Raw genomic sequence first — 60,948 nt, 5'->3', positions numbered from 1 at the left:
TAAAAGGTCTAGAATGTTCTTAGCCACAGATTTGAAAAGTTGCCACAGTGAGTCCCAGCCCATCTCTCAGCCTGTGGGGTTTGACTCACTCCAGTATGCTCTACACATCAGCACCTGTGCCCATTTAGCAGCGATTTCAGTACAAATCACCCTGAATTGAATAGACATCTCTAAGAAGCAGTACAATTGTTGCAATATTTTTAGAAACTGAAACAAGGAAATAAACAACTTCAGTAAAAAGTGATTTAAATAACAAATAACGTGTCTTTATAAACAGCTTATCTCCTTGAGAACAAAGAATAAACAAGGAGACAAGAGTTTTTTTTTTCCCCCTCCTCTTCCACTATTAAAGCAGATCACAATATGAATGGGTGAAATGTCATGAATAATTGGAGAAAATCACAGAGTAATCTTCCACAAAAACATCTGATTTATTTAAATTGTCACTGTTTGTCTTATTAGAACCTTTATTTAACCTTGTTACCCACAATGCAGTATTCAACTTGGTTTATCAAAAAATTACTTTCAAACTAACCATATTCAGAAAAGAATTTGGCTTTTTTAGATGTTAACCAGGTGGTATAAAATAACCCTCTATGGACACTGCTTTGCTTACGGTCTCACTCACTGGCACTGCATTCGATTGTTATGCTTGTGACAACTCTTGTCTTGAACCTAAAACCCCAGTAAATAAATCAGATATTCAAACATTCCATCAGATTTAAGCCGTTTGTTAGAGTCAAAAGAAGGCAGCGCTGTGCCCCCCCCCACTGTGAGTCAGCCAGGCACTGTCTTGCTCTCAGCACCCCAGCAAACTCCATTAAGGTTACTCCCAGTAATGGCAGGCCAAGCCTCAAGCTGTGGCCTGGAGATCATCTTCTTCTTCATAAGCTTATTTATTCCCTTGCTGACCTTCATATGGATCTCATGAGTCCGACACTGTTCCAAACGCTTTCAAAGCCTCAACTCTTTTAGTATGCAGTGAAGTAGTACTGTTTTCATCCCTATTTTTATGTTATTTAATTTTATATTTGTTCATGTGTGTGTCATATGTGTGTGCAGGTCAGAGTCAGTTCTGGGTACCATTTCTCTCTTTGTTTTCATTGTGTGTGAGTGTTTTGCTTGCATGCGTATCTGTGCATTATGTCCATGCCTGATGCCCAGAGAGGCCAGAAGAGTGGGTCACATACCCTGGAGCTGCAGTTGGCTGACCGCTCTCCGGCCTGCCTCCTTTTGCTAAACGTATGTATGTGCGGACGCGGACATAAAAGACGACTTAGAGGAGCCGATTTTCTCTTTCCCATCACGAAGGTCCCAGGGCTCCAACTCAGGCTTTGCCTGCTAAGCCTTTATCTTTGGTCCTGGGCATCGTCTTCAGTGAGTCTCCACCTTACTCTTTGTGGCAGAGTTTCTCACGGAGCCTGGAGTTCACAACTTGGCCAGACTGGCTGTCCAACAAACCCCAGAGCCTCCTGTTTGGTGTGCTCTGTCATGTCAGTCCTGTGGTGTCATGCCAGGTGCACGCTGAGGATGAAAGCAAGTCTTCATCTTTATGAAGCAAGCCCTTAACTGACTGAACTGTTGGGGGAGTATTTATTTATTTACTTTTGTTTATTTAATTATCTATGAGTCAGGGTTTTGCTATGTAGCCATGGCTGGCCTCAAACTTACTACTGTGATGCAGGCCGGCCTTAAACTCACAGCGTTCCTGCTACCACAGCCTCCTAAGTGCTGGGATTACAGACTTGAGGACCTATGCCCTGTGGCATATCCTCATGTTCTCTGTGAAGAAATGGAGACTCACCCTGCATGATGTTGCACGCCTGTTAGCCCAGTACTTCAGAGGCTGAGGCAAGAGTGTCACAAATGGGAGACCAGCCTAGGCCAGGTGGCAAGTTCCAGACCAGCTTGATCTTGTAGACTGGGACTCTGTTGAAAGGAGGGGAAGAGCCAAGCGGTGGTGGTGTATGTCTTTAAGGGAGGTAGAGGCAGGTGGATTTCTGTGAGTTCAGAGGCCAGCCTGGTTTTCAGGGGGTTACAAAGAGAGAGAAAGGGAGCGAGGAAGGGGAGAAGAGGGAGGGAGAGAGAAGGGAAAGAAAGGAGGCCCAGGCGGAGATAACTTGCCTAAAGTTACTGTGAATCTCTTCAATCAGGCCCAGATTAAACAGGATTTTGTAGGCCAGGTGTGGTAGCTCGTGCTTTTAATCCTAGCACTGGAGAGGCAGAGGCAGGTGGATCTCTGTGAGTTCGAGGCCAGCCTGGTCTGCAACAAAGCAAGTAAGTCCAGGATAGTCAAGGCTATACAGAGAAACCCTGTCTAAAAAAAAAAAAAAAAATTAAATAGGATTTTGTTTGCGTATAGTATTGCCTCCATCTTAAAAAGATTTTTACATAAAATCTAAAAGTTCAGCCATGAGAAATACATAATATAAAAGCCAAAAATACTAGAGTTGTGATATGCTGACCATACTAAGGCTATGCACAGTTGGAGCTAACAGAAGGAGCAAGGCAGGGCACAGCCTTGTGCATTCTAAGCTCAGTCCAGCTAACACACCACAGCAGAGTGGGGGGTGGGGGGGTGGTGAGAGAAGCAAAAACAATGATTTCATGTCCCAATTCCAAGCAGTAGGAAACAAGCAAACACTGGGACTCGCTTGAGGGGAAGTAGATGAGAGTAAATTTTAAAAGATTTTAATTGGCCATGCAACAACAGAAATCGCATATAGGTGTCTGTGTGCATGTGTGGCACACTGAATAGCCAGTGTTCATTTTCAGTTACAGTCCCCTCTCCCCTGCCCGTGTGTGTGTATGTGTGTGTGTGTGTGTGTGTGTGTGTGTGTGTGTGTTTGGGGGCAGGGAGGGGTGTCAGAGTCCTTTTCCTCCTTCCATCCTGTAGATCCCAGGATAGAACGATGGTTGGAGACCAAGCCCTTTTGCCCACCGACCCATTTCACTGTCCTGTGAGTGGTCCACACTATGATATGCTCACTCTCCAGTCGAAGCAGCAGTGGACTGGGGCAGTGGAGAGCTGAGTGGACCACGCTTTCCCCTTTGACAGGCACCTAGCAAAGCCGACACACATGGGTTCTAGATAAATTCTGAGGAAGCCCCTGCTCCCAGATGAAAACTCAGGAGCAGCATCTTCTGTAAATACAACCGAGAACCACACCGGACATGCCTCAGAGTATATGTTCCTATGCCTAACACAGGGACAGCAATTTAAACTTTTTGTTTGTTTGCTTTTATAGAGCTGATGATCAAGCCCAGAACCTTATACATGCTAAGCAATCACCCCGTCAGTGAGCTATGTCCCCAGCCCAGTTTAAAGGTGTCTTTAAACTATTTGTTATTTTTATTATTAGTAGTAGTAGTAGTTGTAGTAGTGTCACGGTGTGTGCTGTAGCGTGACGGAGGGGAGCATGTGTATACACACATGGCAATGGGAGGACAACTTGTGACAGTGACGCTCTCCTCTCCCTTCTACGAGAGTCAGGGGGGTCAAATGCAGGTGGCTAGGCTGGCAGGGTAATGGCCTTTATTGTCCATCCCTAAGGGTCTTTTGTTTTGTTTTGTTTTGTTTCTTGAGACTGGGTTTTTCTGTGTAGCCATGGCTATTCTAGACTCACTCTGTAGACCAGGCTGGCCTCAAACTCACAGCAATCCGCCTGCCTCTGCCTCCCGAGTGTTGGGATTGAAGGCGTGCGCCACCACAGCCCGGCCCCCCTAAGGGTCTTGAGTGACTTTCTTTTCCATCGTAGAACTGGCAGTACTTCAGCCCACATCACAGAATAAATGTGCCAATGAGCTGACAAAAAAGTTCAGCTTTAAGCCAGGTGTGGTGGCTCATGCCTATAATCCCAGCACTAGGGAGGCAGAGGCAGGTGGATCACTGTGAGTTCGGGGCCAGCCTGGTCTACAAAGCGGGTCCAGGACAGCCAAGGCTATACAGAGAGACCCTGTCTCAAAAAAAAAAAAAAGAAAAGTTCAGTTTTAAGCTGGGTGTAGTGGTGCATGCCTTTAATCCCAGCACTCGGGAGGCAGAGGCAGGCAGATCACTGTGAGTTTGAGGCCAGCCTAGTCTACAAAGCAAGTCTAGGACAGCCAAGGCTACACAGAGAAACCCTGTCTTGAAATCACGCCCCCTCCAAAAAAAAAAAAAAAGAGGTTCTCAGCTCAGTATATTAGTCCAGGCTGACCTTGAACTTGCAGTGTACTTGTCCCAGCTTCCCAAATGTTAGGATTTTATCAATGTCTGACCTTTTTCCTAGTTCTGCCGAAGGTCAGATAAGCAGATTTGTTTGGTCACTTTGGTACTTTAGAATAATGACTGTGTTGTTATTTTTAGCCTTGTAGTTTTTGTTGCTGTTCATTTGGTTTTGTTATTTCATTTTTATTACACTCATTTACTTACGGGAGTGTGTGTGTGTGTGTGTGTGTGTGTGTGTGTGTGTGTGTGTGTGTGTGTGTGTGTGTGTGTGTGTGTGTGGTTCGTGTGGGGAAGTCAGAGACCAGCTTGCAGGAGTTAGTTTTTTCTCTCCACCACGCAGCAGGGTCTGGGAATTGAACACAGGTCACCAGGCTTGGAGGTAAGTACCTTTATCTTCTGAGCCATGACAGTTGCTCTGGTCTGGTCTTTTGAGACAGGGTCTCATGTAACTCATGCCAACTGTATGTAACCCGTGCTGACTGTATGTGACTGGATATAACCATGTTATATGTAACCCGTGCTGACTGTATGTAATTGTACATAATCATGTTGTATGTAACTGTATGTAACCCATGCTGACTGTATGTAACTGTATGTAACATGACAAAAGTACTGGATTCTTAGTGTGAGCCACCAAGCCGGCCTCCTGTGATTTTCCTTTTCCTTTTTTAGACAAGGTCTCTCTACACGGCCCTGGCTGTCCTGGAACTCACTGTGTAGACCAAGGAAGACAGCCTCAAATTCAGATCATTTTTCTCTGCCTCCCACGTGCTGGAATTAAAGGTGCGAGCCACTACGTTCTGGACTGTTGATCCCTAGCTTTGGAAGGCATCTCCCTCATACAGACGCACCCAGACCACAGGAAATTTACCAGTCAGTCATCAACTCCAGGATAGGAAATGGCAAACACTCCAGCGTGCACAAGGCTCTAGTTTCAGTCCTTAGAACACAAACACACACACACACCCCATATCAATTTCATGTTTCTGTTTCACTATTCACTTCTGAGCCCCTCCCCCTTCCCCAGGACTACTGTGCTGTGGTGGCTCCTATCACAATCCTGACATGACTTTTATTGCTTTATTGTTGTTTTGAAACAGGTTCTTGCTAGCCTGGCATGTCCTCCTCCTCACCAAGACTGGCCTCGACTCTTGATCCTCAGGCTTCCCCTCCCCACGTCCTGGAATTGTGGTGTCCTTGTCCCTACGGTCTGTCCTGGGATTGCGGTGTCCTGGTTCTGTCCCTACGGCCAGCTGTGCCCCATCCCCCCACCCCTTATGTTGCCTCATATAGCCTGCTAAATGCATATTTGTTTTAAAAATGACCAAAGGGATCCAAAAGTTCTAAAGAGAACTTTTTGTTTGTTTGGGTTTTGTTGTTGTTGTTTTTTGAAAGACAGGGTTTCTCTGTGTAGCCTTGGCTGACCTGGAATTCTCTTTGTAGGCCAGGCTGGCTTTGAACTTATGGAGATCCACCTGCCTCTGCCTCCTAAGTGTGGCACCACATCCATCAAGAAGGACATTTCTTTTTACTTTTTGTGAGTTAGGGTAGGTCTCACTTTGTAATTCTGGTGAGGCGGACACATCTATTTGGACGAAGAGATTACAAGATGCCATTTGTCCCAGAGTGGGACTCTCCCTCACGCCGCACCAATTAACCAGATGGATCTGCCCTGGCTTTTCTTTTTCCTTTGAGACCAGGATGCAGGTCCAGGCTGGCCTCAAACACCTGGTGCTCCAGCGGCAGCCTGCTGGGACTGGAATCATTGGCATGTGGCCCCTCCCCTGCCCCCCACCACTGAAGGTTGTTTTATGTAGATAAAAACCTCTCAGGTGATCTCTTGGAGTCACTCTTTAAAAATAGAGACCTTTCCCCTTTTCTGTCTCTGGTGGCTTATCGGTCTTATTAAATGCGATTTCTCAAGCATTACATTCCTCCTGGAAAGGTAAGTTCAGAGCCTTTATCTCCCTGTGCTTTGGGAATGATTAAGAGACTGGAGAGGCAGGTCAGAGAAAACCCTGAGCTTGCTCTTTAAGTTCACTGATCTTTGGGGGTGGGGTGGGGTGGGGGTGGGGTAATCCTTTCTAACACTGCTGGGAACCTCTGGAAGTGAATACACTGCAGAGGTCCTGCTGAGTCCCCTGAAGAGCCTGTCTGGAGGTTCCAGTGGAGGGACAGAGCTAATCATGCACTCGTCCATCAGAGAAGGCCCTTCTCTTCCACGCAACATGCAACTTGAGGAGGGATGCTAGCACAAGGGAGGAAGGGGCATCTGCCTAGCTACCCAGATCACCCTCACATCCTTGAGCTCTCTTCTTGGCTTGTCCTCATCTTGGCCTTCCATGCTCTTTCTCAATAAACCCATTGCTAAGTCTTCTAGATACCAGATCAGTTCCATCATCTTCTACGATGATGTCAAGAATTCAGCTTAGTGGGCTGGAGAGATGGCTCAGAGGTTAAGAGCACTGACTGCTCTTCCAGAGGTCATGAGTTCAATTCCCAGCAACCACATGGTGGCTCACAACCATCTATAACGAAATCTGTATACATAATAAAAATAAAACAAATAAATAAATCTTTAAAAAAAAAAAATTCAGCTTAGCAAGAATCTCCATACTATGCATCTCCTCTCAGTAATTTTCCACGCACAGACACCCTTGCTCTGGTTCCTTGACTGTAAATTCCCACGTGCCTTGGCTATATTTTAGTTTGGCTGTATTCTGACATACCTACTACAATAGCAATTGCCCCCCCCCTTTTTTTTGCTGTCCTTTTTATTTTATTTTATTTTTTTAACCATTCAGAAGCTATAAAAGAGTGCAGGGTGATGGCCCACACCTTTAATTCCACCATTTGGGAGGCAGAGGCAGGTGGATGACTGTGAGTTACAGACCAGCAAGGGCTACAAAATGAAATCCTGTCCCAATAAATAAATACATAAGCAAACAAATAAGTGACTATTATAATAATGATAAAACAAAATAAACAAAATGGGTGTTTAAAAATCATCATTAGCAGGATCAAAAGTTAAACCGAGGGAGCAAATTGTGATTTATATCACCAAAGAAATATGCTTTTTAAAAAGCAGCCATCAGAGTCAAGAGAGATGGCTCAGGGGTTAAAAACACTTGCTGTTCTTGCAGAGGACCCAGGTTCAATTTCAAGCACCCATGTGGTGGCTGACAACAGCCTGTAAACTCCAGCTCCACGGATCCGACGACAACTTCACCAAGGGCACCACCACACATATGGCACACACACAGGGAGACACGTAACTTAAAAAAAAAAAAAAAAAAAAAGGAAACGCAACCCTTAATTTAAAAATAGGCAAAAGATTTGAATAGGTCACGACAGAAAGAGGGAGATATGAATGATTCATAAAATATGAAAAGATATTACAGAGATACAAAATAAGGGAAAAAATCAAATCACAGTACCATTCAGACTAGTAAAGTTGTTTTTTTTTTTTTTTCCGAGACAGGGTTTCTCTGTGTAGTCTTGGCTGTCCTGGACTCACTTTGTAGACAAGGCTGGCCTGGAACTCACAGTGATCCTCCTGCCTCTGCCTCCTGAGTGCTGGGATCATTAGCATTTCTTAGTAGAGATGAGCATTCATACCCACTCTTTTTCCCCCCAAGACAGAATTGTGGAGCCCTGGCTGTCTTGGAATTCATTTTGTAGACAAGGCTGGTTTTGAATTTAGAGATCTGCCTGCCTCTGCCTCTCAAGTGCTGGAATTAAAGGCGTGCGCCGCCGCCGCCGCCACCACCACCCAGCCAGACTAGTAAAGATTTTAAAAATTGATAATACACTGTTTGTGAAGCTATAGACAAAGGTGCACTTCTGTGCATTGTTAAATCAAATGTCAAGAACTAGAGAGATGGCTCATGGGTACTGGTTGCTCTTTCAGAGGACCAGGGTTTGGTTCCCAGTACAATGACTCCAGTTCAAGGAGAGACAACACCCACTTTTGACCTCTTTAGAAGCAGACACACACATGGTGCACAGAAATACATCCAGACAGAACATTAGATTGATGAAGTTAAAGTTAATTTAAAAAATTTAAACAGCTGGGCAGTGGTGTGGTGCACTCCATTAATTCCAGCATTTGGGAGTCAGAAGCAGGCAAATATCTGTTTAAAAACAAGAACAACAAAAAGAAAACCAAACGTCAACTTTAGAAAGAGGGAAGCAGGATATGCCTGTAATCCCAGCACTCAGGAAGGCAAAGGCTGTCGGATTGCTGTGAATTGGAGGATAGCTTGGTCTACAAAGCAAGTCCAGGACAGCCAAGGCTAAACAGAGAAACCCTGTCTTGGAAAAAAGCAACCAACCAAACCAGAAGAAGAAGAAGAAGAAGAAGAAGAAGAAGAAGAAGAAGAAGAAGAAGAAGAAGAAGAAGAAGAAGAAGAAGAAGAAGAAGAAGAAGAAGAAGAAGAAACAGAAGAAAGAAAAGGAGGGAGAATTTAGATTCTACAGGATCTCTCAATTATAAATGCACGTCGGGACTGGAGAGATGGCTCAGTGGTTAGAGCACTGGTTGCTCTTCCAGAGGTCCGGAACTCAATTCCCAGCAACCACATGGTGGCTCATAAATGTACATGTCTTCTGGCTCAGTAACTTCATCTACACAAATTCATCCTACAAACATACCCAATATGCACCATGCACCACACTCAAGGCTATTCAAGGTAGCATTACACAAGTGAAAAGATTGCATCCTAGGTAGTTTTGTTGTCAATGTGACACAAGCTAAAGTTATCAGAAAAAAGAACTTCAATTGAGAAAATGCCTCTCATCAGACTTAAATATTTTTAAGAAAAGAAAGCAGGCTGAACAAGCCATGGGGAGCAAGCGTAAACAGCATTCCTCCACAGTCTCTGCTTTGGTTCCTGACTTGGCCTTTAAGCCAATCATACCTTTTCGTCATAGCAATGGCGACCCTAAGACAGGCTAAATCACCACATATATCTGTCAGCAAAGAGCAGGTTTAAGCCCAGCCTATATCACGATACTTTGCTTTTGTACAAAGCACAGTTCTTATCATTTCTGTAATACCGTGGTAAGGAAAAAAAAAAAAAAAAAAAAAAAAAAAAGCCCAGATTCTCAAAAGACTCACATGGCCCAAGATGGTGTCATAGTCTGAAAAGCTCTGGGAAAAACTTCTGATGCTGTAAATAGGGATGTGCGGGCCTTCAGATTTTCACTTTTAAATTTTATTATTGTTACTACATGTGTGATGTGTATGCAGGTGTACGTGTGCCAGAACAGGCATGCTGAGATCAGAGGGCAACTTTGTGGAGATGGTTCTCTCCTCCCACCTTCCCAAGGGTTCTGTGTCTGCAACTCAGGTCATCAGGGCTTGCAGAACAAGCATTGGATGTGCTGGGCCATCTTGATGGCTCTGTTTGTTTGTTTTGAGACAGGGTTTAATAGTCTTAGCAGTCTGGGCTAACCTCTAACTCCTTATGCACATGAGGATGACCTTGAACTCCTGATCTTCCTGCCTCTGCCTTCTGAGTGCAGGCATCACAGCTCTGGGCCTTCATACCCAGCTTTTTTTTTTTTTGTTTGGTTTTTGGATTTTCAAGACAGGGTTTATCTATGTAGCCTTGGCTGTCCTGGACTTGTTTTGTAGACCAGGCTGGCCTCGAACTCACAGCTATTTGCCTTCCTCTGTCTCCCGAGTGCTGGGATTTAAGGTGTGCACCACCACACCCGGCTCAGCCTTTTTTTTTTTTTTTAAACTTCTGAATGTACATGAAGAATTGAGGTTACCTGTGAGGACTGAGGAAGCACCAATGTAAGAAGGTAAAAAGAAGAGATTTCTGGAGTGTACTGAAGTCTCAAATGAAGTTGGAAAGCATGGATTTGCTAAGGTGCTGTTTGGCATGGAATTTTCTTCAGGAATGCCCATCAGCCTGGAGAGAGGTCAGAGTGTGAGGACTAAGGTGCTTTGAGCCGGTAAATTGTCTAGAAGAGACTAGAGTGGTCTTTGCCACCCTAAGTCTTCTGAAGTGTGCTACAGTTCCAGATCCTGACTCCCTGGAGGTCCAGTTACTTGCTTTTGTTTCCCTCGGAGTTTTGGAGAAGTGACATTCTAATCAATTACAAGAAAGCAGTTGAAGCTGGGCATGGTGGCGCACGCCTTTAATCTCAGTGCTTGGGAGGCAGAGGCAGGCGGATTACTGTGAGTTTGGGGCCAGCTTGGTCTACAAAGCAAGTCCAGGACAGCCAAGGCTACACAGAGAAACCCTGTCTTGAAAAACCAAAAAAAAAGAAAGAAAGAAAAAAAAAAGATGAAAATTATAAACTGGGTGTGGTGGTACAGGACATTGCCAGATGCATGTATTTGATTAAAATATTTGGGTATACTTTATGCTTTTTGACTATTTGAATTTCCTGTCTTAAGCGGCTACACAAAATAATAATAAGCAGGGACTTTTCTCTTTTGAAATAGGGTCTCACTGAGTAGCCCTGGCTGTCCTGTAACTTACTTAGACCAGGCTGGCCTTGTACTCACTGAGATCCACCTGCCTCTGCCTCCTGGGTGTTGGGATTAAAGGCGTGTGCCACTGCACCTGGCTTCCCTCCACCCCCCCCCCCTTTTGATTAGGATACTTTCTGCTGTATATTTTTTTATTTAGAAAGGTACGCACTTACATGACTGGGTATGGAATCACTTAAGGACGTACACCACTTTATGAGTCTGTGAGGGTACTTCCCAAGACATTAAAACTAAAGACCCACTCTCAGTGCCAGTAGCATCATGCCACGGATGAGGGCCAGGGCAGATAGTGAAAAAGGAATAGCAGCATATACCGCTCTGCTTCCCAGTCTTTCTAGCTGTGAGGAGTCCCACCATAAACTCTGCCAGGTCTTCTTATGGTGAAGGACTGTATGCTCTTAAACCATGAGCCAAGCAAGATAAATCCTTTTCTCCTCTTTTCGTGGTGATATTTTGTCACAGCAAAAATCAGAGTAACTAATGCAGTTGTTTCCCAGATTGTTTAACATACATATTCTTCTCTTGGGGGTTCTACAGCTTTTCAACTCTCTCTCTCTCTCTCTCTCTCTCTCTCTCTCTCTCTCTCTCTCTCTCTCTGTGTGTGTGTGTGTGTCTGTCTGTCTCTGAGACAGGGTTTTAATATTTATCTCAAGATGGTCTCCAATGAAATGATATCCCTCAGTCTTCTGGCTTTTTGAAATATAGGCCTATGTCTTCACAGCCAGCATCTACTATTTCTAGACAATGTCTCAGGTGCTCAAGCTGGCCTTGAACTCCTGATTCTCCTTCCTCCAGTGAGTGCTAGGACTACAGCCATTTGCCATCACAGCCATTAATGTGCTGCTGGGATCAACCCAGGGCCCCACTGCACGCTAGGCAGCCATTTTACCAGCTAAGCTGCAGCTCCGACCCTACCTTTCTTTCTTTCTTTCTTTTTTTTATTACAATTAAAGCTTGAATTCATGTTTTTGAGGCAAAGGTCTCATGTAAACCTATAAATTTGGTATGTCCCCCAGGCTGGCAGTGAAGTTTGCCTTTCCCACTGAGTCTTGAGATTTGGTTATTTTGGTCATTGTTCTGAATACAATTTATTATTTTCTTTTTTGTTTGTTTGTTTCCTTAAATTTTTTCCATCTTTATTATAACTAGGAATTCATCTACACCAAAAACCAAACCAAACCAAAAACCTGTTACTTTAATCCAGCCACTGTAATCTAAATTATCCTCCCTCCCTTCCTCCCTCTCCTTCCTCCTCCTTCTTGTCCGCCCCTCCCCCGTCACCTTGAGCGTGGTGTATTTAGGCATGCTGTGCAGAAACCAACATCAATGTCTTCTACCACTCTTGCTTATTTCTTTGAGGTGTGGCCTCTCCCTGAGACTGGAGCTCCTTGTTTTGTCGTTCCCCACCCTGCTCACCAGACTGAGAGCCATCAAACCCCAGAGGTTCTCTTACCCCTCCCCCCACTCCCAACAGTGTTGTAGTTGCTGGCAAGCCTTGTTTGTTGCCTGAGTACTGGGGTTCAAAGTCAGGTCCCCACGCTTGTACAGCAAGCAGTCTTAAATCAGGGAACCATGTCTCTAAAACTCTTCAGTTTGTCCCTTTCAGATCTGTAGTCTCCTGTACTCTGGAAATACACTGCTATCTTTGGAACTTGCTAACTTTTATGACTGTGCCACAGTGCTGGGTTTGCAGGCTGGCCTGAAGGCTCCCTAGGGAACCTATGAGACCTCGTGGTTCAGGTGTCATGGATGACAACACAATGCAGTGACTCCTGCCACCTGAGTTCTCAGCACTTCCCTATCTCCGTTTCCCTTTCCCGCCTCTCTAGAGTCCTCCTGTGGTCCTTTCCCCCCATTTTGTACAAAGGTTATCTAAGTTGCATTCCAAGTGTAACACAAACACACTTACCACTTAAAACAAAACAAGCTCACCAGGATTTGTGGGAAACAAGAGCGGCAGCATATCCAGTGTTCCTGCGGGGGCTTTCAGCTCTGTCCACTATTATTTTGTTTCAGGGACTAGGCACAGTTTGACCTTAGTTTGGACATATCAGGCTTCAAATTTTCCACTCCAACCCGGGCTTGGTGGCGCACGCCTTTAATCCCAGCACTCGGGAGGCAGAGGCAGGCGGATCACTGTGAGTTCGAGGCCAGCCTGGTCTACAAAGCGAGTCCAGGACAGCCAAGGTTACACAGAGAAACCCTGTCTCGAAAAACAAAACTATATATATATATATATATATATATATATATATATATATATATATATATATATAAATGTATATAAATTAAAGATTTTTTTCCCACTCCCTTATCTTACTGCTTTGAAGCAGCATTGTAGAACAGGATGACCTTGAAACTTCTCATCCTCAGGTCTCCACTACCTGAGTGCTAGTATCACCTTACGACAGGATTTGTGTCCTTCTTGGACTTGAAGTTAGTATTTTATGAATCCCAGGCAATCAACCTACCGAGCTACATAACCATCTCTCTTGTTTTTTGAGACAGGGTCTCGTATATCCCAGGTTGGTTTCTAACTCCTAATACTCCGGTCTCCATTTCCCAAACGTCAGGATAACAGATGTGCACTGATTCATTTGAGACGTTTGTTAAAGGTTTCCAGAAGTGACTTTCCAGGGATCACAGTGAGGCACTGGGCTGACTGGGCTTGGCTATCTTACAGCATAGGCAGTTTTTTCTCCTTCCTGCTGTTCCAACAACTGCCTTCAAAGTGCCAGACAGCTAAAATCGTTTCCGGGGTCCCTCCCAGCAGAGGCTGACTCAGAAAAACCGGAAGCTCACGCCCCCCTCCCCAGCGCCCCCCCCCTCGCGCCTGCGCGTCACTCGGCGGCGGCGCGCTCTCCCGAGGCATTGTGGTTGTTGTAGTCCCCCCCCCAGATCTCTGGTCCCTTCAGTCCCGTGACACCGCTGCGCCTCAGCCCCACCCCGCAGTGTCCCTCCGGGGCCGCCGCGGGGCCTGCGTACCGGGGCGCGGCGTTCAGGCCGATCAGCCGCTTCTCCCTGGTCAAAGGGCGGAAGCCCGAGCAAACCTGGGGGCGGAGCTTCGCGCGGAGCTTCGGGAGGCCCGCCCGCCCTACGTGCTCGTTCGCCTCCGTCCGCTGCGCGCGAGCCGGGAGTCCCCGCGGCGGGCGGCGGCGGCGGCGGCGGTGGCGGCGGCGTTAGCGGAAGGCGGAGACGGTGCAGAGAGCCCGCGGCTGGCGCGGCCACAGCGAAATGGCAGAGACCGTAGCGGACACCCGGCGGCTGATCACCAAGCCGCAGAACCTGAATGACGCCTACGGGCCGCCCAGCAACTTCCTCGAGATCGATGTGAGCAACCCGCAGACCGTCGGGGTCGGCCGGGGCCGCTTCACCACCTACGAGATCAGGGTCAAGGTGAGGCGCCCGCCCCTCTCCCGCTACCCTGGCTTCGCGCCCGCTCGCCCCCGCCGGACCCCCGAGGTGTCAGCGAGCGGCTGCCCCCTGGCCAGCCTCCCCTGCAGACGCCCTGGGCAAGCTTGTCTGCGGGCGGAGGCGCCAGCCAGGGTCTCCCCTCCTTGGACGGTTTGTATGGGGGACCAACCCGCTGGCTCCTGTGGAAGGTGCTGGAAGAAGAGGGCGTGGGCTGATCTCTGCTTGCCTCCCCAGCAGCTGATCTGGGCATGACATTTGAGTTGTAGGGGTAGATCTTTCGAGAACACTGTTCTCCGAAAAGGGAGCTAGGTGTGACTGAGGAAAACAGGGTTGTGCAAAGTTGAAGCCCTCCCTCCCAGTCTCTCTCTCTCTCTCTCTGTCTCTCTCTCTCTCTGTCTCTCTCTCTCTCTCTCTCTCTCTCTCTCTCTGTCTCTCTCTCTGTCTCTCTCTCTCTCTCTCATTCCTGGACGCTTACCAAGACGTGGCCAAGCCAAGCTTAGCATGTCTTTCCAGGCCTTTCTCAAGCTACAAGACTAACCTGGGCCGCACACTTCTGAGCAGAACTTGGAGTTCACAAAAGCACGGCAGATTTTTGGTAGGGCTGAACCAAACCTTAGCAATGATAGGGACCTTAGCCTTCTTGGCTGTCGCCCTGCTGAAGGCCTAGGTGTGAGGAATGTTACCCACCTCAGTATCCAAAGTAACAACTGCCCAGGAAGGTGGGTGGGGGCTACTCATTTAAATATCTTGCTCTCTTAGTTTCTAGATTTTCACTTCAACTGGATGAAGGAATCAGCTGAAGTAGAAACATACACTTAGACTTTCATAACTAGTATTTTTTGGCAGTAAGTACTTTAGATTATTTGAAAGATGCTAACTGAAAACACTCTGTAGTTTAGGATTAAAGATTTTGTCCACATTTGGAATTTTTTTTATTACTTCATTACTAAAAACTAAATTATTAAAAATAACCATAAGATAATTTTGGCCCTAGATGAATCATAACAATTTAAGATTACTGTTACTGTTACAGCTTATGTGAAGAAATTTCTCAATAACATAGACACTTTTTGTGTGGTAAACAAAATTTGCCATCCTAGTCATTTTTAAGTTGTGTGGCTCAGCAGTGCTACATATACTTAGGTTGTGAAACTTATACATTTAAAAGAAGGTTCCTTATGTAAGTAATGACCTGGAAAAAAGCTAATCACCAAAATTTTTGTTTTCTTTTTCTTTTTGAGATAGAATCTCATAGGTAAGGCCGTGGCCGGCCCTGAACTTCCTATGTAGACCAGGCTGGCCTGGCTTGCTGAGATTAAAGCCGTGTGTTTCTGTGTCTGTCAAATCATCAAACTTTTAAGAAATTAAGCGTAATAGTTTGATGTTTTAAGGTACTCTTTAAACCCTCTGGATGTGTAAAACATGAGTCAGATTAGTATCTTGTTCTCTGAAAACTGCAGAATTCAGGCTCCAGCACATCTGGGGGAAATACATCTTACACAAGCTTGTTTTATTTATTTTTTTTTGGGTTTTTTTTTTTTTTTTTTTTTTTTTTTTTTGGTCTTGTTTTTTGAGACAGGGTTTCTCTGTGTAGCCTTGGCTGTCCCTGTACTCCCTTTGTAGACCAGGCTGGCCTCGAACTCACAGCGATCCGCCTGCCTTTGCCTCCCGAGTGCTGGGATTAAAGGCGTGCGCCACCACGCCCGGCCTCACAAGCTTGTTTTAAAGGGGCACGCTTTTAGGGACTGGAGCGTCGGCTCAGTGGTTAAGAGCACCTACCGCTCTTGCAGAGGATTTCAGCTAAATTCCCAGCATACACATCAGATTGGTCACAGCACTGTAGCTCCAGCTCCAGGGGAGCCAGCGCCCCCTTCTGGTCTCCTTCGGCACTTCACACAGACAGGCACACAGACACACATACAACTTTAAAGGGGATGACTTTTGTCTTTACTATCTATATGGCCTGCTACTAAGAACTTCCTCTTTTGCCTTCATTCACCAGCATGTTTTTTTCGTTGTGCCAGCATGAAACTTGGTATTCCTGTTTCTAAACTTCCATAGCTAGTGCTTCCTATCGCACAGTTGAGTTGGATCCGCCTACACTTCCTCCACTTTATAGCTTACTGCTTATCTTGCTAAGTACATTGTTAAATGCATCGAGTGTCATGTTTTCTTTCCAAAAATACATGAGACCTTGTTACCAAATAGTGGATATGACATTTGCATATAATTATTAATGGCCTGGCCATTTAAGAGTGATAGTGAGCTAATTAAATAAATTGTATACCTCCTTTGGTTTATTTTTATTATAAGCCAGTTGGTGGTGTGTTAATGACTGTTACAGTCAGAAATACTGGTGCCCAATAATAAAAACATAATTGAGGTTTTAATGCTTAGAAAATGCTGATGGAGTTTCTCTTAGTATGTAATGTAGTGACTGAAAACTCAAGACATGTAATAAGACATTAGGCTTTGTTTTTTTTTTTTTAAGTAGCATATGATTTTTGAGCATAATCATGATTTGTATTAAGATAGAATGAATGGAGCCGGGCGCGGTGGCGCACACCTTTAATCCCAGCACTTGGGAGGCAGAGGCAGGAGGATCGCTGTGAGTTCGAGGCCAGCCTGGTCTACAGAGCGAGTCCAGGACAGTCAAGGCTACACAGAGAAACCCTGTCTCAACCCCCCCCTCCCCAAAAAAAGATAGAATAAGCACATGCCTTCACTCTCAGTACTTGAGTGGCAGAGGCAGGCCGATCTCTGTGAGCGTGAGTTTGGTCTAATAGTTCCGGGATGGAGGGGAAAAAAAGGTAGAATAGCCATGAGATGAACACATTTCTCATTATGTAATATTATTTATTACTGGTCTAAACTGTTGATAGTCTCCTTAGTTCTACTACTTGCCTTTTGCTGTTGAATTTGTCATATAGTAAGCCATTTTATTTTTCAGAGTTTGGGCCCTTAAACTATCTTACAGTTGCTCTCTAATTCTAGTCTTGAGAAAACTTGAATTTTACAGGGTCTGATTGAAATTGCTCCAATTCACTGGGTAATTTTATCTGGATGGTGGCACTTTAGAATACAAGTTTCCCAATCTGCTTTATCTTTCCTCGGTTGAGAATAGTGTTTAAGACTATTAGGATCACTTGATTAGTGTGTCTCGGCTTCTGAAAATAATTGGCACAGGGTTAATGTTTTTTTAAATTGCTGTAATGGGTAGGCAGGGCAGAGAGCACCATGCATGATTAAAGGTCTGGGAAAGCTCAGGGTCCACGTTATTTGGCATTAAAGAGAAGGCTGAAGAGGAAACTGAGCCACTGCTTATGAAGTTTGTGTGAATACATTGTCTGGGGATTTTCAGTTACCCTCAAATCTACTCTTGTACCTGGTGATAATTGAGATTCTTGAGGTTTGAGCTAGCATTGGGTTTAAAGAATAACCATTCTGGGCTGAAGAGTTGGCTCAGTGGTTAAGAGCACTGTCTGCTCTTCCAAAGGTCCCGGGTTCAATTCCCAGCACCCACATGGCAGTTGACACCCTCACACCAATGCACATAAATTTAAAAATTAAATAAAAATATTTTAAAAAAGAATAACCATTCTGCCATTTCCTGGCAGAATGAGGTTAAAACAAACACACACACACACCAACTGTGGAAAAGATTAAGCTTTGTCACAGGTAGGAGCAGTCTTGGCGGGGTTTTACCTTTGGGGCACCCCATGAATACCTTGTGACAGACTGAGTGGAGCCATCCTGGGTCTAGAATTCAAGAAGCAGACCTGGGAACCCCACCTGGACTATTGTCTTTCTAATGGACCCTCACCGGGAGGGAGAAGGAGCCGGTCCTTCCCACATGACTCAGACAGTTGGGGAAGAGAGAACAACAAAGTCGGCTGCAGAGAGAGCGTGCGGGGGCAGCGGACCAGCTGGACCAGCACACAGGCCAGAGAGACACCTAAGGACCCGTCCCGTGGACCGGCTACCGGAAGGTTCACTCTTTTGTCCCTTTAACCTTTTTCCTTCTTGTATAAACTAGTTGGGTTGTATAATAAAGTTTAATTACTAAAAAACAGAGTCAACAAACAACAACGACAACAACAACAACAACAACAAAACCCAAAAAGCAAAAACAAGAAATGGATTCTTGGAACTACCTCCCAGGACTGGATAATACAGTGACTGGCACCCAATACTGTCACTCAAAGCCTGGCCCTTCTTAAATATCAATATCTTCTAAATGAGAAGTTGGCAGGCAACTACCTGTGTGCGCCTGCATGTTAACTTGCAGGTGACTTACTAAAATGGATTTCCTTACTAAAAAGACTACTTGCCATGGAAGTATACCTTCATTGAGGCAAGTCTGACATAAAAAGAGGCCGTTTTTTAAAAATACTGAACCAAAGAGCCATTTGAAACTTACATTCAAGTGTAAAGCCTAATAGCAGCGTCGGTTTAGCAAGGGAGGTGCTTGGTAGAAGTAGCAGAGCCTTTCTAACACGCTTTCCCCAGCACTTGGAGGCCGAGGCCAGCCTGGTCTATGGAACCTGGGGCAGCCACGTGAGCAGCGGCCAGGGCTCCATGAGAGGCCCTGCGTCAAGTAGTGGCTTGATCGCATTCACCATTCTGAAGATGTACAGCTTGTTTTTCTTTGGGGTCAGTTCTCTGATACTGAATTTGGAAATCAATATTTAAGACTTGAAAGTATCAGCCAGGCATCGTGGCACATGTCTTTAATCCCAGCACTGAGAGGCAGAGGCAGGCAGATCGCTGTGAGTTCAAGACCAGCCTGGTGTAGAAAGCGAGGTCAGGGCAGCCAAGGCTACACAGAGAGACCCCCCTCCCCCACAAAAAAGAACTTGAAACTATTTTATTAAAGGGTCAAAATAGTATTTATTCTGATTTCTGAGGCAGGGTTGGCCTAGAACTCACAATGTACCTGGAGATGGCTTTTACATCCTGACCCTTCATTTCTGAGGTGCTCTACGGTAGGCCTGCAGCAAGATGCCTGGTCAGAATAGCATTTTAGCTCAGAGAGGTCCACCTGCCTCTCTTCTATAAGTGCTGGGATTGAAGGCATGTGCTACTATGCCCAACTGAAACTCAGGTCACTAAAAATACATAAATTTATTTGTATGAATGTCTGCTCCACATTCATGCCGGTGCCTTCAGAGGTCATGAGATGGTAGATTTTCTGGAACTCTAAGGCGTTTGTAAGGCACTGTGTGAGTGCTGGGAATTGAACCCAGATCTCTGAAAGAGTAACAAGTGCTAAGCTCCTGAGTCCACATCAGGTGTCTTGATGCTAGCAGGTAGCCGCCCAGTCTGCGCAGCTCTCTTCCTCAGTTGGTTAGCTATGGATCGGCTTGTTGGTTTTCCTTTATGAGACAGCATCTTTTGTTTGTTTGGGTTTTGTTTTTGTTTTTTTGGAGACAGGGTTTCTCTGTGTAACATTGGCTGCCTTAGACTCGCTTTGTAGACCAAGCTGGCCTCAAACTCACAGCGATCTGCCTGCCTCTGCCTCCCAGTGCTGGGACTAAAGGCATGCGCCACCACCACCTAGCCAGACAGGGTCTTTCTATGTAGTCTTAGCTGGCCTCAAGCTCTGCCTCCTGAGTGCTGGGATTGAAGGGGTGTGCCACCTTCAAATTTGCATTTGAAATTAGTTGCTAGTGACCTTTTAGATGTACTTTTATGTATGAGTGCCATGTACATGCCTGGTAGTGCCCACAGAGGCCAGAAGAGACCACGGGATCTCCTAGAACTGGAGTTGTAAACCACCATGTGGGTGTTAGGAACTGAGCCTGGGTCAGCTACAAGAGCAGCAAGTGCTCTTAACCACTGTGCATCTCCCCAGGCCTGCAATTGACTTGTCTGGCATCTCCATCAGAAGAGACTAACTTAACACCAGCCTCAGAGAATGTGATAAAGGCAGTGGCAGTTAAAAAGGAGCCCAGTTGTTTTATATTGGCTAATTAGAAATCAAATCTATATTATTCAGCTTAAAGATTGAGAAACAAAGGCACAAAACTTGTCTCCTAACCAGAGGAGCTTGCCTAATGCCCAAGAGCTGCTGTGGTTATAACCTAAGGATGGGGTGCACTTTTTTTAAATTTTAAAAAATACATTAAACTTGTTATATCGACACCCTAATTTTGGTGTGTTCAGATGTTTGGCATACTTGAGGTGAAGAAGTTGCCATCAGTGGGTGAGATGTGCCTAGAAACAGCTGAAAGATCAGATCCTGTGCTGTGGAGAGGTGGCCTGAAGGAGAGTGGTAGTTTAAAGCTACGAAGTGGAGGGATTTCTCACTTGATCCTTATTATAGAAGCCAACCTCTGATAAGCCAAGCAGAGAAGAAAGCCTAGCTCACAGATGCAAAGGCTGAGACCTGTTTGTTACCTGTTGCTTTTCATCTCTCCAGTCTCTCTCTGTTGTTGTTGCCTTTGGGGTGGGGGATCAGAGAGAGAGGGCGGGGGGGGGGGGGGGGGGGAGAGGACACACACGTGCATGCATGCAGACATGGACATGGAGCCAGAGGTCCACCTGGGGTGGGTGTTGTTTCTCAGGAGCTGTAGATCTTGTGTGGTTTTTTGTTTGTTTTTGTGAGGTAGGATCCTTCTGTGTAGCCATGGCTAGCCTGGAACTTGCTGAATTTGAGCTCACAGAGATCCTCTTGCCTCTGTCTACAAGTGCAGGGATTACAGGTGTGCACATCCAGCCAGCCACTGTGTTTTTTGAGACAAGGTAGTTTGCTTTACTTGTGCCTAGAGCCTGATTCCCTGAGGCTGGCCTCCCAGCCTGTCCCAGCCTGTCCCAGCCTGTCCCAGCCTGTCCCAGCACCGGGATTAGAGCGTTTACTCTGTCATCTTTCACCTGTGTTCCAGGGTCCAGTCTGCTCCTAGCACAGCAGACACTTTACTATTTCCCCAGCCTCCCTTTCTGTATTTTTGAGTCAGTGTCTCACTTGATAGCACAGTCAAGCTTGAATTTTGCTTCTCCTGCAGCCTCGCCACTGTGCCTGTCATGTTTTGAAACAGAATTCCACTGTATAGACCAGGCTGGCTCCTAACCCACAGAGACCCGCCTGCCTTTGCCGCCCTAGTGCTGGAATGAGAGGTGTGCACCCGTTGCCCAGTGGCTTTTCTCTGCCCTACTTAATGCCTCTGCCCCTGTGTGCTTGCATCTAGAAAGTGGACTGTTGCAGAACAGTTTTCTTCAGCAGCCTCATCTGACAATCACAACTTATCCAATAGCGCTCAGCTTTTTTTTTTTTTTTTTTTTTTTTTTTTTGGTTTTTCGAGACAGGGTTTCTCTGTGTAGCCTTGGCCATCCTGGACTCACTCTGTAGACCAGGCTAGCCTCGAACTCAGCGATCCGCCTGCCTCTGCCTCCCGAGTGCTGGGATTAAAGGCGTGCGCCACCACGCCCGGCTCATAGCGCTCAGCTTTAATGCCCCTTTTTGCTGATCCTGCCACACTAGACTAGTGTCACTTGCTGTGTGCCTTAGCTGCCCTGTGTCATGTTTGGTTTTCTGTGGTTCCTGTGTCTTACACTAGAAGCTCCTAATGGACAAAGACTGTCATGCCCACCACGGCTCCATACCACACTGTGCCCGGCACCTGATTCAATGAAGGTTCAGGGCATTGGCTTGCTGAAGGTCACAGCTATTAGTGGTGAAACTGGGATTTAAATTAGAGGCTATAGCTGTCCTTCCACCCTCACATTCATGTCATGTGGAGAGCTTTTGAGTCCCCCTAGAAAGACTCAGCTGGGTAGATGAGCTCTGGGCGGTGGTCGTTTCAGTGAGTGCTGCAGCAAGGCACGTTTGGTACCTAACTAACTAGGGATTTTCTTAGTGTGCACTGTGCTGTCTCAGCGAGGAATACACATGTGACCTTGACGGGGTTAAAAAGTTTCTGAAGTAGTTGTCATTAATACACTAAACAAAAATGGCAGGCCCTAATAACGATGGAAAAACCATAGGTAATTTTCCAAGTTAGAAAACTTGATTTTGAGGAAAGACAAATTAACGCATATTTCAGTGTATAGACTGGAGGTGGGCAGAGGGAAAGAGGTTAGTTAGGTTCCAACTTGGTGAAAATGTGCATAGTATGTAGTGAGAACCCCAGTCTGGCCAGGAGTGCAGAAGATAGGCCAGTAGAGGGAGCACCTATGTTTTCTGTCCTTCCCTGCCAGCGTCTTTGTTTATAGACCTATCTGGGTCATAGGATACTAGTAGTGGATTCTGATCACTTGATTCCCCAGAAGCCTTTGTTACTGTGTGAAACAATTCTTTACCCTCTTTTGGCTCCTCCTCCTCCCCCTCCTCCCTGATCCCTTCCCTTTAAAGAGTCTGCCTTTGTGCCTCAACCCATAAAGCCTATCACCCTCTTGTTTGCTTCTCTCCCTTAGACCTTTCTGAATCCCACTTAACATAATTCCATTTCCATTTACTATTTTCTTGCAGTGCCATAGTTTCATTCTTTCCAGCTGAATAACATTCCATTTTGTTTAAGTACCACAGTTTTGGTTTTGTGTATGAGGCATTGGTGCACGCATGCCATGGTTCCCTGTGGGTTTCAGAGGATAGCTTACGGGAGTCTGTTCTCTTTCACCATTTGGTCCTGGAGATTGAAGTCAGGTTGTCAGGTTTGAAGGCAAGTGCCATTACCTGCTGAGCCCTCAAAGAGCACTTTATGTACCCTCCTGATGGCTAAGGATGGTGAACTCTTTTCATTGCCCATTTGTATTTCTTTCTTTGGGAACCTCCTTTTCCATTTCTTGATGGTTGGTTTGGGCTTTGATGTTCAATTATTGGAGTTCCTATGCAGGGTGAAGGGAGGGAACATAGAACATGTGCCCACTGCATCTGCTTCTTGTGGCTCCTGCTGCCGCCTTGCAGGCTCTTCTGTGTGCACGGTTGGTCTTTTGTGAAGCTTCACATAGGGGCACTGGTGCTTGTTGTGGGTGACGGAAACAGAAGGAAAGTGTCCAAGCTGAGAGCGAGGATTATAGTAATGGTGTGTGTGTGTGTGTCCAGATGGTTCTGTGGTGCTTTTTAAGATTGAGAGGCACGCACTGTTAGTGAACTGACGAAAGCCTGCTGTGAATGAGACAGATTGGATTCCAGTTTGATGGGCAAGTTAGTTAGAGAACCAGGCAGACCTGCGTGGCTGGGCGTGGAGGCTGAAGGTAGAGCTGATGTGCTCCAGAGGCAGACAGGTGAGGGGAACCCGACTTCTCCAGAGCTTTGTCACCTAGAAATTGCAGTTTGGCTCCCATCATCCTTACTACAGAAAAACTCTCTTTCATCTTCCCTTCCCCATTTGTCTTTTTAACATTTATTTTTCATTATTATGTATATAGTTCTCTGCCTGCCTGTACACCTGCACACCAGAAGAGGGCATCAGATCACATTATAGATGGTTATGAGCCACCATGTGGTTTCTGGGAATTGAACTCAGTACCTCTGGGAGAGCAGATAGTGTTCTTAACCACTGAGCCATCTCTCTAGCCACCCTCCCCCATTTTTCTATTGGACATAAAATGGACATTTAACTAAATGGCTACTGTTCCCTTTTGGTTGGCATTCATTGAAGATGGTGGTCTGAGGGAAAGCTGATGTTCTGTGAAACCAGCACCTCTCCCCATTTAGTGGCTCGCTCATTCAGCTTTACCTTTATGGTTGAGTGGTTATTTTTTTCTCATTGGTTTTTGTTTTGTTAATCCAAAGCCGTAAAATAAAAACCCTTGTATACCTTGTTCCTGGAGAATTTTAAAGTTTTTTTTTCCCCTAAAATCAAGGATGATTCTGTAACTTGTACATAGCTCTCACAAAAGAGCATACAAATTGTAAGCTCTTTAAAATTGCTTACAAATTATAAAGCAATTTCTGTTTTGTTGTTTGCTTTTAGTTTTTGAGACAGTCTCTGTGTAGCCCTTGACTGTCCTGGACTCACCCTGTATACCAATCTGGTCTCAGACTCAGAGATCCACCTGCCTCTGCTTCCTGAATGTTAGGCACGCACCACCATGCGCAGCAAAATGAAAAAGGAATTAGAATTTATTTTTACATATTAAATCCAAGGGAAACCATTAGTTGGCATATATTTTCTTCCGTTCTGTAGGCTGTCTTTTCATGGTGGTGATTGATTACTTAGCTGGCGAGAAGCTATTTATTTGTGGTATTGGAGATTGACTCTAAGGCCTCAAATACACTAGGCCAGCACCTTATCCTTTAAGGGTTAGAGAGGAGGCTCAGTGCTTAAGAGCACTTGCTGCACCTGTAGGGGACCAGGTTCACTTCCCACTTGGCTACTTACAGAGGATCTCATGCACGCCTTCTGGCCCCCATAGGCTGCAGGTGCACACGTGGTGCACAGGCATACATGCAGATAAAACACACAGTTCACATAAAATAGAAATGCCTTACAGTGTTTAATTCCATTTGGTCCTACTTGCCAATTATTAGAATTGCTTCTTGTTCTGTTGAAGTCCTTTTCATGGAGGGGACTTGAGAATGTTTGTGACTAAATGTATCTCCTTCACAGTGAGTGTTAGTTCCAACTTCTGTGGTCGTGGCAGCTGTGACCTTGGTGATGACAATTGGCAGAGTGATGGTTCTCCAAAGATGCTGATGTGTGAGTAGCACACAGGACTGAATGTGTTTCCACACATGAGACGAGAAAACGGAATTTGCAGATGTGACATAGTGAAGTGTGCATGCGTGTGTTAGGGGATATGCATGCGACAGTCAGGCCAGCTTTGTGAGTTGCTTTTCACCTTGCACTTTGGTGAGTGGGTGGCAGGTCTCTCTTGTTTCTCTGCTGATATGTATGCATTCTGGGATAGCTGGTCTGTGAACCTACAGGCAATTCTCCTGCCTCTGTCTACTTTCTCTCCAACTATAGGATTTCTGGCATTGTAATGTGTTACACTATATCTGTTTCATTTGAGTGATTGTTTTTTATGTGAGTTCTGGGAATTGGATGGATATCAGTGTTACCCATTGAGCCATGTTCCTGGTTCTTAAAAATCTTGAGATAAGGAGATTGTTCTGAATTATACAGATAGGGCCCAGTGTAATTACAAGGGCCTTTACAAGTTTAACAGGGAAGCAAGAGTCACAGAAGGAGAGAAGACGTAGTGAGTGGCAGAGGTTGAAGTGATGAAATTGCTGATCTGAAGGCTAAGAGATACAGCCAGGCTAGAGAAGGGTCAAAGGTAAAACAGATTTCCCCCTGGATTGTCCAGAGGAAGTTCAGAGACTGGTTTTGTAACTGCTTCTTTAAAGATAGTAAACTCAGGTTGTCTGAAGGTACCAAGTTTCTTGTAGAGTTGTTCTGTGAGCAACAGAAGGCTGATAGCAAGGGTCGTGCCTCTGGCCCAGGGATGGTTCCCAACAGAAAGTGCTTTGTGTTCCTTGTGTAGAGAGTGAGTGAGGACTGAGCGGCCTGACCCTCAACCTGAACCTTGGTTGTAATGTCAGAGCTTTATGGTACTTCTCTCCCACCTGTCTAACACCTCTGGCTTCTGTCCCTTTCCTTCTAGTATGCCAAAATATTTGGCCAAGGGATCTAAAAGTACTTCTCCTTGGAAGGCTGGAGATGGGCTTCAGTAGATACAATGTACAAGATTCTGTGTTTGATCTCTTGTGACACATAAACCAGGCCACGTCTGTAATCACAACAGAACAAGATGATAAGTTCCTTTGGGGCTGGAGAGGTATCTCAGTTGCAGTCCTGCATGCAGTTGTCCCTAGTATCTGCAAACGTTCAAGCCTTCTGCTGTATAGTAACTCTGAGGCCAGTCTGGGACACATGAGGCCCTGTCTGGATGCTTATTTCCGCCTTGGGTTGAGGGTATAGCCCAGTGATAGAGCACTTGCCTAGCACATCAGAACTCAGTCTGCCAAAACAAGCCAAAAAAAAAGTTGAGTATTGGGCAGTTAAGAGCACTTGCTGCTCTTCCAGAGGGCCAGAGTTCAGCTCCTAGCACTCATGTCGGGGCTTACTGCTTGGATTGCCTGCTCCAAGGGATCCAGTGCCCTCCTGGCCTCCAGAGGCATCTACACACACGATATAAAAATACATTAACACTACATATAAAGGAAAAAAACAAAACAAAATAGATTAAAGAATACTGGGTGTGGTGGCCTTGACTTGACCCCACAGAGTTCCAGTTTACCTTGTAGCCTGCTTCCAGGACAGCCAGACTGTTAGACAGACAACTTCATCTACAGATGGCTCAGTGGATAAAGTTCTTGCTGTGCAGACATAAGGACCTAAGTTCTGATCTCCAGCACCCACTGAAAAGCTGGGTGACTCCAGCACTGGGAGACAGGCAGGCAGTGCCCGTGGGCTCACTGGGCACTTAGTAAAATGATGAGCCTCGGATTCAGTGAAAAGACCCTGCTTTAAGTAATAAGGTGGGATAATGACTGAGGGGGCTGGAGAGATGGCTCCGTAGTTACGAGCACTGGCCGCTCTTCAGTGACCTGGGGTTGACTCTCAGCACCAATCTGGTGCCTTATAACTATGATTCCAGTTGTAAGGTATCTGATTCACTCTTCTGGTCTCCCCCAGCACACAACAGTATACACACACATACATACATACATACACACACACAAACATACATACATACACACAAACATACAAAATACTCATACACATAAAACAATATAATTTTAAACATTTAAGTGGCTGAAGAAGACACCTAGTGTCAGCCGCTGGCTTTGCGGCTTGGCCACACAGTAAGCATACGTGTCTATACATACATACTTGTTATGCACACCTACCAGAAAGAAAAGAAGCTGCATGTCCATCTTGATGATAGTCAGTAAATGGTTATAAAAGGAAAACGTGAAAATTTCCCCAAAACAAACCGCTTAAGCTATCCAAGTCAAGAGTTATACTGCTAAGTGAGCTAGGTATTGCAGGCATGCCTGTCCTCCTGACTAGACTGGTGCTGATCCGGGCTACTGGGTCCAAGAGCAATCCAAGCAACAGACAGACACCTCTATTTTAAAAATAATTAGGAAAGAAAAGAAAAATGAGAATTATATAATGCTATTTAAAGCATTTATTTACGGGGGGTTGGGATTGTGTGCATATGTGTGCACCTGTCTCTGTAGATACACATGCCAGTGTGTGACCGATTAATACCACAGGTCAGCATCAGGTGTCTTGTATGGCTTTTTCCCTATTTTTTTTTTAAGATTTATTATTTATACAGTATTCTGCCCGCATGCCGGAAGAGGACACTAGATCTCGTTATACATGGTTGTGAGCCACCTCTAGGAATTGAACTCAGGACCTTTGGAAGAACAAACAGTGCTCTTAACCTCTGAGCCATCTCTCCAGCCCCCTTCCCCCTATTTTTTGAGACAGGGTCCTTTCATTGAACCTGAGGCTCATAACTTGGTTAGACTGGCTGGTCACAAGTCCCTGAGATTCTGTTTCAGCCTTTGGGTACTGAGATTACAAGTGTGCACCACACTAGCCTTTTCTGGGTATGCATACTCAGTTTCTTGTATTTGCAGGATATGCAAACTCTTGACGACCTACTGAACCATCTCCCCAGCCCTCCATTTGTTTTCCCAACGCACACACACAAACACAATATTTATAGGGGTTTAATCTTTGTTGATGAAGGTTTTTGTCCCTTAAGAGGAAGTTGATCTCTGAGAAAGGACATGTGTAAACTTTTGAATATTAAGGTACTGGATATTTTAATGTTTTGTGGGTTTTTTGTTTTTGTTTAATTTTTTTAATTTTTCGAGACAGGGTTTCTCTGTGTAGCCTTGGCTGTCCTGAACTCACTTTGTAGACCAGCATAGCCTCAAACTCACAGCGATCCCCCTGCCTCTGCCTCTGCCTCCCGAGTGCTGGGATTAAAGGCATGCACCACCACACCCGGCAAAATATTTTTTAATTAAAATTTAACTTTGACATGATTTCAAACTTGATTGTCAGGCCTTTGAACCACCAAAATTCTAAGCATGGTTTTAGACTCAGTCATGTCATGTTTTTTGCATGCATTAGAAGAAAAGTCCTTTTGTAACATGTGGGCCTAAGTATCAAAGTACAAAATAAGCTTTTTTTTATATAATAAATACGTAATTCCACAGTTTTCCTGAACTTCAGGTAGACCTTACAATAAATAAGAGTGCTGTTCTCATAGGGCCATGTGAAGGCTGAGTGTAAAGAAGGCTCTTCCCCTGATGCTGCAAGACTGACCGGCCATCTGGGGTCAGTCTCTAGAACCCACTTACAGCTAAAAAGAGACGGCCAACTCCAATAAGTTGTCCGGCTCACTCCTCATATGTACATACAGAGAGGTGAGTTTTTTCAAGATAGGGTTTCTTTATGTAGCCTTGGCTGTCCTTTAACTTGTTCTGTAGACCAGGCTGGCCCCAAATTCAGATCTGCTTGCCTCTACTTTCCAGATGCTGTGATTAAAGGCATGTACTACCACACTCATCTTAAGTTTGTTTTTTCAGTGTCCATGTCATGTCAGTGGCACACACTTGCACTCCCAGCACTTGGTGGAGACAGGGAGCTCTGTAGTTGGCGTCCATCTTTTGGTTTACGTCTGCTCTACATAAGGAGTTCCAGGACTGCCGGGCTATGTAGAGAGACCCTGGCTAAAAACGAGCGGGTCGGGGGCTTTAGATCAGTTGTGAGCACAGTTAGTTCTTCAGTGACTTACTTAGTATGTTCTTTGGGCTTCCATGCTCTAGAGTTTTCCTAATACAGCACCCAGCAATCATTTGAATTTGCCAGAGGGTATTTATAATATTTTATGTGTATTAGTGTTTGCCTTAATGCATGTCTGTGCACCATGTGGACGCAGTGCCTGCAGAGGCCAGAAGAGGGAGTTAGGTCCACTGAGACTGGAGGTACGGATGGCCGTGAGCTCCTGTGTGAATGCTGGGAATTGAACCCAGGTTCCCCAGAAGAGCAGCCTCTGCTCTTAGCCTCTGAGCCATCTCTCCAACCCCTAACAGTCACTTAAATTGGGATGTTAGATTGAATCTGGCTTGCTCAGTTTGTATTTATTTGATCATAAGTGATTGTGGCCTCTGAGATGTACAAGATGGCTCTTAATGACGGAACCAGGGGACACTAGAACTCCCTGACTTCACTGACTTCCAGTCTGCTTTTAGTTACTTGTCCCTCTGTGCTAAACTCCAGGCGTCACACCCTGTTCCCTCCTCTCTCGATCTCTCTCTCTTTCTGTGCCTCTCTCTCGTTTTTTGAAACAGGGTTTTTCTGTGTAGCTCTGGCTGTCCTGGAACTCACTCTGTAGACCAGGCTGGCCTTGAACTCACAGAGGCTTGTCCGCCTGTTGCTGCCTCCCAAGTGCTGGGATTAAAGGAGTGCACCACCACCACCTGGCACACTAAGGAGTTCTTTACAGGAACATGGACAACATACCATTGGCTACCCACTGAATAATGTCTGCCTTCCCCAGCACTCGTTAATCAGCTACCTTAGGATCCTTGGGGAGGAATGAACCTTCCCTATCTGCCAGCAATTGTTAACCATCTGTAAGTCCTCAGAGAATGCAGGGACCTCATCACCTCCTTCCTTTCCATCCATCTTGGTGAATGCAGCCTTGTACAAGTTGATGATCATGCCTGCTGAAAACAGGCCCATTAATGCCAGTATGCAGTGTTCCACAGCTCTGTCTCTCCCTTTGCCTCTTTATTCCCCACAGGTGTTCTGGACCTTGGGGTGGTATCTTAGAGCTGAGGACTCATGTGTCTTAGTAAGTCACTCTACTAGTGAGCTCACTTCCCACCCAGGAGCACTTATTTTTTGTTTATTTGGGGTTTTGTTTTTTTGTTTGTTTTTTTTTAAAGATTTATTTATTACATATACAGTGTTCTGCTTGCTTGTACACCTGCTCACCGGAAGAGGACAACAGATCTCATTACAGATGGTTATAAGCCACCATGTGGTTGCTGGGAATTGAACTCAGGACCTCTGGAAGAGCAGGTGGCGCTCTTAACCACTGAGCCATCTCTCCAGCCCCTGTTTGTTTTTTGAGACAGGGTTTCTCTGTGTAGCCCTCTGTGGCTGTCCTGGAATTTACTCTGTAGACCAGGCTGGCCTTGAACTCAGAGATTCACCTGCCTCCCAAGTGCTGGGACTAAAGGTGTGGGCCACTGCCCCAACAGTCACTTATGTTTATACTTTGGCCGTTATGAGTCTGCAGTGCGTACAGCTCATTGCAGAAACTGATTAAAATCACGAGCATTGCCGATCTATGGACAAGCAAACAAATATATTTTGAAGACAACTTGACTGAGAAACATGATATGCCTGGTGTTTCTATTCATTATTTACTTCAGGGATTTGCCTGTGAGTCTCTAGTGTGAAATGGCTGTTTCTCCGAGCAGAATTTTTGGTTTTTCTTCAAGAGGTTTTAATCCTGGCCTCCTGGGGGTCACCCCTGGGTCATCTAATCTACACTACTGATTAGCCACTGGTCAAAGGTTATACATAAATACCTTAAGCTAGGAAAACTGCCTTTGGAAGAGATTGGGGAACACATTCAAACTTTAGGCAGTTTATGAATTTGCTCTAGCTTTTACACAGCAAGATTGTCATGTCTGTTTCTGTCCTTTTTCTGTGGAAGGCGGCACATTGATCTGTAGGTCCCTAGATAACCAGCTTCCCTAACATCCAGTCTTTCTCAGTCTTACAGTTTTATGCCAGTGCTCACACCCTTTCAGGCCACCCACGATAAGCTAGAAGCTTATCAAGGCTCACCATGGCTTTGTAATTACTCAGTTTCCCTGCTAGTTGTCCGGTCTTACTGGTTTGTTGCTTACCTTGGAACCTTGGTTTCCTGTGGCCCTGGCCCTCCCCAGTTCTCTGTTCTCGAGAGCACTTTTTAAAACAGTGTACTTGCAAAGGCAACTTTATTACTCTCCCTACCATTGCTAGGTTCAAATGGGGCCTGGTGGGAACGATGCTAGTAACAGTCCTAGTCTGAAACACCGCACCTCTTCCCACCCACAGCCCAGGAGCACACTGTTTTTGAAGTAGGGTCTCAAGTAGCCTGCACTGCCTCAAACCGAAAGTCCTCCTACCTTAGCCTCCCAAGGACACGGTCATAGGCCTTCAGCATGCCCAGCCAGTAGTTTTTATTAGTAAATGCTTTTCGGCTTGTTTTCTGCCATTACCCAATTTTCAAAGGCCAGATGTAGTTGTCTTTGACTCATTTGTCTAGTTTCGTTGTTAATTTTTGAGAGGAGGCTGTATGGAGCTCACCCCAGCAACGTTGCAGTTACAGCCTTGCCTACTCTCTGTGACACTAAAGAGCAGATCCAAGGTTCATGCTAGCAGGCTCTCCACCACTAAGACGCACCCCAGCCTACACCTTATTGTACACATTTCTTTCTTTCTTTCTTTCTTTTTTATTATGTATACAGTGCTCTGCTTGCATGTACTCCTGCAAGCCACATATCACATTACAGATGGTTATGAGCAACCATGTAGTTGCTGGGAATTGAACTCAGGACCTTTGGAAGAGCAGGCGGCACTCTTAACCACTGAGCCATCTCTCCAGCCCTACACATTTCTTTTATGCTTAGTGTTTTGACGATAAAAACATCTTACTCACACTGGTTTTGTTGGGTGGGTGAATGGTATGCGGTATGTGCACTTGTGTGAAGATGTGTGTGCCCAAGCATGTGAGTGGGAGCATGTATGTAGGAGCATGCACAGGCCATGGTTCACATGTGGAGGTCAAAGGAGTTTAGTGGAGCCCGTTCCCTCCTCCTAGGACTTTTACACCAGGGTTCCAGAAATGGAACTCAGGTCGTCAGGCTTGGGAAGCACGTGCTTTCACCCACTGAGCCATCTTGCCAGGCAAGCTTCATTTTTTTAAATAAACAAATCCAAATTTGCTAGCACGGTTTACTAAAGAGACTTATTTCTCTTTTGTGTCTTTTTTCATCCTTCGTAAACATTAGTTGACCATATTTTTTAGTTTATTTCTAGACTCCATTTACTATGCTCCCTCCACCCTTTCTGTCTCCTTTTTTTTCCATTTAAAAAAGTATGTAATGTGTGTGTGTGAGTAGATGTGCACCTGAGCTGTGGCACAGATGTGGAGGTCAGAGGACAGCTTCCTCCATCTGCTCTCTCCCACCATGTGTGTCTTGAGGGTTAAACTCCTGTGGTCAGGTTTTGGTAGCAAGTGCTTTTACCTACTGAGTTATCTGGTTAGCCCATACAATTTTGGTTACTTAAAATCAGAAAGTGTGATGCCTCTAACTTTCTCCTTTTTCAGAGGAAAAGTCTTTTGTGGTTCCCTAAGAATTTTGAGATTGTCATATAAAGCCACGTAACTAATATTCTTTTCCCATTTTTTACGACACAGGTTGACTTAGAATGGGTTTTGTATACCATTCCCAGTTCACATTTTCTCACTATAGTCTAGGCCTTTATCCTTACCAAGGCACAGTACTGTTGATATTCATCTCAGCTACACCAAAACCCGTAGGCGTTCAGTTGAGTAGTTTCTGCCTTACTTCATGTTTAGTACTAAGTCGAGGCCAGTGGTTTAAAATGCTGATGGCTAGATTCTGCCTGTGGTAGTTTGTCACTGTTGGTGTCCCTTTTAGGGAAGATCCAGGTGGTACAGACTGGGTGGAGGAAGGATGTTACTTGGGGTGAACTTTGACACAGAAGCTTCAAGCCCCTTCCAGTTTGTTCTCTGTGCCCTGCACTTGTGAGTCAGGGTGTGAGCCCTTCTCTGGCTGGATGTATTAGCACACGCTTTTAATCCCAGCGCTCAAGGCCGGAGGCAGATCTCTCAGAGCCTGATCTTTATAGGAAGATCCTGTCTCAAAAAAGAAAGGGGAGAATAAGAGATAGAGCTTTCGGATTCCTGCTCCAGCCACTACGCCTGCGGTTTGATGCCTTTTTGCCCTGGTGGACACCTACCTTCTTAAACCCTGACCTGTGTCAACTCTGTATTCCATACATTGCTTTTGGTCTTTGTGTTTTATCACCTGGACAGAAAAGTAAAGACTAAACTGCCCTAGACCATTTGGATGCCATTCTAGGCGGTAGCCATTCTAGGTATGATTTTTAGGGTTAGGCAAGTTTTAAAAGTTTTGCACATATAAAGTGTGCAAAAAAAGATGTTAGGCTAGTAACAGGTATATTAATTAGTAGGCCCATTTTTTCCACCATAAGTCTGTAGACTTGTGATGGTTTGTAAACCTGCACATGATTTTCTTTTACAGTGAAATTATTGTTTCTGTTAAAGTTATTCATCGAAAACCTGTGTTCTCACAAGTGAATGTTCTTGGCAGTTTACAAATGAAGAGTATGAACCAAGTGGAAAGAGTACATGGGATTACTTATACATTATACACACTGCTTATACTCTTTGCTCAAATAACTTTGTTGTCCTTTTTGGAAATTATGCTATAAAGGATACTTCCTTAAGTACTGAGGAATTGTATCATTGGAAGGCCATGCCCTTAGTTTTTACAAAGAAGAAAGAAACTGAATACGCTGGCTTATTCCATGGCAATCTCCATTTCAAAGGTTCTTCAGACTAAAAGCTTATTCTTCACTTAAGTGACTTCTGCGGCCATATTTGGGAGTTCATCTAGGTTATAAACCATATCTCTGGTTATCCGTGCTGCTCCGGATTGGGTGAAACAAGCATCAAAAGTGCTGGAGGGCGGGGCGGCAGCTCAGGGCCTCAGCTTGTCCATTATCTCTAGACGCAGATGTTTGAAGAAACGCAACTGCTGAGTGGGAGCCTGGCGTGGGCATCCACTTACGCCTCTCAGGACTGGCTGAACAGAGTGTGGTCTGTTGAGTGTACTTTTGATGTTGTTGCCAGTCTTTTTCAAATGTACACGTGACACTATCTGAAGAAATACTAGAAACACCTGGTAAACATTTTTCTCCTATCTGTTGTTAAGCTATATTCAGTTGATTGCATTTTCAAGCTTGGTTTTCTGCTTGGTATCAGTAATAATCAGGTTACATATAGGGTGTATGTGAGCTGCTGACTCTCATAGGCCAGCTGTGTAAGTCTATAAGACTGCTAATGGGGCAGCTGACTGCCCCGAGGCTTGAAGCGGGTGCTTGTTTAAAATCTCTATGCCATGGCTAAAGTGTGTCCTCTCACTGTCCATTTGGAGTCCTGATGGTCTTACCATGTGATTGATCATACAGTTTTAGAGGGAAAAGTGGCTGCTCTCTTTTTCTACGTAGCACATTAAGAGCTGGGCAGGGCACACAGGTCTTTGCTAACTTTGTTGCCATCGTGTTTCTGCTGTGTTTACAGGACAGTGGCCTCGGTAAGGCAGTGCTGCACAGCTCACTTCTGGGTTTGGGCGTGCTCTTTTCTAGTTCTCTGTTCAGTCTCGAGACAGGTCATAAGTAACACGTACTGATCTCAAGCTTGCTTCATAGCCAAGGATCACCTCGAGCTCTTCGTCCTCTGGCTTCTGCTTCCTCGGCAGAGGCATGCGCCAGCCCGCCCGGTGCTCTTTTCTGGGTTTCTCTGTATTCTATGACTTTGTAATCTAGCCCATCTTTCTCATGAGCTAGGAAGAATTTAATTATCAGTCGCAGATGAAAAGGCAAGAATGATTCACAGAAGCGTATCCATGACCCTGGATTTCTTCCAGGACAGAGGCAGACACGCGTTCCTTCTTTCTGCTGTCCTGACTTAAGACCGCTTCATGTTCTGTGTGCAGAGTCAGCAGACTGTGAGCATAGAGCGCGGTCTGGTCATGCATGTAGTGTTTGGCAAGGATTGCCCCTTTCTTCAGTAAAAACTACTCTGTCTCAGTGGTTAAATCAGTCACATGGATTTGGTGGTGTAACTAACTAGTGTAATGCACACTAAGCACGCAGGGGCTTGTGTTCAGTGTTTTTTTGTTTGTTTTGGTTTTTCAAGACAGGGTTTCTCTGTCTAGCCTTGGCTGTCTTGGGCTTGTTTTGTAGACCAAGCTGGCCTTGAACTCACAGCGGTCCGCCTACCTCTGCCTCCTAAGTGCTGGGATTAAAGGTGTGCATCACCACACCCGGCGTTCAGTCTTATAAAGTACTTATAAAAATAAAACTCAGGCAACTTCACCCAAATCTGTGGATTCCCAAGAAGCAAAATTCATTTAGCCCTCTGTAGTTTCCTAAGTCTTGAGCTATATAAAGGACAGCTTTAGAGGAGGGGAAAGATACTTCAAGGGGAAAAGTCAGGACTGGGCGATGAGCCGCATGCTTTAGTGCTTTCGTAGCCCTGAGCTCAAGCCCAGCTCTGGAAACAATAATAAAGGTGAAGGTTGGGGGAATGGAGAGGGGACGGGGAAGAACACTGAGAGTTAACTACACTGGAGAAAGCTGTCTAGGCAGGCCCTGTTACTGAACAAAGTGAACCAAGTGCCCTTCTGAGCACGTGGCAAGTGGAGTCCTCAGAAAGCCTTAGCATCCCTACCCATATGCATGATGTGGAACTAGTCATGATGGAAGAAAGCCAAATGTAGGTTACAGCTCAAACGGCTGCCCTGGACTTCCTGGTTTTTTAATAGTAAGGAGGCCTGAAGAGATAGCGCAGCAGCCAAGAGTAGAGGACCTGGATTTGGATCCCAGAACTCATGTCTCAGGGCAGCGTAGAACCATCTGTAATTCAAGATCTAGGGAACCTGTCACCTCCACCTGACCTCTGCAGGCACCCGCACACATGCACACCTGCACACACACACAGACACAAATACATACACATTAAATTAAAAAAAATTTTTTTCATTATTTATACAGTACTCTGCCCCCATGTGTGCCTGCAGGCCAGAAGAGGGCTTCAGATCTCATTACAGTGGTTGTGAGCCACCATGTGGTTGCTGGGAATTGAACTCAGGACTTCTGGAAGAACAGATAGTGTCCCTAACCTCTGAGCTATCTCTCCAGCCCCAAAAGTGAGTTTTTATTTGTTGTTTTTGGTTGGTTGTTTTGTTTTTGTTTTGGCGGGGGGTCGAGGTGTTCTCTGTGCAGACCAGGCTGGCCTTGAACTCATAGATACTTGCCTGCCTCTACCTCCTGAGTGCTGAGATTAAAGGTGTGCACTACCAGAACCAGTTAAATTAAAAGTTTTTTAATCTTAAAAAATACTGTAAAGGACGGAAAGTATAGTTCAAACCCATTTTGTAGGTCAGGTTTGTCTAAAACCCATTCTCTCAGCCTCCTGAGTGCTGGGGCTACAGGCATAAGTGACCACATCCCATACTTAATTTTCTGAATCATTATTTTATGTTTATGAGTGTTTAGCTTCCATGTGTGACTCTGCATATAGTACCTGCGGAGGCCAGAAGGCAGTGCTGGGTCTCCTGGGACTGAAGTTGCAGGTGCTGTGGCCTCTGTGTGCTGCTGGGACTCTGAACATGGGTCCTCTGGAAGAGAAGCTTGTGCTCTTAACCACCAAGCTGTTACCTGATCTCCAGATTATTAAATCTTCTAATTTATATCTTAATAATATATATTAGCAAAGAAGCAAACATGTTTGATTTTTAAAAATTTTTAATAATCATAAGCCAGTACCCTACTGTGATAAACTGAACTTTTGGGAGCTTAAGGTCAGAATGATTGAATACACAGTATATTCCCAGCTTTGTTACTGGCTTGCTTGTTTAATAAGACGCCATCAACATGAACTCCAGTGGTCTTTTTCCTCGTATCTTACACAGAGACTCTTACAACACAGGCATTACTGCCTTTAGGCTATTGCAAAAGGTGTATGGACTATGTTGCTAACTGGAGAGAATAGAAGGAAATAGAAAACCCAGGACGCTGAGCTATGCTGTAAGTTCGTCTCATTTTGTTGACTGTTCCCATTTCAGTCCTTATGTGCACAAGTAAGCAAGTGAAACAGGGGTTCCCAGGCGACCCTTCTCCCAGCCACTGAGCTACATCATCCCTTCCCTGAAGTCTTCTTCTATTCAAAGATACATGGAGGCTGAGGAGACGGCTCGGGATGAAGTGCCTTTTATGGCGCTGAGAACCTGCGGTCCGGTCCCGGCACCCACACGAGAGCTGAGCACAGCCCTGTAACCCAGCACTGCCTGAGTGGAAACAGGCAGATCTTGTCGGAGGGTTTCTGCTCCAGTCTAATCACTCAGTAATCTCTAGGCCTCAGTGAAAGAACCTGTCTCAATAAATAGCATGGGAATGTATGGAGGCCGGTAACTGAAGTTGCCTTCTTGTCTCCACTTGCAAGGGAGTGACCACACATGCACACACTCACAAACAAAAGCACATTGCTTGTCTCCACCACTGATCTTCACAGGAAAAGAAATGAGAGCACGTAGAAACTCTAAGAGGTTCTTTAGGTAATAGAAAAATATATTTAAAAAATAAAGCAAGACAGATCTGTTAAAAAAAAAAAAACTTTAAAAAAAGATAGCTAGTCTCACTGAAGATAGGTACTATATAAAGTGGACAGATTTTTTTCTAAATCATTGTGTTGGTGTGTACATTTTTATGCAGATATAACCCATTTTGTCTTCATCTTTTTTTAAAAAATATTTTTTCTATAAGCATTGCTGTCTTTATGTCAAGCCTTGGAGAAGTTGTACAGTGATAAACCCACTCTATAGAGACATTTTCTCTATACTGTTTAGTCATCAGAATCTGTGCTTCCTGTTTCTTTGAGTAAAAAAATGTTACATATGCAAAACACACCAGAAAAACATGGTACTGTTTGTTTTTGTTATTTCTCACATAAAATTGACAACTTTAACAGACTTTCAAATCTGCATTTGGAATGTTACCAAATGGCAAAACTCACGACTCTGGAAATCACTGATCAGTAAATTTTAACTACACTTTTATTTACTCTGCATACATGTGCTCACACCATACGTGACATGACACAAATGTGGAGATGAGATGACAGCCTGTGGAATCGGTTCTCTCTTTGTCCATCATCGTCAGGTCATCAGGCCTGGCTGCAGGCAGCAGGTGCCCTGCCTGCTGTGTCATCTGGTCAATCCACCTTTTTGTTGATGTTTATTAAGGTCATGTGTGTGGTGTGCACCTGTAGTCTCAGCTCTCAGGAGTCTGCTGCAGGAATATCAGAATTCAGGGCTGCGGAGTGGTTTGAGGCTAGCCTGGGCTCTGTAAGAAACATCTGTCTCAGAACAACGGCAATTCTTACATAAGGAAATATCACTAGCTGAATATGTTGTTTGGATACATGTCAGTATAAAGTCCTACATTAGTTTACATAGATCCGTTTTTTTTTTTTTTTTTTTTTTCCTGGTGAAAACATTCTGAGTCATTCTGTGTGGCTCTTTGACTTGTTAGATTTTGTTAGTCCCCTGGGGAACAGCACGGCAGACCTTCCTGCTCCTTCCCTGCTGTGCCAGCATGCACTGAGCAGCCTGCCCACCCTTGTTCTTGATGGGGTATCTTCAGCTTACTTCTCAACACTGTCTTCACCAAACAGTGGGACTGTTGCAAATCACCACCACACCAGGTCTTCCAGCTTCCCCATAGACACGTTTAATCTCACCCTAGAGAATTGCAGTCATTAACAGGCACCCTGTAATTAGCAGCACATGTGCTTTCTCAGAAGACTGATTGGGCAGCTCACAAGTAACTGCCTGTGATGCCAATGCCAGGGAATCCAATGCCTCTGGCCTCTGGGCACGTACATATACATACACATACTGAAAAAGAAAATCCTCAAAATAAAATCCCACCAATTCCAGCACTAGGGAGCGGAGGATGAGAGAGCTCTGAGAGGGAGAACTCCAGGCCAGCGCGGGCCATGTGCAGTGAGTCCCTGTCACCGTTGCCATCCTGGCCATATTGCTCAGTTTTCTGTTTTTGTTGTTTATTTGTCCCCCCTCCTCTTGTTTTTGTGCGGGTGGGTTAGTGTATGCAGGGAAGGATGTAGGGGGTGGGTGGGTACAGGAATCAATCCCAGGGCTCCATTAATGAACCGACAAGCCCTATTTGTGGTGTTTTAACCATACAAATTCAGATTCTTATATTATTTCTAAGATGCTCCTTGGTGCTTCATAAGCTTCACAAAGGATAGGACTGCATTTTCTTTTTCATCGTTGTTAATGATTTCATACTTAGCACTGTTGTCTTATTGATGCTTGGTAAGCAAGAGCTGAGTCTTCCAAAGCTGGGGGGTGGGGGGGGGGGGGCGGCACAGGGCGGTATCCAGTCTCAGGCCATTTACAAGCATCGGATAAGCTGAAAATGGCCAAACAAGAGTTTGCAATCAAATAGTGATAGCTCAGTGGTTCAAACAAAAACAGGGCAGTTAATTTTTTTTCTTCTTTTGATCAGGTAAGTTAAAGTCATCTTATAATGATCAAGACAACTTTTTAAGATTTATTTTACATGTTTGCTTGTTTTGCGTGTGAGCGTGTGTGTGTGTACACGTACGTACACCGTGTACGGGCTATTGTCCACAGAGATTAGAAGAGACTTTGGGTCCCCTGCAACTGGAGTTAGAGACTGCTGTGAGCCACCATGTATGTGTTGGGGACCATGTCTGGATCCTCTGGTAGAGCAGCTAGTGTTCCCAAAGGCAGCACCGTCTCTCTAGCCCCTGGAAAACTTTGTTTTTTGAGGCATGTAGCACAGGCTGGGCTCACTTTCTATGTAGCTGAGGATGATTTTCTGGTCCTCCTGTCTCTGCTTCTCTAACGCTAGGATTGCTAGATTGCCCTCCACACCCAGCCAGGACAAGTCAGGCACCCTCACTCAAGCTCAGTATCCTAAAGGTAGCAGGAAAATAATACCCAGTTGTTTGCCTTTTCTTACAGAGCTAGAGGGGAGGGTCTTGTGCACGCTGGGCAAGCGAGTGCTCCCACCACTGGCCACACCCTAGCCAGAGTTTCCTGCTAGACCCCGTCAGAACTCCAGAGTAGCACTTGGACGAGAGGAGAAATTATAGCCAGCTGAGTAAACCTAAAGGATCCTTTTGCAAATATATAAACTACTAGCTAAAGTAGAAGGGAAGAGCCTTTCCCCTCGATCCTCACTCAATTAGAGAGGATCAGATGTAATCATGATTGTGTCAAAAGTTCAAAAGGGAAAATGGAAGGTAAACCGAGCTGAGCTGGCTCTCTTCCCTCAACATTGTACCTGTAAGCTTGATATGTTGTTTCAGAGATTAACTTTACAGACTTCCGTACCCAGAAGTATGAAAATTCTTGGGGACCTCTTTTCACAGGCTTGATCTTAACAAACTGAATAAAGAGAGCAGTTAATCCCTTTTGTAAAGTAATTTGAGAGGAGGGAATTCAGAATGTAAAATCTCACCTGCAGAAAATACTCAGCTCTGTAAAGACCTTTCTATCTTTAGACACTTACAAAGACTTAATATTGTAATGCGGAAGGGTGAACCTGGCTAAAAAGCCAATGGGTGAAATTAGAGAGAGATAATCCAGTGCTTTCTCTCTGGGAATTATCGCTCTCCAGGGGACTGATTCCCTCAGGAATGAGAATGCTGCTCTGCACAGCAAGCCAGCGTCTCCTAAACACAAGTTTGACTTTTAGTATAATAAGAGTCTTGTTAGGTGCAATTTTGCTCCTAGTCATTAATACAATGAACAAATGTTGTGGTTACCTGGGAAAGAAAACTCAAGTGCTTTTAAACCTCTCCGTGAGATTTGGTTTCACACTTGAAACCTATACACTGTTAAGCCCGCTGGCATCTGTAGTGGGTTCCAAGCTCTAAGCTGTACAACATAGAAGTTAATACACTTTGGGAAAAACTGACACCACTACAAAATGAACGTAAGGTTCTGAATAGCACGCCTTTCTTGTGCTGAAGCACAGCCGGTTACTGGTAGCTTAGCTAGCAACTGAGGAGGGTTTCTCAGCAGTGGTGCCGCAGCGTGGTGTCTTAGTCTCTCCTCCAGGTAGTTCTGCAGGAGTTTTAACTTTTTTTTCTTCTCAGGTATAAAACAGTTTACAGTTCCTCAAGTGCAGATATCAAATTAGGAACAAAAGTCACTCAGAGTAGGCAGTGTTAAGTGGACTTTTGGTCGAGCTTGGCATTTGCTGCCTGAAATCATTTCTGAACCCTGCGGCCTTTGTGACAGGGTGTCTCTGGGGCCCAGGCTGGCCTTGTGCTTGGCAGCCTACTTCATCTCCGGAGCACAAGGATTACAGTTCTTCCATGCACATTCATATATTTTTGTGCTAATGTTTTTAATCATAAAACACCTCTCTCCACCCCCACCCCTTCGGTTTTTCCAGACAGGGTTTCTCTGTGTTGCCTTGACTCTCCTGGACTCATTTTGTAGACCAGGTTAGCCTCGAACTCACATCAATCTGCCTGCCTCTGCCTCCAGAGTGCTGGGATTAAAGGTGTGCGCTACCACACCCAGCGCATAAAACATGGCTAATGGATTTAGTGGCCTCTATGTAGCCTTGGCCATTGTGACCCTCTTGTTACTGGATCAGGATTAGTGGCACGCGCCTTTAATCGCAATGCTCTTAGGAGACAGAGACAGGCAGATGTCTGTGAGTTCAAGGACAACCTGGTCTATATAGTGAGTTCCATGATAGCTAGGGCTACCTAGAGAAGCCTTGTCAGCCTCCCAACCACATGCCCACTCATCCCCAAAACAGTTGGCAGAAATAGCAACAAGTAGCCTTTGCAGTCCAAAAACTGTATTGCATTATGACTAAGCACAGTGTATAACTCCATGTTCTCAGTTCTTAAAGACCTGGCTCCATTTGCCTAGTGTACTAACTGACACTTGAGTGTAACCTCACATAGGCGAAGAGCATGTTTCTTTAACATGTGTGTGAGTCTGAGTATGTGCCCATGAGTGCAGTGCCCACGGAGAGCAGAGGAAGGCACTGGATATCCTGCAGCCTTGGTACAGGTGGTTGTGAGCTGAGAACTGAGCTTGCATCCTTTGAGAGGAATGTTTGCTCTAAGCTCATGAGCCATCTCTGGCCCCCTTAATTGCCTTTTTTATGTTGGGGGTAGTGGGGGTAGCTTTTGTTTTGTTTAATTTTCCTTTTCTTTTTGGTTTTTTGAGACAGGGTTTCACTGTGTAACCCTGCCTGTCCTGGAACTCACTTTGTGGACCAGGCTGGCGTCGAACTCCTAGAGATCCACCTGCCCCTGCCTTCCAGTGCTGGGATTAAAGGCTTGTGCCACCACACCCAGTTCTTTTTGGCATTTTTTAAAAGAAACCAATTAAAGATAATATTTAAGGTAGAGAGAAACCTCAACAAATAAAAGTGCTTGTCGTGAAAGCCTGATGATACGAATTGAGTCTCCTAGAACTCATTCTAAAAAACTGGATGACATGGGGGCAGGCTTCTATAATCCCGTTATTTCTACAGCAAGATGAGAGAAAGGTGGAGCCAGAAGAATCTCTCAGAACTTGCAGACCAGACAGCCAGGAGCACATACCTTAGTAGCTAAAACAAGAGACCCTACTTCAAAACAAGGTAGAAGGAAAGAACTGACTCAAAATGTTGTGCCCAGACGTCCATGTGCTTGTTCTCCCTCCCTCGCGCCCCGCCCCCCCCCAAGGCCTACCTGAACTATACACAATTCATGGTAGTCAAGGGTTAGCCTGGGTAACTTAGTGAGTCCTGTCTCAAAATTAACCGTGAAAAGAGGACTGGAGACAGAACTCAGTGGTAATGTGTCTGCAAGGTAACCATGGTGGTTGTGTTATCAGTTAGGCAGACATTGTCCTTTCTAAATGCCTTAATTTTATTTCAACTTAAAAATGACTGTTTTGGTTTCAGACAAATCTTCCTATCTTCAAGCTGAAGGAGTCTACTGTTAGAAGAAGATACAGTGACTTTGAGTGGCTTCGAAGTGAGCTAGAGAGAGAGAGCAAGGTAAGAATTACTTATACTGGGACTATTTTCACTTACAATGTAACTTTAAAGCAAAATATGCCAGTTCTCACGGATGATGTCCAGAGTATATCTTAAAATGGGCAAAAGCCAATGTCGGGCTTACTGCAAACGTCTGTTTCACGTTGTGCCCTGAGAGTAGAGGAATAGTCGACCTCATTGTTTCTGCTCAGTTGTGCAGTGCAGCCTTTGCTGGGCGACATTGCGACAACACCTCTCAGTCTTTTGTGTTCTTCCTTCCTCATCCTCGTTGTCAGTACAGTTCCAATTTTATCTGATTCATAGTCAGCATTTTTTATTGTCCCACATGTATATAGAAGTTTCATAAAATGATGACCTTATTGTTTGATCGATGCTTTTCAGATAAGCTTGTGGGTGGGTGTAGGAGACTGATGTGCGTGTGTGTGCTCATATGAAGGCCAGAGGTCCACTTTAAATGGCTTCCTCTGTCCCCTTCCACCTGACTTTGGAGACAAGTCTCTGACTGAACCTGAAGTTTGCTGTTTTGGCTAGGCCGGCTGGCCAGCAATCCCCCTAGATCGTTTTCGTCCAACTCCAAGTTGTTTTTTTGAGACAGAGTCTTATGTAACCCAGAATGGCCTCTGTGGAGCTGAGGATGACACTGACCTCTTGACCTCTCTACCTCTTGAGTACTGGAGTTCAGCCATATGTCATTGCACAGGGTTATGTGTGGTGTTGGGATCAGGCCCAGGGCATTGTGTGTGTTAGGGAAGCACTCTACAAACTGAGCTACACCTCAGCCTAGATTTTCAGTGGTGACCATGATCCACTAATGGATTCATTACTGGCTGTACTTTGAAAGACAATGTTGTATACCTTGCTTAAGAATTGTCCTCTGTTAGAAGAAAAATTTGAGGTTACTTTTTAACTAGAATGTACTGGAAAGAAGTTGGCCAAAATAGATTGCTTGTTTTCTGAAGCTCAGTAAAATACTAGAAATGGAAGGAAAACAACTTTAGCCAGGTAAAAATGGCCAGATCTGAGACCATCATTGTACAAAAGCCATAACATCCTTTAAAACTGTAGTTCAAATATCCATACCCCAGAGAATATCAAAATACACAATACTCAAGAATAAAGCTAGACTTACTAAGCCCATGTAAGGAAAAACCCTGGGAGTGGGAGTGGGAGGGAGGGAGCAGAGCGGGCGGGTGTGTCTGCCGTGAGTGGTGACGTCTGCCAATGGAGCAGTCTCTGAACATTTGGGGTCCCCTGTTGTTCTAGGAGTGGCAGGTGAATGAATGAAGATCCTGTTAAGGCGCTCACATTCTGTTAGATAAGATGCAGTGATGAAGAGAAAGTAAAGACTTTGCCTTAACACGCAGCACGTTATCTCCTCAGTTATAAATCCGTAGACTTGTGACAGGAACCTCAGCATGAGGTGTCTACACACTAAGCAGATCGACACCTGAACTTTAGAGTCAGAACTGGTCCCTCGTATGTTGAGCACACATTTGTTCTCCTGGATACCAGGAGCATGGGGGTGGGGTATGCAGTCCAGTGACACACACTTGTTCACAAGGCATTAAGGTTGATCTCCCACCTGAGAAACCTGTCGTCTCGCTCTGCTTTAGGGCTGTGTATAAGCAGAATTTGATGAGTTTACAAGCTTACCCATGTTTTTATAGGAGATTAGTTTATAACACAGATAACATAATTGCACAACAGGGGTGTAACTCAGTGGCAGAGTACATATTTAGCATGTGCCAAACCAATGTACTTTTTACCAAAAAAACACATAATAATATCCACCAGCGGGTAAGTGAACTTAGTGAAAGACTGAAAAATCGGGATAAGTGTTGAGGAATACAATATATCTGCTGTTAATTGCAGAAAGAATATCTAACTGTATAAAACAAGTTGCAAAAGAAATCATTAACCCAAGCAAGGTTAGTTAGTCCCAGGAGGCAGAGGTAGCCAGTTCTGGGACAGCCAATGTGTACAGAGACAAACCCTATCTCAAAAACCTGTGTCTATCGACCCTTCTCCCCCAGCAGGTGCCTTAGCAAGAGATGATTTGCATACTATACAACTGAGCTGATATAATTCTCCTACTAAAATGTTTAGAATTACCCAGCCACAACACAGTCAGTGGTTATCGTCAATCACCCTTTTCAAAGAACCCTGCTTGGTGTGGCAGGACATACCTGCAACTAATCCCAGCACTCAGCTGGCAGAGGCAGGATGGCTGAAGTGGATAGCCTGTTAGATTATAGTCCAGACCAGCCGGAGCAACACAGCAAGACATCTGCAGAAGAAAGCAAGCAAGAAAGAGTAAAAAGAAAGCCTGTGTCTATGCTCGTAATGACCGTTTCTTCCTGAGCCCTCCTTGGTTTCTCTGAACAGTTATTCATGTGCTTCATGGCCTGGCCTGTATAAACAGAAGCAAGGAAAGCGTAATGTTTTTGTACATAGCTCCTCTCACTTCGTATATTTTCAAGGTTTTATCCTAACACATATCATACTTGTAAAAAGGATCTTAGCTGTTTTTATTTTGCCTGCATGTACACACATGTCTGGCACTTGAGGCCAGAGTAGGGCATCAGGTCTGCTGAGCAGGAGTTGCAGATGGCTGTGAGCAGCTGTGTAGGTGGTAGGACAGAAGCTGGGCTCTCTGCAAGAGCTGCTTTGCAGTGCTAAGCCATCTCTCCAGCCCATCCATCCATCCATTTATTTATGTTTTGGGGTTCTTCAAGATAGCGTTTTTCTGTGTAGCCTTGGCTGTACTGGACTCACTTTGTGGGCCAGGCTGGCCTTAAACTCACAAAGATCGGCCTGCCTCTGCCTCCCGAATGCTGGAATTACAGGCCTGGCTCCCTTGATTTATTTTTATTGCAAAATAATAGCCTATTGTATAGAAATACCATTTTTAGCCAGGCGTGGTGGTGCATGCTTTTAATCCCAGCACTCGGGAGGCAGAAGCAGGTGGATTGCTGTGAGTTCAAGGCCAGCTTGGTCTATAAAGCAATGTTGGGGGTAGTGGGGGTAGCTTTTGTTTTGTGTAACTCTTAATTTTCTTTTTCTTTTTGGTTTTTTGAGACAGGGTTTCACTGTGTAGCCCTGGCTGTCCTGGACTCACTTTGTGGAGCGTCTTTGCTAGATAAGCCATTTGTGCTTTTGTAGGTTATTGAGCCTCTTGGCTTTAGAACCCGTGGATCTTTCCACCACGTGGGTCCAGGGGCAGCTGTGCTTGGGAGGTGGGCTGGCACACCTTCCCCCACCCCACCCCACACCCCCACACACAGAGCGCCTCCTGGGGTGGCAGCACCAGGAACTCACTGTGTTGTGTTGCTTTAGGTGGTGGTTCCCCCACTCCCCGGGAAAGCATTTTTGCGGCAGCTTCCTTTTAGAGGAGACGATGGGATATTTGATGACAATTTCATCGAGGAAAGGAAACAAGGGCTGGAGCAGTTCATAAACAAGTAAGTACTCTGTTCCTCAAGAATGTGAGACATCAGATGACTGCTAGACAGTTTTTATTTATTTACTCTCTTATTTTGTGTTTGGATGCTTTGCCTGCATGTGTGTCTGTGCCCTATGAATGCTGAGAATCGAACCTAGGTCCGACTAGAGCAGCCAGTGCCCCTAACTGCTGAGCCATCTCCAGCCCTGATGGCTCGTCATTTAAATGTTAAGCTAAGTCCATACTGTCTTCCTTTGGCCATTTCCTGACTTTTTGTACTATTTAAATGAAGTGAAAGTATCCTGACACTCTTGAGTGGTTGAAGTGAGGGATTTTGGGTTGAACTAAGTTTTTTTTGTTTGGTTTTTTAAAAATGGTTTCTTTATTATTAGTGCATTGGTGTTTTGCCTGCATATATGTCTGTGGAAAGGTGTCATATCTTGGAGTTAGAGATAGCTATGAGCTGCCATGTGGGTGCTGGGAATTGAACCCGGGCCTTCTGGAAGAGCAGTCAGTGCTCTTAACCACTGAGCCATCTCTCCAGCCCCTTTGACCTAAGTTTTATATTTGTTGTTCTTGGATAATTTATGCAAATTGCTTTTAAAATTGCATCATTCAGAAAATAGTTTTACTCATGATTCTGATTTAAGGTATGTTCTCATGTGAATAATAAAATGTACAATGCATCTGCAATCACTTTGTCTGATTGCAGGTAGCGATATTATCAGCGTGTTTTATGTAAAGGTGTACATAAAGTTTTTTTCATGGCAAAATGTTTTCTTTTGAAAAAAATGTTAGAAAATTTAGGATTGCCTGTCATTTAGTAACTGTTGGTTGATAAGCTTAAAGCAGCAAAATTTCTTTCCATCTCTCTCTTGTCTTGTCCTCTCTTTCCTCCTGGGGAAGCTGACTGGAAGTGCTGTCGTGTCATGTTCAGCTGGGGCTGCAGGGAGCAGGATGGAGGAGGGAAGAGACAGACAGACGCTCAAACAGACAGACGCTCAGACACTGCTCATTATTGTTCCTGATCTGGGCTTAGCTTTTGAGTCGCTGAGGTGGCAGGCATGCCACTGTACCCACCGTAATTATGTATCAGTCTTAGGCCCTACCACAGAAGCCAGATCTCAGAGGATACATTACTTTTTAATTAATAATCTGGTGTCTGTGAGAGGTAAACAAAGCCTCTAACTTGGGTATCTACTGTAGCACATAGCATCCGTGTGTGGTTTTGATGTCTTTCTGGCAGAGGGTGGTACCCAAGATGTCACTGTGTAGCTCAGGCTGGCCTTGAGCTCTGCACAAGGTCTTGAGGCGATGGGTGTTCACCCCCATGCCCCCACAGCTGCCTTTCTGTGAACATACTTCTGGGGAAAGAAAAGCCAAACTTGGTCTGAAACACAAGTCTGATTGCCAGCTACAGAGGAAGACTAGGTGGGGAAGGGGAAGACAGAGAGAAAAGCAGAACACTTAAATGTGTGTGTGGCCTGTATTTCTAATTTAAAACCTATACCCTATTATATTTTGTTCTATCTCTTTATATTTGCCCAAGCTGGCCTCAAAAACAGAGCCTCCCTGCTCAGCCTCCCCTGTTCTGGGATTATAGGCATGGGCCTGTATTCCTGGTTTGGATCCTGTATGTTTAAAATAGATTATTAAAATCCAGTGAACTATTTCACATGGAATGATAAAATGTAAGTTTCTTAGGCATGTACCAACTAATTAAGCTAATTGGGTACACATTGCAGAAACATTATTTAAAAAAATTTTTTTTGATACAGGGTTTCTCTGTGTAGCCTTGGCTGTCCTGAACTTGCTCTGTAGACCAGGCTGGCTTGAACTCAGAGAGATCCGCCTGCCTCTGCCTCCTGAGTACTGGGATTAAAGGCGTGCATCACCATGCCTAGCAGATTACAAAAATTTAAAGTCATTTTAATTTTTTTATTATGACATTTACATGTGTGCGCGTGCGTGTGTGCGCGCGTGTGTGTTCGCTCCCAATCCAGTGCATATGTAAAGCTTAGAAGACAGTTTGTAGAGTCATTTCTTTTCCTTCTATCTTGTGAGGTTCTGGGGATCAAGCTCAGGACATCAGACTTTGCCGAAAGCAGCCTTACCTGCCGAGCCATCTAGCCATCCCTAAAATGTCTTTTAAATCACTTTTATGAACCAAAGGAATAGACCGTTATTTGATAGCATAGCTTATGGATAGTTCAGAATAATGCTTGCATTTAATAAATCGTATGTATTTCCTAACCTTAAATTGTGTTTGTTTTGACCCCGCTTACCACCATCTTTAATAAACAATGGACTAAAAATTTGTTTTGTTTTTCATTTCTAGGGTGGCTGGTCATCCTCTGGCCCAGAATGAACGCTGTCTTCACATGTTTTTACAGGATGAAATAATAGATAAAAGCTATACTCCATCTAAAATAAGACATGCCTGAGTTTGGCAAGAAGAGGCAAAAACCAAGACCATTAATGATTCATCCATACCAATGAAGAAGTTGTAACTAACATAGCATGCTGCACAGACACTGGTATAACACGCCTGGGTATACTAACACTCAATGCTCCCTTACATCTTGTTTTGTTTTGGCAGTTGACAAGAAGTTAATTTGCTTTAGTGAAAGCTCCCTCGCTCCAGCCTCTAAGTAGCGTTTCCCTGTTGTGTCCATGTGCACACTATAGCGTCACAAGCCCCGTAGGTCCTGCAGTGTCCTGACTAAAGTTGCAGATTTGGTCTTATTTGCAGTTTCTGTGTCATGTTTGCTTCTTGAATCGGATTGATTGGACTACCCCCGCCCCAAATGTGTGATGTCACTACTCTGTCCTAATTTATGTGCAGGAGCGCGACACCATCTGTCTCCAGTGCCACACATACGAGGTGAACTTTGTGTGCAGAACGTGTCTTCCTTCTGGCCTGTATCCCCTTCACATGGAAAATTAATGAGGGAAATCTTTATATTCTGTATAAAAACAAAATCAAATTTATATACTAAGATCATTTGTCTAAAAATTTAAGTTGTTTTCAAATAAAAGTTGAAATGCATTTCTGGTGTGCACTGATTACATGGCCTCCAGAGCCTGTCCTTTCTTCTGTGGCTTTATACTTACCTCCCTTACTGAAAAGGATTATGTGCTAATTATATGCTTCTCATTCCCGGAACTCCATTCCTCTTTAAAGGGCGGTGATATCAAATATACCACCACCTTTTGGATGGGGCATTTGCTTTAAACAGCAGCAAAGTGATGCACTGGGAAAGGCTTGTTGGGAAGGACCGCGTGTGAGAAACACGTTATCGCCCAAGCCTCTCTGGGAAAGCCCTTTAAGATAAGTCAGTATCGCGCCTGAATGACTTGCTGGTACTTTGTGAAGGTATGTGGCAGGTGTGTGTTGTCTCTGTAATTTGGCTTGTACTAGTAGCACACTTCATCCTTTTAGGAGAGAAAACCACAGTGTTGGCAACCTGACTTAAACAAGAAAATACACAACCTCTTGCTGCCTAATTTGTTTTAACCAGACTTACTAACTGGAATAAGAGGTTTCTAGTTTGGATCTGTGCATCAAGTGGTTTTGGGGGCCCCAGAGGATTAAATATTAAGTCTGGGAGGTGGAGTGTCATCTGCCAGCTCCATAGCATTTTCTCTGGGTACAAGGGAGTTGCCCAGACTGACCTCAGACCCCTCCTGCCTCAGCCTCCCAAATGCTGGACTCACAGGCATGTACCAGCACACTTGAGGCGATGCATTTGAGAAGAAACAAGTTTAGGATATCCACAACAGATTGCAAAAGCAATGAAGTCACAGCTGCAGTAAAAGGCCTTGTGTTGCTCAAAGCAGTATGCCACGGTTTTATAAAGCCAGTTATTTGAATCACTGCAAGATGCGCCATAAAGCAGCCAGGCATGGCGGTGTACAACTGTAATCCCAGCATTCAGGAGGCAGAGGCTAAAGGGTTACAGTGAGTTCCAGAGTTAATCTGTGCTGCAGAGCAAAACTTCTGTTGAAAAACAGAAAGGGAGAGGTGTAGATAAAGGGAGCCTGGGGTTAGTGCTCAGCAGGTAAGTGTGCTGTGGGAATGGGTGGCTCGGTAGTTAAGAACATCTGCTCTTGCAGAAGACCCTAGTCCAGGTCCCAGCACACATGTCTGGCAATGCACAGCTGCCCATAACTCCAGCTCCAAGGGGATTTAAGGACAGCTGCACTAAAGAGCATAAACTCTTAGAAACACGTGATTTAAAATAAAAACATACTATCTTTTAAAAAGATACAAAAGGTTTAAACAACGGTAGGGGATGGCTCAATGGGGAAAGTGCTTGCTTGTTACCCAGGCATAAGGACCAGAGTTCAAATCCTGTGAACCCATGTGAAACCCAGGTGGACATGTCGATGCGTGTAAACCCAGCACTTAGGAGTAAGTTTAGGGTTAATGTGAAATCGTGTGTGTGTGTGTGTGTGTGTGTGTGTGTTGGAAAGTAGTAAAGCTGACATTGGGTCTCCACATTTTATATACACCTGTTCAGTGCACCCACGTACAGATGCTAACACATATATGAACACCACACACAGATGTGTATGTAAAGATAACATACAGAGTTGATTTTAGTGAGCCAGAGAGAACATCAAGGCTGTCCGTTTTGGCTATACCAAATGGCAGGGCATGTAAAGACACTTGCTGCCAAGCCTGAGGTCCTAAGTTTGGTCCTTGGGACCTACATAGTAGAAGGAGCAAGCCCACCACTCCGTGTTGTCCTCTGACGGCAAGTTCATATCTAAACACAAAAATCAGATGTTAAAAACAAATTCAAAATGGAGCCAGGCCTGGTGTACCCGTTTAATCCCAGCACACACAGCCAGAGGCCAGGCCTGCCAGGAGGATGTAGCGTGACCCTGTCTTGAGGAAATGATGGCTGCTCTGTTGAGTAGTTCTTATAGAGCGGTTGTTCAACTAGGGATATATATATATCCCTATATATATATATATATATATATATATATATATATATATATATATATATATATATATATATATATATATATTTATTTATTTTAACCTCCTTTCCCCTCAGTGAGGACATTCAACACTGGATGTATTTTTTGGTTGTTGCAGCTGAGAAACGGAGTCTTGACATGTCAGAGACACAACTAAACCTGCAGTGCCTGGGACAGCCTCCCCCACCAGAAAGAACATAGCTTGCTTGGATCCACTCACTCGAATTCTCTTGATTGTGATCCTTGAAGAGAAGGGGGTAATGTGTTTAAGGGTGGCTGTTCTGTCTACTTACTTTCTCTCAGAATTTTCTCAGGCGTACTCTTGAATACAGAACTTTTGAGAGAGAATGTGTGTGTGTGTGTGTGTGTGTGTGTGTAGTGCCTATGGAGGCGGGGAGGGGGTGTTTATCAGACACCTTAGGCTGGAATTGGCAGACATTTGAGAGTCACCTGACATGGGTCCTGGTGAGCAAACTCTGCTCCTTTGGAAAAGCACTCCATACACTTAACTGTTAACTCCAGTTCCTAGAAAGATTAGAGGTTTTTAATTGGGCGTAAAGTTGTCTATTCCAAGTAATAGGTGAAGGCCCAATGGATTCCAAGTAATGTCAAAGGCCCAAGACTTCCTAACAGAACATTTTGGGTCCCAAGCCCATAGATGAGTTACTGTAGGTGTGGTTTTTTGGGTTACTTTATAGGGTTCTTGTATCTACCACCCTTTCCACCCCAATCCCTTCCAGCCCCCAACACAAGGCAAGAAAGGTTTAGAGGGTTCTACATCCTGCTGATTAGGGGCATCAGGTTCCTACGGACAAGAAATCTCTTCATTCTTGGCAGAATATATCCAGCAATTGCAAATGCAGCTGCTGCCATAGGCCCTCTCAGGGCTCCCCCATTTATACCCTCTCCACGACAGGTCCTCTCAGGGCTCTCACATTTATACCCTCTCCAGTCTCAGAATTAAGGTATCTGCAGCTGGCAAAGACCATGCCCCCTCCTAGGCATGGCACAGATCATAGCAGCTGTAGACAAACTGAAGCATGCCCATATCCCACACCTGTTATTAAAACAAAAACATATGTAACAGGGCTTGTTTTGTTGTTTTTTTCAAGACAAGGTTTCTCTGTGTAGCCTTGGCTGTCCTGGACTTGCTTTGTAGACCAGACTGGTCTCAAACCCATATCTGTCTGCCTCCAAAGTGCTGGGATTAAAGGTATGCACCACCATAACCGGGGTTTGTTTTGTTTTGTTTTGTTTTGTTTAACCCAAATTCTCACTACAGGTAATTGTAAGGAATTTTGGGCCCTGCCTACTCAGTAATTCCTTGAGTCCACTTCTGCCCACTTCCATCAGTATCAGCAGGGCTTTAAGAACTCAGAGGCCTAGCCGGGTGTGATGGCACACGCCTTTAATCCCAGCACTCGGGAGGCAGAGGCAGGCGGATCGCTGTGAGTTCGAGGCCAGCCTGGTCTACAAAGTGAGTCCAGGATGGCCAAGGCTACATACACAGAGAAACGCTATCTCAAAAAGCCAAAAAAAAAAAAAAAAAGAAGAAGAAGAAGAACTCAGAGGCCTGTTGGGGACTGTGGTTTCAAATGTCCATGACAAGCTTATGTTTCAAGCATTTGTTCTCCAACTGTCAATGTTGTTAATTGTGTTTTGTGTTTGGGTGTGTGGGTAGGTGGGCAATGGCAACATCAAGAGGATTCCTAGCTGGTGAAAGTAAGTCAGTAGGGGCTTGCTCTTGAAGGGTGTTGGGCCAGCCCCTACTTTCAGGAGCTCTCTGCTTCCTGATGCTGCCATGTGAGTAGCCACTGCCACTGTGGGGTCTCTGCCACCCTAACACCTCAGTGCGTGACCACGCCTGAAACCACAAACCAGAATAAACCCTTCCAGCCCTTAATAAGATCTTTCTCTGAAGTACTTTGCTCCTGGGGACACAAAAGCAATTATCAGGATTAACTGTGAAAGTGGATAGAACGTCAGCTTCTGGGATGAGGAGAAGCTTCCATGTAGGTACCTAATTCTGGGTTTGGAGCTGTCAACTCAGTTTGGCAGAGTGCTGGCCCAGCATTGGGGAAATTCGGGAGTCCATCCTAGTAGCTAGCCTCATAGCCATTCGCTGGCGGCATTCCAGAGTAGCGAGTACAGTTAGCATTTGGCTTCTTGCTTGAGTGTCTTGCCACCAGGACCCCATGGTTGTGACGTAGAGCAGTTTGCCGTGGGCCACTCTGAGGGAATCTCCTCCCTCTGCTTGTGAGGAGGCCCAAGACCCCCAAACCGGTACAGATGAAATACAGGGGTGGTTTGGAAGGACAGCTAGTTCAGCCAGCATGCTAGCATTGAATAGCACCATGCCCAAGTGTTTCAGTGCGGGAAAAGATGATGTCTGCTCTAGTGTTTTGAGTGTGGTCTCAATGACTGTGCAGAACTCTGTGTAGGTAGTATTCCTCCTGACGTGAAAGGACAGGCTCTCAAGTGTCATGATCTGGGCTCAGGGTTACTCAGGATGGAAGACTGAAGATGAAAGGATCACAAGGTCCCCACATGGCCTGAGCTGTGGCCAGGGGCCATGGCTTCCACACAGTTGTTGGCAGAATGGAGGCTGGGTTTCCAGGAACGTGTCCTATTTTGATTTGTTGTCCTCAGTCTGCCGCCGTGGGGAAGGCACAGTGGTAGCTGAACAAGAGGACATGAGTGCATGGGTTTGGATTTAAGTTTGGCCTCAAGTAAGTAAACATCACAGTTGTTCTGTAAGACTGAGTCAGGGCCTTTTTTTTTTTTTTTTTTTTTTTTTTTTTTTAACATTCCAGGAAATCCTGAGTTGTCTGAGTACTCAGCTAAGAGGAGAGTCCCTGTGATGAATTTGGTCATATTTGTACCTAGTTGACCAACTTCATCTTTTGTTTTTTTGAGATGGAGTTTCTCTGTAACAGCTTGGCTGTTCTGGACTCACTTTGTAGACCAGGCTGGCCTCGAACTCACAGAGATCCATCTGCCTCTGCCTCCTGAGTGCTGAGATTAAAGATGTGCACCACCACTCCTGACTCAACTTCATCTTTAAAATCAGAAGGTATCCACCAGGCAGTGGTGGTGTGTGCCTTTAATCCCAGCACTCAGGAGGCAGAGGTGGGTGGATCTCTGTGAGTCTACAAAGTGAGTCCAGGACAGCCAAGGCTACAGAGAGAAACCCTGTCTCAAGAAACAAAACAAAACAAAAAGAAAGATGTCTTCAGCTATTGAGAGATTAGTTTTGTTAATCTTGAGTGAACTCAGAGAGAACATGCCATTGATCTGGAAGCTGGGAAGTCATATCACAGCCCCAAAGGGCATTTAGAGCTGCCTTCACCATCACAGGTAGAACTGAGAAATGGCCCGGTAAACTCAGCCAATGACACCAAGTGCTGCAGAAGTCAGGGCGAGAGAGGTCGAACTCCAGCCCTTTCCTCAAGGCCAGGCTTGGGTCACTGTCAGTCAAAACTCACCATAGCCAGAGAGTAAACATAGCAGATGTGAGGACAAGAAGGGGACACGGGACAGGGGTGGCCGTTCAAAGTCAAGCTTGTAAGGAGCTTGGAGTTGGCCCTCTTCCAAACACACACATACACACCAAAACAAAAACCTGGACCAAATCAGTCCATTCTTGGACCTCCTAGAATTATGGTTACAGAGCAAGCTATCACCCCAAGATCTCACAGGGTAGTTCATCTGAGAGAATTAACTACTGTCAGATTTCTGGGAGAAGTCACCGCAGCTATAACCTGGCTAACAACAGAATGCAGATGACTTGGAGCTGGCGAGATGGTTCAGTCCGGTAGGGAAGCTTGCTGCCAAGCCTGACCACGAGTTCAATCCCTAAGACTCACATGGTGCTTGGGAGAACTGACTTCCCCAAGATTGTCCTCTAATCCCCATCACACATGTACCACAGCATATGTGCAGCCACACACGAATTGTGTGTGTGTGCTTGCATGTGCATGCATGTGCTTGTGTGTACATACATTGTGTGGTGTGTGTGTGTGTGTGTGTGTGTGTGTGTGTGTGTGTGTGTAAGAGAAGGCAGATGACTGGCTGGAGGCTGAATAAGCATTAGCATGAGACTTGACACCCCTGGAACTCTCCTTTACAGAAGAGCCTATAGGAACCCACCAGATGCAGTGAAGATGGAGAGCAAAAGAAACAGTGAATAATCACCATGAAATAACAGCCAGCGCCTCCTTCCTTTCCCTTGTCTTCAGAGTTAGACTTCCAGAGTCTTATGCCAAAAAGGGATGGGTGTTCTTTCCCATCCGGCTCCCCCATGAGCCTTTTTCTGTCAAGAGAGCCTTAGAACTAAGTAGGAAAGGCAGCCAGGGAAGGGACTAAGGGCCACAGAGCTTATATATACATATTTACATATATATCATATATATGACCTTTGAGATACATTGTGTACCCAGTCAACCCTGAGCTTTGATCTGGATATTATAGTGTCACCTTCCACACCTTCCACTACACCCCTGGGACTCTCGGATGCTCGCGGTGGCTCTAGCTGACAGCCTTTCTCTGAGGAGTGATTAGGTAAACCTAAATGGAGGAGCAGAAGCAAGAGCACCAGAAGAAGGTTAAGACAAACAAAAAAAATAAAACCACTACAAACCAGTAGCCCACCTCCAGGCAGACGGTCGTGCACTGTCCCTCGTAAGGTTTGTCATGTTTGTATCACCCAGTGCAGTGTGTCCAACAGAACAAGTCATGCCTGAACAGAAGAGAAGTCTGAAGAGAGAAAGCGGTCAAAATCAGAGACACATCACAGCTGTGTAGAAAATCAGAAGTAATTCATAAGTTAAATGTTCTGTTTTGGTTTTTGGTTTATCATGGCATGTTTCTCTGTGTAGCCTTGGCTGTCCTGGACTCGTTTTGTAGACCAGGCTGGCCTCAAACTCAGAGATCTGCCTGCCTCTGCCTCCTGAGGGCTGGGATTTACAGGCATGTGCCACCAAACCTGGCTAAGTTAAATGTTCTCATGGACAAGGTTGACAACACAGAAGTACACATGTGGGTAACATAGAGAGCAAAACTTAGAATCTTTATTTTACCAAGAGAAGGGCTGGGACAAAGTTTACTTTGCCCAAGGCCACATGGCCAGTAAGTGAAACATCAGTCTTTAGGACCCTAAAACCTGCCCTGTGCTGTACAGCAGGCACTGCCTCTAACATAGGTAGGTACAGAGTGCATGCCTCTAACACAGGTGCAGGTGCATGCCTCTAACATAGGTGCAGAGTGCATGCCTCTATCATGGGTAGGTGCAGGGTGCATGCCTCTAACACAAGTGCAGGCACATGCCTCTAACACAGGTGCAGGCTGCATGCCTCTAACACAGGTGCAGGTGCATGCCTCTAACACAAGTGCAGGCACATGCCTCTAACACAGGTGCAGGGTGCATGCCTCTAACACAGGTGCAGGCTGCATGCCTCTAACATAGGTAAGTGCAGGGTGCGTGCCTCTAACACAGGTGCAGGATGCATGCCTCTAACACAGGTGCAGGTGCATGCCTCTAACACAGGTGCAGGCTGCAAGCCTCTAACACAGGTGCAGGCTGCATGCCTCTAACATAGGTACAGGGTGCATGCCTCTAACATAGGTAGGTGCAGGGTGCGTGCCTCTAACACAGGTGCAGGTGCTGGTCTCTAACACAGGTGCAGGTGCATGCCTCTAACACAGGTGCAGGGTGCATGCCTCTAACACAGGTGCAGGTGCATGCCTCTAACACAGGTGCAGGCTGCATGCCTCTAACATAGGTAAGTGCAGGGTGCATGTCTCTAACACTGGTGCAGGGTGCATGCCTCTAATACAGGTGCAGGGTGCATGCCTCTAACATAGGTGCAGGTGCATGCCTCTAACACAGGTGCAGGGTGCATGCCTCTAACACAGGTGCAGGCTGCATGCCTCTAACACAGGTGCAGGCTGCATGCCTCTAACATAGGTACAGGGTGCATGCCTCTAACATAGGTAGGTGCAGGGTGCTGGTCTCTAACACAGGTGCAGGGTGCATGCCTCTAACACAGGTGCAGGTGCATGCCTCTAACACAGGTGCAGGCTGCATGTCTCTAACATAGGTAAGTGCAGGGTGCATGTCTCTAACACTGGTGCAGGGTGCATGCCTCTAATACAGGTGCAGGTGCATGCCTCTAACATAGGTGCAGGTGCATGCCTCTAACACAGGTGCAGGGTGCATGCCTCTAACACAGGTGCAGGTGCATGCCTCTAACACAGGTGCAGGCTGCAAGCCTCTAACACAGGTGCAGGTACATGCCTCTAACACAGGTGCAGGCTGCATGCCTCTATCATAGGTAGATGCAAGATGCATGCCTCTAACACAAGTGCAGGCATATGCCTCTAACACAGGTACAGGCTGCATGCCTCTACCACAGGTGCAGGCTGCATGCCTCTAACACAGGTGCAGGGTGCATGCCTCTAACATAGGTGCAGGGTGCATGCCTCTAACACAGGTGCAGGCTGCATGCCTCTAACACAGGTGCAGGCACATGCCTCTAACACAGGTGCAGGGTGCATGCCTCTATCATAAGTAGGTGCAGGGCACATGCCTCTAACACAGGTGCAGGCACATGCCGAGGCAGCTCTTGCTTGTAACTGAGCCTTAAGGACAGACCAGCAATTTGGCAGCAGTTTTCTAGAGAGTGTCTGCGCTGACAGAAGCGAGGGACGGGCTTTCAAGAATGGTATAAACTGGGATGCCGCTCCTGCATGGCAGAGAGAAGCACTGGCCTCATCGTTACTCAGCTTTCTTAGTACATTTCCTTTCCTTTCGAGCCAGATTATACTTTAATCCAGTTGTTTTCATGTTCAGTAAATCCAAACCATGTTTAACCGGTTTATTCATTGCAGTGTCCCCGAGGTGTAGAAAGTTTTGTCCTTTCAACTGCACTGGGGATTTGCTGTCTCTCTCTGCAAAGGGATTTTCTTGGTGTAATCTGAACACTTTGACCTGTGGGTTTTTTTTTTTTTTTTTTTTTTCCACCCGGCACAGATCTGGGAGGCTTGACCCTTTGTGTGCTGTGGATCCCAGACAAGGGCCTTCTCCTGCTCTGAGGGACAGTAGGCACCAATGTCAAGGCTGTTAATCACATGTACCTGCCGCTTCTTCAAGACCTCGTTGCTCTTTGTCACCGCAGTCAGCTATCTGGTTTGCAGTGCTTCCTCCATAGGGACAGAGCTGCCATTTGGGGACAGTAAGCTAGAGAGGTTTTTCTTGAGAGCAGTTTGAGAGTTGACAGTTTAACTTCAGCTGGTGTGAGGGACATGGTTCTGGGATTGCTCTGATTTGGTGAGCTTACTGGTCTTCACAGATAGACTGGGGGAAACATATTGTTATAACCTCCATGGGGGCAACTTAGCAATAACTGTAAGGTGACATTCATAGGACACATATTCTCCGTCATTGTCAGTTGGATGTCCCTGTATTATGTCAGAAACTGGCACACTGGCTCCCAGTTGCCCCAAGACTGAAGTGCAAAGAGAATATTTCACCATTTTATTTTGATAGGCTCGCACTGTAGCCCTGACTGTCCTAGAACTAGCTCTGTAGACTAGGCTAGCCTCAACTCACAGAAATCGGCCTGCCTCCTCCTCCCAAGTGCTGGGATAAAAGTGTGTGCCACCATACTTATAGCATTTCATTTTTAAAGAAAGCAGGCGGGTAATGGCGCAAGGAGGAACAGGCAGTCGGACCTCTGTGAGTCCGCGAGTTCGAGGCCAACCTGGTCTGCCGAGCTAGTTCTAGGACAGCCAAGGCTACACAAAGAAACCTGTCTTGAAAACAAGAAGAGGAAGAAGAAGAAGAAGAAGAAGAAGAAGAAGAAGAAGAAGAAGAAGAAGAAGAAGAAGAAGAAGAAGAAGAAGGGAGAGGGAGAGAAAAGAAAGGACAGAAAGAAGGAAGGAAGAAAAGAGGAGAAAAACAACAGGACAACACTTTATTCTGGATGATTTTGACTCACAGAAGCATTATAAAGATACAATAACAGTTCCCAAAGACCTCCTCACCCAGTTTCCCTTTGTGTCAATGTGTGACCATGACACATTTGTTAAAAGCAGGAAACTAGGGGCTGGATAGATGGCTCAGAGGTTAAGGGCACTGACTGATCCTCCAAAGGTCCTGAGTTCAGTTCCCAGCAACTACATGATGGCCCACAACCATCTATAATGTGATCAGATGCCCTTTTCTGGCCTGCAGGTGTTCATGCAGGCAAAGCACTGTATACATAATAATAAATAAATAAATCTTTAAAAATAAAAAGTAGGAAACTAGTACTGATATATTGTGCACTAATTTCCAACTTTGCCCTTTGCTAGTTTTCTAACATTCTTCCTTAGCTCCAGACCCCATTGCAGGTCCCTACCTTTCATTAGTTTTTTTAGCCACCTGTGGTTGGTGACACTACAGAGCTGTACCGCCTCTGCAGCTTTATACTGAGAATATTATCTGTTCCAAAATAAGTAAAAAATAAATAAATAAATAAAAAGAAAACCGCAAGGAATCTTAGTAACAACCCAGTCAAGCGTCTCTTTCAGATATGGAAAGGAATTCTCAGAGCACCACCCTCAACAGCCCCTAGGCTAGAAACCAACAGGGTGGAGAAGAAGGCTGAGAAGAGGGCCTGCATCCCCCCAGCGCCCCCACTCTACCCACCCCCCACTCCACCACCACCACCCCCCCGACTCCCCGCCCCCACACCCAGCAGGCTTGCGGTCAGGCCTCAGCTGTTTCTACTATTAATGTTTTGGTTTGGCTTCATCCTACATAATCTTGTAAGATCCATCCATCTTGTGTATCAGCAGTACGCTTCCAAAATCAATTAGGGGCTGGAAAGCTGGCTGGCTCAGAGGTTAAAAATGGCCATAGCTCTTGCAATGACCCAGGTTCAGTTCCCAGCACCCGTTTTGAGTGGCTCACAACCCTCCCGCTCGGAGGGAACTGGCGCCTGAAGTCAGTGGGCACATATACACACACACACTTGCACAGAGACACATAATTTGAAACTAAATCTTTGTCAAACAAATTGCAAAATCAAATTTAAAAACAACAACAAAAGCAGCTCTTGGCAGAACTTTGCATGATGCCTAAAAACCCATTCACAAAAGCAGGTGTTTTCCCTTGTGACCTGTACTTACTCAGAAATGCGACACCAACTCACTCTCTTCAGGGAAACACTGGTCTAGTTTCATGCCGACTAAAAACTTGCTTCAGACTCTTAGTCTTCCTGCCCAGGTGCTGCTGATGGGGGGCGGTCTGAGGGTGAAGTGTAGGCTGGGGTACAGTGAGCGGACACCCTCATTTCTCTGCAAAGTATTAGAGAACCACTAAAGGCAACGGTCAATACATATGCCTTTGGCTGGCTTTTCCTTGGACTTATCCTGAGCTTCGCAAGAAGGAAGAAGCCAAGTCTTGTCTCACGCAAGGACTGTACAAATCTCCCGAGATCCTCTAATATGTGGAAATTCACCA

General features: G+C 45.3%; 1 protein-coding gene across 1 annotated transcript; it reads left to right on the top strand.

Moving 5' to 3' along the window:
- The first annotated feature begins 13,875 nt into the window (after positions 1-13,875).
- Snx3 (sorting nexin 3) lies at positions 13,876-49,500 on the top strand. The gene is made up of 4 exons (XM_051164148.1): positions 13,876-14,111; positions 42,914-43,009; positions 46,346-46,470; positions 48,790-49,500. Exons 1-4 carry the CDS (start codon positions 13,950-13,952, stop codon positions 48,893-48,895), a joined length of 489 nt encoding a protein of 162 aa, XP_051020105.1. The 5' UTR covers positions 13,876-13,949; the 3' UTR covers positions 48,896-49,500.
- Positions 49,501-60,948: the final 11,448 nt, after the last annotated feature.

The sequence above is a fragment of the Acomys russatus genome, chromosome 21 (genome assembly GCF_903995435.1).
Source record: "Acomys russatus chromosome 21, mAcoRus1.1, whole genome shotgun sequence".
Lineage (NCBI taxonomy): Eukaryota > Metazoa > Chordata > Mammalia > Rodentia > Muridae > Acomys > Acomys russatus.
Note: the sequence above shows the minus strand (reverse complement) of the source record. Positions and strands in the feature narration are given on the sequence as shown.

Coding starts and splice junctions, on each gene's coding strand:
- Snx3 (XM_051164148.1), top strand. CDS start 13,950: ATGGCAGAGACCGTAGCGGACACCCGGCGGCTGATCACCAAGCCGCAG. Junction 14,112..42,913: donor CCTACGAGATCAGGGTCAAG/GTGAGGCGCCCG, acceptor TTTTGGTTTCAG/ACAAATCTTCCTATCTTCAA. Junction 46,471..48,789: donor CTGGAGCAGTTCATAAACAA/GTAAGTACTCTG, acceptor TTTCATTTCTAG/GGTGGCTGGTCATCCTCTGG.